Source organism: Chenopodium album, chromosome 11, assembly GCF_948465745.1.
Source record: "Chenopodium album chromosome 11, dcCheAlbu1.1, whole genome shotgun sequence".
Classification (NCBI taxonomy): domain Eukaryota; kingdom Viridiplantae; phylum Streptophyta; class Magnoliopsida; order Caryophyllales; family Amaranthaceae; genus Chenopodium; species Chenopodium album.
In genome coordinates, this window is record NC_137844.1 from 20,020,963 (window position 1) to 20,093,051 (window position 72,089).

At 37.5% G+C, this 72,089-nt stretch overlaps 3 protein-coding genes and 2 pseudogenes across 6 annotated transcripts; 3 read left to right on the plus strand and 2 right to left on the minus strand.

Moving 5' to 3' along the window:
• Positions 1–17,730: 17,730 nt before the first annotated feature.
• Positions 17,731–33,561, minus strand: LOC145566422 (bifunctional nuclease 1-like; annotated as a pseudogene). Its single transcript, XR_014095418.1, has 7 exons — positions 33,551–33,561; positions 33,159–33,265; positions 32,384–32,559; positions 32,233–32,282; positions 32,048–32,126; positions 18,372–18,611; positions 17,731–17,997 (listed from the first exon to the last, which is right to left on the minus strand). The product of XR_014095418.1 is annotated as a bifunctional nuclease 1-like (transcript).
• Positions 33,287–37,261, minus strand: LOC145567480 (pentatricopeptide repeat-containing protein At4g01570 pseudogene; annotated as a pseudogene). 2 transcript variants are annotated; one of them, XR_014095633.1, is made up of 3 exons: positions 36,976–37,261; positions 33,914–36,437; positions 33,287–33,433 (listed from the first exon to the last, which is right to left on the minus strand). The product of XR_014095633.1 is annotated as a pentatricopeptide repeat-containing protein At4g01570 pseudogene, transcript variant X2 (transcript). The 2 variants fall into 2 exon arrangements; XR_014095632.1 differs by lacking the exon at positions 33,287–33,433 and having other exon boundaries at positions 33,487–36,437.
• A 10,288-nt stretch (positions 37,262–47,549) lies between these two features.
• Positions 47,550–48,675, plus strand: LOC145566423 (protein FAR1-RELATED SEQUENCE 5-like). The gene is made up of 2 exons (XM_081625848.1): positions 47,550–47,872; positions 48,033–48,675. Exons 1-2 carry the CDS (start codon positions 47,550–47,552, stop codon positions 48,673–48,675), a joined length of 966 nt encoding a protein of 321 aa, XP_081481974.1.
• A 9-nt stretch (positions 48,676–48,684) lies between these two features.
• Positions 48,685–49,734, plus strand: LOC145566424 (protein FAR-RED IMPAIRED RESPONSE 1-like). Its single transcript, XM_081625849.1, has one exon. It carries the CDS (start codon positions 48,685–48,687, stop codon positions 49,732–49,734), a length of 1,050 nt encoding a protein of 349 aa, XP_081481975.1.
• Positions 49,735–64,590: 14,856 nt separating this feature from the next.
• LOC145566426 (uncharacterized) lies at positions 64,591–65,535 on the plus strand. Its single transcript, XM_081625850.1, has 2 exons — positions 64,591–64,784; positions 64,887–65,535. The coding sequence occupies exons 1-2, from the start codon at positions 64,591–64,593 to the stop codon at positions 65,533–65,535; spliced, it is 843 nt and encodes a 280-aa protein (XP_081481976.1).
• The last annotated feature ends 6,554 nt before the right edge of the window (positions 65,536–72,089 follow it).

Sequence of the window (72,089 nt, forward strand, 5' to 3'; positions counted from 1 at the left end):
CGCTAAACAAGATCAATCGATAATAATAGCTTCCAAATCAAATTTTCGTGTCATTGAAAACTACTATGCAATCTAGCTTGATAATCAAGGTTAGCTACTCCTCTTCAAATCAAACACATGCAAAAATTCCATCAACCAATTTAATCTCACCACCAAATCAATCAAAAACCCCCCAAATTAGCTATAGCTTATCATTCATACATGCTTCACCACTTCCCTAACAAAGGAACTACTCACTACACATTGTAAAATTGAAAAGCATAACAAAACTAATCATCAATTTCATCATCAACATTGCAATCTAAATATCAACAATCAAATCAAACAAACTATAGAAATTCAACAATATATCAAGAATCAAACATAAAATTGCATTAAAAAAAAGGAAAGAATTCTTACAAAACTTTGATTAATATCAAAGTGAATGAAGATCAAAATGTAGCAATCATCAAATACCAAGGTTCTCTCTCTAAAATCTAAGAACAAATTTTCCAAAATCATGAGCTTCTCTCTCTAAAATTCCAATCTATTACAAATTCTAATTCAATTCTAAGCTAATTCTCAATTAATTCTCTCTTTAGAAATAAAGAAATTCTATATGTAGTAAAACTAACAAAGGAGAAGTTAGTTAGATGTCCAAATGAACTACCGCCACCCGTACCAACCGTCACCCCACACCACCAGTCCCTACCTCACACAACCAGCCAAACCCTCACCAGACCCACACCCAACCCCACCAACCAGATCTACCCAACCCAAAAAAAAATAAACTAAAAAATAAATGAAACAAACCCTACCCACGAACCAGAACAAACCCCAAATCCCCAGCAACCCAAACCCCAGATCCCCACCAATCCCGGCCCAAACCCTAACCGCAAAACACAATAGAGAAAACTTACCACCACCACCACCAACCACCCACCATGGCTTCCTCCTTTTCGCCGGCAAACCCAAAAATTATTAAAAAAGAAAACACAAAAATTATCACCACCATGAAACCTAAAAATTAAAACTAAAAAATTAAAAACACATATATATACCTTATAACTTGAATTTGCTTCGAAATTAATGTTGAATTTGGTTTAATAAAGCCAAATTCGACCACGAAAACACTAGACTATGAAAGAGAAGGAGGAGGGCGGATAAGAGAATTAGAGAAGGGGATTTAGGGTTTCCAATTTTTTTAATTTTTTTTAATATATATCGATGGAAAATTCCGAAGGAATTTTCTAACGGAATATAAATCTATCAGAAAAGGTAATTTCTAATGGATTTTCCGTCGAAAAGTAGATATTTTCTGACAAATTTATATTCCGTCGGAAAATTCCGATGGATTTTTGACGGAGTTGTTTAATTCGTCGGAAATAACCGACGATATTAAAATCCGTCGGAAATTTTGATTTTTTCGACGGAAAAATGTGTCCGTCGGAATCATTCCATCAGAATTCGACCTGATTCTAGTAGTGCGCATTGCTTGATTGATCAATTTCCCGACAAATTAGCAAGTTTATCCTAAGTGCATGTGGATCCTAAATCCCTAGTACTTTGATATTGAATTCTATTGTTGGTTTTGATTGTGTTGAGTTGCTAGTCTAGACCAACGCTATTGTTTAAGATTTCGAAATAGGTTAACTAGAGACTTTAGCTTATACCGCATTCCCTTGGGTTCGACCCGGACTTAACCATATACTTAGGGTTGGGTTTGGTTATAAATTTGGTTTTGATCGGGGATACATAGAAATCAACGACCTAGGTTTTCCTCGCGTCATATATATCTTTAGAAAGGATGCTTAAATTACATTAATTCCTAGTATCATGTTAGAATGTTATTTATTGCTTTCTAGTATCATGATTAGGTTGCTTCCTATTCCTTATATCATGCTAGTATCATGTTTAGGGTTAAAGCTTTAATTTTTAATGTTTAGTGACATGCTAGGAGTTGTTATTAATCATGTTAGTATCATACCTAGAATTCTGCTAATATTATTATGCTTTAATTGAGATTGTTGTTATAATGATGATTGTTGTGTCAATAATTATATGTTTCTTATTATTATTATTGTTATTGCTTGATCACGCCTTCTCTTGCAGGTTGAAAGGGAAATTGTACTTGAAATCACGCTTAATAAGATAATTAATAATTTTATTTAGGCTAATATGGTTTTAATTCAAGTGATCGTTAATAATAGATTTGTTTGTGCATTAATAATCAACCAACATAGATTAAACAGGTTTAGGATTAATATATTGATTGTATGTTAGTCAGAAAGCGCACATGAATATGAGAAGAATAAAGTAGAGGCCTATTTAGGGTAGGTTCAATCTCTTTTAGGTTGGATTTGTACCTTCATCCCCGAATATCCAGTCATGGTCCCGGACCACTATGGAGTTGGCGATCTCATGGATCGTGAAGGGATGTAACCTTCACCTAGTAAACGGTTTACAAGTTCCTAAAACTTGTTGGCGACTCTTTTGCTCTAGCTTCCTTCCCTTTGGACGCCACCATGCCTAAGTGTATGATCACAGTAGGGCTCAAGTGTGGGATGCTTGAAATTATTCCCTACACATCTCATCAAGTTCAATCCAGATGACAACGATCACCTCACCGAAAGCAATTCACTCTGAAGTTGCTAGAAATTTAGGATCTTGTATCAATGTGGTTACTTTTATAGTTTATGGGATGATGTAGTTTACAATGTTTTTATTAAGCTACTACATTTACAATTCTGAAACTAAAATTCTAATTTTTTTTTTTCAAACAACAAATTAAATTTTAAATGTTGGATTTATAAATCTAAATTTTTCCCAAACAAAAACTTTGGAATTGAATGTTAGTATTTGAAATTCCATATTTGAAATCAAGCATTTGAAATTAGGAAAAATACACTATAATAATCCCAAATATTGTCGATTTACTTCTAATAATCCCAACTAAGGTTTATTTTTAATAATCCTAACTATGCCCTGACTTTGCCTCCAATGGTCCCAAATGGTCAATACCAAGTCAACAACTTGTTGTAACAGGTACCAAATATACACGTGTTAACATGTGATTGGTCTAAAATTTATAAAAAAAAAAAAAAAAAAAAAAAAAAAAAAAAAAAAAAAACCCTAAAAACCCTTAACAACCATCACCGCAAAACCCAAGGGCCAAGCCCTAGCCCATCGAAAACGGCCATCTGTAGACATCTACTTTTGGCCTCCCACCCCGAGAGAAAGTGCTATTACGATGAATAAAACCATCTTTGTATTGGATCAACGTGAAGAATGCTTATGGACAACTGATTAAGTCACAAGAATGCAAAATGACTAACCTAACCCAAAACAAAATGAATTAAGGTCCAAACTAACTAAGCCCGATCATAATTAGGCTTAAGCCCGAGGTTAAAACCTAATTATGACGGATTTAGAGGTTCCTAGGTTAAAAATCAATGCTGCCGCAAAAAAATCCGCGCGCATCTCAATGAGTAACACTGATCTGGCGCGCGCAACTCACAAGGTTGCGCGTGACACCCAGCGCAACCTCTAGTGATTCGCTTGCGGAAGATTCAGAATTTCATAAAAATATAAAATTGAATCTTACCATAATACTGCGCGCAAGACATTCAGTTGGGCTACCCATAGCAACTCAAAACCCTAAATGCATCCATTCCCTATAAATAGAGGCTTAATACGAGGCTAAAACAGACAAAAATTAACCTAAAACTCTGGCAGAAACCTTGTAAACTTGTGTAGTACCAACCCTCTTGTCCTAAACACTCACCCCTTTAACACTTGTTACTACGATGGAGGTTCCCGAACAAAAAGGAGTCCATAAGTGTTCTAAACGAAGATCTAGCAAGAAGAAGTGGTATATTCCCGAGCACTTAGATCAATCACCTTTGTTTTCTTGTTTAAATAACTTTTAATTAATTAATTAGTGTTGTTTGATCAGTTTAACCGAACTTTTAAAGAATATTCCACATAGTATCTTGTGTTAATTAAAGAATAGAATTGAATAATTAATTATTGATTGATCACCTAAGTTAAGGCAAATCTTGTTTATTTATTGTTCTTTTCACGAATATTGATTAAATAAGAATAACGACTTTTGCAATGTAATTCCTACATGATTGACGCGTTTAAATAAAATCAACTAACTTAGTTTTTAGGTATCACGTTGCACATATTGTTTGGTGATGAAATTTCAAAAAAGGAAGAGCTTGTAGAGGCCGTACTAGGGCTAGGAAAGAGATTCCCCCCTAAAGGGAACGTTATTTTAGTACACTCGCTTCCGAACTCATTTCTGGTACACGTAGACCAATTTGGGCATGGGTAAACTTACGATTCGTGCTAAATATCCCTTAAACTCTACTTGGGAGAAAGGCATGAACGAGGTTTATGAGTTCTTCTAAAACTCATTGGCGACTCCTACTTGTTTCTTACAAAAAAAGCGTAATGATAGGATCAATTCTAATTCAAGGTCCTCTAAACAGTCAGGAATTCAAATCCTAATACACCCTAACAAGTGTAAAGTCCTAAGCTTTTAAAGGGCCATGGGAATTTAAGGAGAAGGATCCCCTACGATGGGCACACCCTCCTTACAGTGGCGACTCCGCTGGGGACTTAGAGGTTACAAGATTAATTTTCAGTTATAGTCCAAGGTTTCCAACATTAGGTTGCTTATGGTTTGTGACGGGAATTAACTTGGATAATCTCTAGTTAGAGAGCGAGACTTGAACACATAATATCTTCCTTTTTCACAAAAGTAAAAGCCAAACAAGCAACATTGCATCATGCATAAATCATAGCACACTATAACCTTTGGGGATTGGCTCATTGACTAGGGGTTGCCAACACTAGGCTTCTATCCCGAAATCAATAACAATCATCCCACCCATATCGTCAACCAAATGTTGGGAGGGCTATGTCATGATTCAACACATTGAGTGATTGATTTGTGCATCGTTCCTTAAGATATGGTACCTTTGGACACCCAAGCTTTTGACCTTAGAAAGGCCTTATGTGAATCTTGGCTTATGGTATGCTGATGTGATTATATGACTATATGCGACGTGTTTAGGACAGCTTTTTTAGTTTGGTTAGGTTCCCAATTGCGAAGTTGTCCCTTCGTAATTTAGAGTCGCATTCGAAGGGTATCATACAAAAAATCGTAAATAAAAAAGAGAAGACGAAACTGCTCGTAAAAAAAATTGCACGAGCAGGTGTAGCGCGCAACTCATGAAGTTGCGCGACCACGACCAGCGCAAGAGCCAGGAATGCGCGCGCCTACCCCGCGTGCAACCTGGTTACTTGCGCGCGCCTGCTGTTATGAAGATCCTTTTGATTCCTCAAGAACAATTAACTTGTACAAACAATATCATTATTAATGAATTGTTTAAAGGCGATGTTATCCATTCGAATGCATCTTGCGTCTTTTTCCTTTTTTCCTTTTTTTCTTCTTTTCTTCTAAACAAGCATATAGATTTCCCTAACCTTTCGTACTTTCTTTAGGGCCGGTTTCCAAGCTTGGGAACGAAGACTCCCGGGCGCTCGCATTCTACGTTTACTATCAAACAATTGACCCCTTTTAAACCACCTTCCCTCAATAACCTACTCTAGTCCAACGACGATGTCAACCATAGAGCAACTCCAAGAAGAGATTGTTCATTTCAGAGAAGAAAAGGCTCAAGAGGTTGCGGAGAGAAGAATTAAGAAACTAGAAAAAGAAGAAAAGAAAAATGCCGAAGCTTTGGCCTTGCAACAAAAGAAGGATGAACTATCCATAAAAGAGAAGACGTTAGAGAAGCTTGTTCTTCGTTCCACAATGGGGAACAAGTACTTTGACACAGAAAAGTTTACTCCTCCTACAGGACTCACTTTACCAGAAAAGTTCGTAGCTACGGACTTGCCAATATTCAAGTGACCAATAATCCCAAAAATCCTTTAATGAGTTTTACTAGCACCATGGCTTTAAAGGGAGTTGATCCTAAGCTTTATGCTTTGACTTTCCCTTTATCTCTAGACCCAGCCGCGAGAGAGTGGTACTAGATGCTAAGTTCAAGACATCATGGGAAGACGTAATTTCAGCTTTCATCACCCAATATGAGAGTAACGTAGAGTTTAAATCAACTTTGCGTGAACTTGAAATGCTTAAGCAAGGCGACGATGAAGGTTTCCTTGCTTTCTATGGTAGATGGCGAGAAAAGGCAGCCCACCTTGCCCAAAGGCCACCTGAACTCGAGTTGGTACAAAAGTTAACTGACAATTATCATGAAAAGTACAACAAACATCAATGCTACCTTGGTTTAGACACTTTTCAAAAGGTTTATTCTGTGGCTACTAGGATTGAAGATTATCTTGCTAAAGAAAAGGCAAACAAGCCTCATCATCATCAACCTAAGAACAACTACAAAAAGGGAAATGATAACATTTCATCCTCTATTGATGTATTTGCAACTTCCACGCAATATAATAGCACAATGCGATATAATGACCCTCGGAGAACATGGACAAAAGAAAGAAGGTTTACACAATTTCCTGTGAGCTATAAAGAATTACTAGAAAAACTAAATGAAAAAGGATTTCTCGCACCAACAAGGCCGACGCCACCCACTCCTCCAGAAAAAAGAAACTCTCAATGGGATGGCAATGCCTATTGTGCTTATCATAGAGGTATTGGACATGATACTGAACGTTGCTTTGTCCTAAAGCACAAAATATAAGATCTAGTAGACGATGGAAGAATTCCCACGCCTAAACCCAACAACAATGTATCCCCATTGGGGATATTTTACATCGATGAGGATCATATAGGAAGCGATACGTTCAATCCTTTGAATTATATCACTCCCATAGGGAAGCCTCGAACCACAACACTCATAGGGGAAACTAATGAAGTGTGTGGGTTATGGGACGACTTCCAAGACTTATATGACTCTAAGTATGCCGTCGTCCCACATCCACCTTGTCTACAAAATGAAACAAGTAAAGCGCTTGATTGGGATCATTTCTTGGGAAAATCACAAGATTTATCGAATCTCTCCTTGGATGAACAATGGCATCAAGCACAACTCATGAAGCATCTTGAAATGGAGGCACATTCAAAGCCTCTAGAAGAAAGTTGGTTCATAAGTCCTACAACTAACCCAAACAAGATAGATCATCTAACTCGTTTTGGGCGAGTTTATCAGACACAACCAAATAGATCTTCGACCACTCAAAATCAAGTTCAAAATTCGGTAACACCTCCACCTAAGGTGGAAGATCCATTGGTCAAACAACTTCGCCAATCTAAGGCAAATGTTAGCATTTGGGAACTCCTAAGTACTTCTGAAGAACATAGGAATTCTCTCATGAATACTCTAACAGCTTTGTCTGTAAGTACGGACACAACTCCACAGGATCTCGTTAGTTTGCTTACTAGAGAAAAATCCGACAAATCAATCACCTTTACTAGTGATGATTTGCCCTCAAAAGACAATACCCACAACAATGCATTATACCTAACTGTGGGGTGCAAGGGATACAACATCCCTCTTACTTTAGTTGACAATGGGTTGCAGTAAATGTATGCCCATTACGAACTGTGAAATATTTAGGCCTTAATCTAGAAAAATATTTTTAATCAATAACACAAAGCATTAGGGCCTATGACAATTCAAGGAGATCGGTGTGTGGGACTGTTAAGCTACCAATTACCACAGGCCTAATACAAAAGATGGTTGAATTCCATGTCATGGACATTAAACCTACATTCAACCTTCTTCTTGGACGTCCTTGGATACATGAGCTTGGAGAAATACCATCCTCGCTCCATCAAATGATTAAATTGGACTATCAAGGTCTTCCTATGACTATACATGCTTCTCCTCTTAAAATAGCAATAAATGATCAATAACTTCTGGAAATAAACCATGATAATGATGAAGAGGACATGTAGGGATTCGCCGTGGAGGCAATTTGTACACTAGAAATGGAGGAAAGCCTTGAATAACCATTCAAGCTTGATCCATATTCCACCCCAATAGTAAACAACATCTTATTCAAGAGTAGTTACTTTTCTAGGATGCCTTTGGGAATAGGAATAAAGAAACCTCTTTTACTTCCTATCCCAAAGAAAATCTTCTCTTTTGGATTGGGATATAAGCCAACCAAAGAAGAACTCGAGTCTCACGATGCTAAGATCAAAGCACGTAGAGCACCGGCCCTTTCTATTTTCTTTTTAATTCCGTCTGAGATGAGTTTGTTGAAGGCTTCAACTTGGTCGTTTGCTTGGGGTCGGCCGACTGATGGAAAACAATGTGAGATCCCTTGATCCCCCAGCCAATTCTTGAGCTGAGGCATCTCAAATTGAGGGTCATTGTTAAGAACCATAAATACAGGTACCCCGAACCGGGTGATGATATTCTTCCAAATGAAAGAGATGACATCCTTAGTCTTGATATTTTTGGCAGCCTCTACCTTAACCCACTTGGTGAAATAATCCACAACCACCAGATCGAATGTACCGTTTTTCGCCTGGCACAGGCGTATACGAACCCAAGATGTCCATGCCCCATTTAGCAAACGGGACTGGGCTATGAATTGCTATCAGGTTAGTGGCCGGTTGATCGATGAGCTTGCCAAACTTTTGGCATTTTTCACATTTTTTTACCATCTCCATGGCGTCTGACTCTAGAGTGGGCCAGAAATAACCCTGCCGCTTGGCTTTGACAGCCAGGGATCTATCGCCTATATGAGATGCGCAGTATCCCGCATGAGAACCTCATTTCCCTTTTCTGGGGTAACACACTTCAAAAGAGGCTTTAGGAAGCCGGCTTTGAAGAGTTCTCCGTTTCTCATCTCGAAGTTTGCAGCTCGTTTTTTCATGAGAGCCGCTTCCTGTGGTGAATCAGGCAGCATGCCGTCTTGCAGGTATGCCCGGATGCCATCCATCCAAGTAGAGTTTCGGTCAAGCACTCCAATGGGCTCTTCTTCAGTAATACTTTGTTTTTCCATAACTTCCCAAAAGATTGACCGAAGCGTATCATAGGAGGCGAAGGATGCCAATTTTGACAGTGCATCCGCGTGATTGTTTTCAGACCTAGGCACTTGACAAGATGGAATTCTTCAAGTGTTCCAGCTTTAGCTTTGACCGCTTGAAAATACTTGATCATAGCCGGATGGGTGGCTTCATAGTCACCATGGTATTGGCTAACGACCAATTGTGAGTTAGAGCAGGCGTTAATTTTGGTTGCCTCTGCCGCCTTACACATGCGGATGCAGGCTAGCAGGGCTTCATACTCTGACTTATTATTTGAGGCCTGGAACTTGAACCGTAGTGAATACTCATATTTATTCCCTTAAGGGGACTGACATATTACGCCTGCACCACAGCCGTTCATAGTAGAGCTTTCGTCCACATACACTTTCCAAACCTGATCAGCATTGTCCGGTGCAACCGGTCTTGTCATTTCGACAATGAAGTCGGCAAACGCCCAACCCTTCACTGCCTTTCTCGGCTCGAGAGTGATTTCACACTAGTAAAAAAAAGTAAATGGCAAGCGGTTCAAACTCCCTAATGGGAAGCAATTTTGAACCGCATGGGCTTGGGGGGCTTGCCATTGCCAATTTAAATGGCAAGCGGTCTAAACCGCTTTCCATTTAGAGGTAATGGGAAGCGGTTTTGGCTCCAAATCGTTGCCCATTATGGCCAAATCGCTCCCTTTTTTTTTGCTTTTTTCACTTAAATTATACAAAAACACCAAACAAATGTATAAATATTGATATTTTTATTAATAAATTGTTATAATATTACATTTTTATCCAAAAATAAATAATCTAATACTACAATTAATAAGGAATAATAACATGTCTTTCCCTTAATCATATCAGCAACACATTGGCAACTTAAATCCAGCAAACTCTTGATATCCATGTAATTTGCATCCTACATATACACACATAACTAATTTAATTTAGTTATACGTGATAAATCGATCATAAAAATGTATAAAAAAAATTAAAATGACAGATTCAACTTGACCCCTGACCACCACTACGCCACCCCCACCCACAATCATATCCAACCACCTCCACCTAAACCAGACCCCGAACCCACCATCCCTACCCACCCTAACCCACAATCCAAACCCATCCTAACCACTGAATTGAATACCCAAATCGGCCCACCATCACAACCCTAAAACCACTAACGACCACCCAAATTCATCACCAAAAAACCCGAAAATAAAATAAATATATATAAAAAAAACTGAAAACAAAAGAAAAAAATATAGATCTAGACACCAACCAATTTTTTTAAAAAATACAACAAATTCGATAACAAAATTAAAAAGGAAAAAAAATTAAACAACAACTTACCTAGAATTCCAACACAATCCACCAAATTTAGCCTCAAATTTGGTTATATAAGGCAAAATTCGACCATGAAAACTCTAATCTAGAGTTTTTATGGTCGAACTTGACCTTAAAACCATTAATTTGGTTATAACCCCGATTTTGGCTCGATTTTTATGGTCGCATACACCCGTATCACCACCACCACCAAGCAACTTGAAAAATCTCGATTTTTGGTTCGGGTTTTTGCTCAAAAATGAGGGGAGGCTTGAGATTGAGATTGAGAGAGGAGAGGAGATAGAAAATAGAGTGAGAAATGGAGCTAGGAGAGTGAGAAATGGCGAGAGAATTCTAAGAGGGGAATGAAAGAGGCGTGAAATGAGAGGAGAGAGAGTAAGAAATGGAGGAGAGAGAGTGAGAGGAGAGAGAAGGCATGAGAATTTAAGGAGGAAAGAGGCGTGAAATGGAATGGTAGGGTTTTTTTTAAAGAAGGGCAAGCGGTTCAATGTTCAAACCACTTGCCATTTACATTTTAGCAAGCGATTCACCCAAAACCGCTTGCCATTTGCTTGTTTTAGTTTTTTTTTTTTTTTTGGTGTTTTTGGAAATGGAATTCAATAACTGCTTGCCATTTGAGGCTGCCCATTTAATTTTTTCTACTAGTGTCAAGACTTTGCATTTCAATAGCCCATTTGAGCATCCTACCGGATGACTCCAAGGTTGTTATTGGCCGTTTGAGAGGTTGGTATGTGTAGACCACAACCGAGTGTACCAGGAAGTAAGGTTTCAACTTCTTGATAGCCATTTAAAGAGCAAGGCCAAATTTTTCAAACATGGAGTACCGCAGTTTAGTATTTCTGAGTACATGGCTAATGAAATAGACCGGGAGCTTAATGCCGTCTCTCTCAGCAAGGAGAACGGCACTGAGGGCATGATCTGAGACGGTTAGGTACATGTAAAGCGTCTCTTTGGGCAGAGGGCTAACAAGCCTTGGCAAAGAGTGTAAGTGTTCTTTCAATTTCTAAAAGGCCGCCTTAGCCTCATCCTCCCATTCAAATCTAGTCTTCTTCCTAATTGCTTGGAAGAAATAAAGGCATTTGTCAACTGACAGGCTGAGGAACCTCCCCAATGCCGCCAAGCAACAGTGAGTTTTTTAACTTCCTTGACAGTGCGGGGTGACTTCATGTCAATTACCGTTTGTATGTTCTCGAGGTTAGCCTTTATCCCCCTTTGATCAATCAGGAATTCGAGAAACTTCCCAGACTCAACACCAAAAACACATTTCTTGGGATTTAACATGACCTTATGCCGCCTAAGTGTGGTGAAGTTTTCTCGGAGATCAGCAAGGTGATTCGTCTGTAGCTTGGATTTGACTATCATGTCATCGATGTACGCCTAATTTGATTAATGAAGACAGTATTAATCATTCATTGGAATGTAGCAGGCGCATTCTTCAAGCCAAACGGCATCACAGTATAGCAGAATAGCCCCTGATCAGTGACGAAGGCGTCTTCTCTTGATCTTTCTTCCACAGGGGTATCTGATGAAAGCCTGAGTAGGCATCCATAAAGCTTATCAAAGCATGCCTGGCTTTAGAGTCTACCAGACTATCGATCTTTGGAAACGGGTAACTGTCCTTTGGACATGCTTTGTTCAAGTCAGTGTAGTCTACACACATGCGCCAGGTACAATTCGACTTCTTTACAAGACAACGTTTGCAACCCAATCAGGGAAGTTACATGGCTGAATGAACCTTGCGTCTAACAACTTTTTGAATTCAGCAGCTGCCGCCTGACTTCTTTCCTCGTCGTGATTTCGTCTCTTTTGCCGGATGGTCTTCTTTTTAGGATCAACGGCGAGTTTGTGGACAGCGAGATTCGGGCTGATGCCTGGCATCTCTTCCACTTTAAAGGAGAAAATGTCTTTGAATTCCTTCAGCAGAAGGTGCAATTCTGCACCCAACTTTTCAAAAGCAACCGTCCCCACCTTAACAGTTCGCTTTGGACGGCTGTCATCTAGAGGAATATCAATGTGATCACCAGCCGGCTGGGGACGGAGTTCATCTGACCGTTCCCCGGTCTGTGATTGCTATTTCTTCTCCTTCTTCACCTCCACCAGCTTATCAGCTTTTCTTTTCTTGGCGGCTGGTGGGGCTGGATCAGAGTCCTTGACATCGTCAAAGTCTATTAAATCCTTCCCTTGCCCAACTGTTGCAACCGTGGGTTTGATGTTTGAAAGATATCACTCCCTAACCGTCTTTTGATCCTCGTTCAGAGAGCCAGCAGAGCCATCATCCCTTTCATATTTTAGCAACATGAGAGCTGGGATGATGACAGTCTTGCACTCTTTTAAAGTGGGACGGCCTAGAATAATGTTGTAGGTGGTCAGCTCTTCGACCACCAAAAACCGGAAGACCATATGCCGCCCTTTTCCCTTCTCCCCCAGCCAGATAGGTAAGTCAATTTTTCCGACTGGGTGCATGACCCCTCCCCCAAAACCAACAAGAGGATGGGATACGTCGCGCAGGCTGTCCAGCTTGTACTTCAGCTTGGATAAACACTTGTAGCTAATGAGGTCAGAAGAGCTACCCGTGTCTATAAGGATCCGACCAACCAGTTGGTTGGCGACCTTACATTCAATGACAACCGGGTCATCATGTGGCCGGCGGACTTTGCCCCGATCCCGCTCAGTAATTACGACCTCTGGGAAGGTTCTACCGGCTAACGCATGCCCCTCATTAACAGAATTGACCTACTTTTTTAGATGATCTTTGGTGCCTCAAATAGTCGAGCCACCTCCAGCGAATCCGCCTGCTATGGTGTAGACCGGCTCTTTGTCACTGTCCGAGCTACTAGCAGGCTGGATAGTCTTGGACGATTGTCCAGGATTCGTCTTGACAGTCGCTTTGGACTTCAAGATGTAAGATTTTAGAACCCCCTTGTCGGCCAGATGGTCCAACGTTCGCTTGAGGCTATAGTAGTCGTTGGTGTCATGGCCGAATTCCTCATGGAAGTGACAATATTTATTTTTGTTCCGTGACTGGATGGAACTCTTCATCGAATTCGGCTTCTCAATGGTCAGCCGGTCCTTTATCTCCATGAGGATGGAGTAACAGTCTTTATTAAACTCGTACCTTGGGACGTACGGTTTGAATTCTTTCTTTTTCTTCTAGGTCGGCTGATAAGATTCATCAACCGCGCAGACTTCTTTTCTCTTTTTGCTCTCTTCTGCTTTCTAAGCTGGCTGAGCAAACCAGCCTTCCTTTTGTTTGTCAGACTTTTTAGAGTCCGACTGATGGCTAGACAAGTAGAGGTCGGTGGCTTGAATAAAGCTCTCTGCCTCCATCAACGCCTATTGGAGGATGAAGACCCTCTTCCTGACGAGGTCAAACTTAAAGGTTGACCCGTCCTTCAGACCCTTAACGAAGTCTGTGTAGGCTACCTCGTCAGGCAGCCCTTGAATCTGGATTCTCACCTAATTGAACCGCCTAACGTAGGAGCGGAGTCCTTTTCTCTCTCCCTGCAGTATGGTGCTCAAGTCGAGGCTTGTTTTCTTGGCAGGGATGTTCATCGAGAAGTTGGAAGCGAACAAGAAGGCAAGCCTCTTGAAGCTATCAATACATCCGACTAGCAAGTTGTCGAACCATTGTTGGGTTATGCCCTTCAAGGTAGCCGGGAAGCATCTACACCACATGGCATCATCCAACCCCTAGATGTGCATAAGGTTGGTGTAAGCCATGAGGTGATCCTCTTGGTGGTACCATCGTAGGCACCAACCAAGACGTTCTTAACCTTAGCCGGCTATGCCGCCTCGGTTATTTCCCTGGTGAACGCAGAGGTTTGTTCACCAAGTCTGAGCAGTCGGAGCTGCTAGTCCAGGGGCTGGACATTGTGCGCCGCCTGACCTCCAAAGAGGGTCGGCTGCATGAATAGTGTGACATATTGCCCGTATGGCATCTGAGGCACATACGGGACTGACCCAATCATCTGAGGGCCAGTATGGACGAACTTACCGCCTGTATGGCTCTCATGCAAGGATTGAGAATTCCTTGCGGAGGTGTTTTTGAAGCTGTCTGGAAAGTTTGATGTGGAGGCTGACTCAGACAGCTGCTGGCTCCTGTTATGCTCGATGATGTGTCGAGCATCGGAGAAGGTTTTCTTGCTGCCATCCAGCTGAACAGCTCGGATGACTTTCCTTTTGCCCGTCTAAGGTAGAAGGATCTTGGACCAGTCAATAGCAGGTGTGGCGTTCTCCTTTGGATGTAGAGTGGGCTGCCTGTCCCTGACCGGCTTCCTCCTCTCAGCTTGAAGAGTTTTCTTGGCCGACTGACCCTTGCTAGAGTCAGCAGGTTCTTGATTTCACTCTTTAAACTTGTCATGAATTTCATGAGCTCGTCTCGGGTGACTGAAGTCTGACCCCTTGCCATCTGGGTTTTCCCCAGGCGGTGGTCCAGTAGACATACTGGGACCAGCTACATTGTTGCCCCTTTCCAGCTTATCTCTGGGACGGATGCGCTTTGAGATGATGACTCGTCAGGGGCCACATAAGTTTCGAATTCACATTCGTTATCTGTATCATGGTCCGTATGGACCTCCCCATCGAACGCAGGTCGGTTGGGTTCAGGTGGCGGTACAGAATCTTGAACCATCTTAGAGGTACTATCCCCACAGATGGCGCCAAATTTTTTGGGTGTTTTTTGGTCCCTCGGGAGAGTTACATCATCAAGACAAGTCCGACGCGGTCTGTACCTGGAAAATATGAAGACTCTGGTTGGTAGGAGCTCCACCTCCGACGATCAAATTAGTATTTGGTCGTAAAAGATGAAAAGGTGCGGAAAGGTAAAAGTGAGATCTTCTCGGATTCCGAGATCAGGTGTTTTCTCTGATGTGAGATAATGTAGGATTGTTGTAATAATTGAAGGTATCCCCAAAATGGGGGAAATCTCCCTGTTTATAGGGTCGTTGGAAAATGTGCCCTTCATTAGGTCAGGATGACCTAATAGGCTGCGCCGTTTTACGGCGTTCTTGGGAATTGGGCCCTAAAGGCCGCCATTCCATTTGTCATCTAAGGCTGACACATGTCGGCTGAGGAGTGGTCCACGTTGGACCTATCCTAGAGTGACACGTGTCCCTCTCTGATTTGGCCACGTGTCTAGGGTATTTTTACCCTAAACACAATGGCTTGTCCTCAGCATTGAAGTTACTGGCAGAACCACCTCATTATATGTCTATTGAGAAGGTGTTTGTTATAGGAGGTGATGAAATTCTGAAGTAAGTTGATTGTACCTGTGGAATAAGTTTTTTTTGGTACCACTAAAGTTTTGTTGTTGAGTGTTTCTAGAGATTTAGGCTTACATAATTTGCTGTGGAAGTTTTGATACTACGATTAAATTTTAAAAATGGAAATAAGAACAATGTGAAATGAGTTTGGTTGTAATCGTAATTTCATTTTTATTGTTTGTTTTAAAGGTTGTTGATGGTCATTTTCTGTTATTTTGTTACAAAGAAGCATTGAATGATCCTGGTTGTGAAGCGATTCATCTGACTGGTATAGAGGCAAACATTGAATGCGATACATTCATACCCCAAATTGATTCATCATTGTTCAGTCCATTGTTCTCATCCAGGCAGATGGTGGAAATTAATATTCAGTTTTCTTTGTGACTTATGTCCGCAAGAGCAATGCTGCTGAAGTATCCTCCAGCTCACAAGATAGTGCTTGTGATGTTGACAGTGGAAGGTCTTTAAACAAGGCATTGAATTTTCACAAGAATCATGCTGAGCTTGATTATCTCAAAACGATTCAAGAGAATATTGCCAGTAACATTCTAAAGTGAGCGAGCACATATATCACTATCTCATTCTCTCTAGGCACTACTTGATGCTGCATTGCATCCCTCAGTGTGTATTGAAGCGACTGAATACTTCTCAAACATCTAGATGATGAGTCCATCCTATGTTATGGTGAATTTTACTGTAATGCCACTATACTGCTGTTAATTATCAAGAAGGCCTTTAAGGAAAAGGGGAAAAAAACTGCATTGTACATATTTTATGTTTTTTTTTTTTTTTTTTTTGTGATAATATCTTTTGCTCACTTGCCAAAAAAAAAAAAAAAAAAAAGGAAAAATCGCCCGTTGTAATCCCACCTTTGGGATATTTTAATAATTCGACCTTTATACCATATCCACTCAAAATGGTCCCAACCGGTCATGTAACTTGTTATACTAGGTTACCCGACACGTGGCGGCTTGTGAATGGCCAAAAAAAATAATTAATAAACAAAAAACCAGCCAACCCCTCCTCTTCTGCCAGTCCCTCCTCCCGCCACCGTTGGGATCGCCGGAGACTGCTGCGCCGGTAACCCTTCTCCTCCGCCACCTCACTTCAAGCCCCTCCCCCACCCCGTTTTCTGGCCCTCTCCCCTGACTTCTCCTCTACCGCCGACCGCCCCAAGATGGCATGAATCTCCAACACCACTAACTCTGCAACCTCTAATCCCTCCACAACAACCATCAACAATGACAGCTTCCTTTGCTTCACTCCATAGATCCTCTCTCTCTCCTCATTCTTCTTCCTCCCCTCTTCAACGCCTTCAAAGACACCACCACCAATAACAACCCATCTTCTTCTTCCCTCGACCCCACCACCACAATCAACCCCTTCTCCTCCGACCCCTTTTTCTCTTTCTTCCTTTCCTTTGACTTCTCCTCCACCGTCGACCGCCTCCAAGACGGCATTTGTCGCGTTCGATATGAGATCTGGGCCATTACCATCACCCAAACTTATTTTCGCACCATCACCATCCAACCATTGTTTTGGTTTAGAGTCAACGGAGGAGGTAGGGGAAGGAGCAGCGACCGGCTGGTGTGGGCACGGCTAAGGTGGCAGTGGAGAGGTGGCTGGGGTTGGTGGTGTTTGTTTTAAAATAAGTAATTAAATTAAATAATAATTCATTTATTAAAATTAAAATTAAAACTTTTTTTTACCCTATCACATGGTGACACGTGTAAATTAAACTTTACAAAACAAAAAAATTACCTACTCAACCGATTATAGGTCACTTGGATCATTTTGAGCGGATAGGGTATAAAGGTCGGATTATTTAAAAATATCCCAAAGGTGAGATTATTTTGGACAGACGCCTCAAAGGTGGGATTATTCCGGGCAAAAAAAAATGTATTGATCAATTGTACAGAGTATATATTTGCGGAAATTTTGTAGCAGTTGGTAATCCGTCTGTACATGGCTAGCATTTTATTGTGGTGATGGTGAATGATCCAAATTTAAATGGACTGACAGTTACCTCCGCATTATTGTGTTTGATTAAAATTGGAAATAGCTTTGGGTTGGGATGGTTCTTCTCATATAATCAGATCTTCAGGAGGCTATAAGAAATATCAGCAGATATTGTACACCTATGAAATTTGTTTGATTCAGAAAGGCAATCACATGATATGTTAATAGTAGACCATACTAACTTTTCTCTCATTTCTATGAATATTAACCTCAACAGAAAACTATAACATCCATCACATCATTACGGTACAGATAATATAGGGAAATTCTCTGTTAATCAAAACTCTACAGCAATTCACATTGCTGAGAAAGAGACTCAAAGAATATGGCAAGTTTCTCGTAAGCAGCAACCCATTCTTCACCAGCTGAACCTTCTCTCCTGCAGATTGAATGATAAACGTAAGCAACAAACATCTATGAAAACTCCACATTCACATCAATAGCTTAAGGAACAAGATTTTTCATAATCCCGGAATCTAGCAGATTCTTGTGTATCAAAGTATGCAAGCTAGTCTTCCTGCTTCATGAAATGCCTGCCCATCAAACAATGATATAAAGAACCATAAAACACCTCACAGCCTTTTATCAAAAAAAAAAAAAAAAAAAAAACACCTCACAGCCTTATTTAATTTTCCTGCAGCAGGACACATGAAGAGCTGCCCTTCTAATTTCTCTAATCATTTTTTTTACATCAGAAAAACAGTTCATTATATGATTAGTAAATAGTAACAAATTTTTAATTAAGAGAGCTACCTTTCTGGTTGCACTCAACCCGGCATCTAGTGCATCCACTCGATATATTGCAGCATTTAGCAACTCCTCTTTCTCAGAAGGCATCTGCTTTGGCTTTGTTTGAAATGTATTTACATTCGCTTTAATGTCACTAAGCCTTCTGTGAATGACATAACTTATGCAAGGCCCTTGGAGATTCAACAATCTTCATACCATCACTTTGACCCAAGTTCCTGTTGACTTGTATAGGCACCTGTGCTGCTGTAAAGATACAGATAAGCTTGAGAGTAAAGCTTAAAAACTATTTAATTTATAAGATTTGACACACTTTGTGATATGTATCTGTTATTTAGAATTGCCTGTACATAAGAAGAGATCTTTGTAGTGAAAAGTCTATGATGTAACATTAGTTGACGGGCTTCTGTTAACATAAATTTCTTCATTTTCAACAGAAAGCATGTTGTAGCAGAAGATGTGTAAGAGGGGGTAGGTCAACTTTCTAATGGTAAAATATAGTAAGAACTCGATACTGATTACTGAAGAATAATTTACTGCATATCTCTTAGGTCTTTCTATCAAATGGTCAAACCAACAGTTGGACCGTGGGGAAAGCATATGCATTAACTTTGAGTAAATCTATTATAGCATATGAGGAAAAATTTAGAATAATAATCAAATAATAAACAGATCTAGGTGCATCAGACTTATTTCCTTGCCTGAAACAATGCAAACAGTATTGTGTGTAAGTTGCTAAACAGAAACAAGGTACAATCATCTGAAGATAAGCTGAGATATCAATACAATGCAGCATAGCATAATAGACAGGCATAGCACTGACTTCAGTAAGCTAAAAGCATATAGATCCAAAATCTGAACTGATACACAAGGATATCAGGCAACTAGCACTGAATCCTGCAAAAATTAACAAAAGGACGCATTATAATAGCGCTATGTACAAAAAAAGGTAAATTAAAGTTTCTTTTTCCATGGGTAAACGGAAAGATAGCATCCGAAGAGGCCCCAGAAGAGTGACTATTTGAAAGAAAATGTATGCACCTGAAGGTCGAAGGTCAAAACTGATACATTATAATCAGCAACTAGCACTAACACTTTGTTTGGTTACCAAAGAAGGAAGGAAAGGAAGGGGAGGAAAAAAGGAGGAAGGGAAAGGAGAAGAAAGGGAGGGGGAGGTGAGCTCCATTTTCCCTCCAAATCTCTCCAATTTTGGAGGGATTATGCTTATTAAAGAGAGAGGGAAAATGGATCCCTCCCTCTCCTTTCTCTTCCTTCCCCCAATCCTTTACCCAAACAAGAGAGTTTGTCCTCCTCCCTTTCTCTTCCCTTCTTTTCTTTCCATTTCTTTCTACCCAAACAAAGTGTAAATCTAAGAAAAAACTAACAAAAGGACACAGTATAATAGTGCTCAGAACAAAATAAATAAATTGAAGGGTTTTTTTTTTTTTTTTTTTTTTTTTTTTTTTTTTTTTTTTTTTTTTTTTTTTTTTCCATGGCTAAACTGAAATATAGCATCCAAAAAGGCCCCAGAAGAGTGACTATTTGAAAGAAAATATATGTACCTAAAGGTCGAAGGTCAAAACTGATACATTTTAATTCATTATCAACCTATATCATTTACTTTCTATTGTTCTTCACAAGAAAAACTTAAACAATCTATAAATGTAAACATAACTATATACATGCCTTTGTGAGATATAACTGAGCAATATATGCTTTATAGACTCTCTTATATACACGGACAAGTTCGACCTGCAAAGATGCATCTAAGAAATATGCTTTGTGGGGTTCAAAAGACAAATTACACTTTCCACCAAATAACCAATGGGGAGGGGAATTTTTTTTAAAACCACTTAGGGGGCGTTTGGTTCGCAAACTGGTATGGGGTTGGAATCAGGAATGAAACCATAGTGGTATGGGTTTGGAACTTGATTCTTAATACCATATGTTTTGGGGTTTTTTGTCCCTCGGGAGAGTTACAACTCGAAGACTGATCCTGCCGGCTCTGTACCTGCAAAATTAACGGAGACACCGGTTGGATGGTGCTCCGCCTCCAACGCTCAAGTTAGTAACTTGAAGTAGAGTAAAAGGTGCGGAAATTAAGGTGGGGATCTGCTTAGATTCCAAGCTCAATTGTCTCTATCAAAGGGACGGTTTTCAATGAATACCTTAAAATGTGAACCTGCCCTCCAAAAGAGGGGAATCTCCCTATTTATAGGGTCATTGGGAATTGTGCCCCTGATTAGGGTATCAAACCCTAATCATTGGTGGGCTGCGCCGTTCTACGGCTTTCTCGGGATTTGGGCCTGAAGGCCGACATTTTCCCAAATATCTGGGATGACATGTGTCAAGCGGGGAATGGTCCACTTTGGACTATCCTTGGGCTGACACGTGTCGCCCTCCGATTAGGCCACATGGCGGGGTAAAAATACCCTAAACATTTGCCCCTCACAGATGTGACGTGGCAATCCGCGTGGCATCTGTGACACATGTCACTCGCTGAACGATGGTAAATTTACCGCCAAAAAATTACTGTTTAACTTCTGAGTAAATTACGGAGTTGCCCCTCCTTTCACCCTCTATATATAGCCGTTTACCCTCAGAATCTTGCCACACTTAACAAAAATTTCAGAGTAAACTTAGAATCTTGAAAGAGAGAACAGAAGTCATTCGTCTGAGTCAGGCGCATATTTGAAGAAACCCAGACGCACCAACACAGGCGGACCCGTCTACCTTCAGATATCAAATCTAAAGGTACCGTCTCTGACTCTTTCAGCTCTTTTTTCATTTTTCCGTTTGTATATATTCCTTACAATAAATGGATTCATCACCAACACACACGGCACAGCCTAGGATAGGATCCAGCCGTTCACCAGGGACGGCTGAGTCTAGGACTGGTAGTGCCGTCTCAGGGTGTTGGGACCACCCTCATGCTTGGATTCCGACCATCTGCGCGTCTGTGCAGGACACAATGGCTCGGACTATGCAGACGGCACGAGATCCAAATTATAGGAGCGACGACTCAGGCGCACAAGCGTCTGAGGGGGAGGCGTCTGGCTCTGGACACCAGACGGCTCCAGAAAGGTCCCCTCCGCGCGGCCCCCCAACTCCTCCTGATTCCTTTTTGGAGGAATGCGACCAAAGCGGGGAAGAGGACAATGACCAAGGCGGGGAAGAGGCCGCCTCAGTTTCCCTTTCTTTATCAGGGGAGGAGACGAGAAGGGTTGTTGACGTCTCTTCCTCTGAAAGCAGTGACGATCTTCCCCCGCTTGAGGATAGTGAAGAAGAAGAGAGGAAGACGTGGAAGGAGAAAGATGATCCCTTCAAAATCCACGTCTCCTCAAAAGACATTGACCTGATGGAGAAAAATCTTCCAAATTTCCTGAAAGCCCACCCAATGGGAGACGGGTGGAGTATAAGGGTGCCTCCCCCAGACGGCACCATTTCTTGGGAGGACACTGAACGCAACGCAAACGGCTACTTCGGCTGTTACGAGGCGGCGTTCAGGGCAGGTCTTCGCTTCCCCCTTCACCAGGCGGTGAAGGCAATTTTGAGAGGCTACGGCCTCGGAGTCTGGCAACTTTCCCCCAATTCTTGGGCAAACATTCTGGGGTACGTTGCCGCCTGTGAATTCCAAGGGGTTCACCCCGGCTGGGAAGCGTTTGCCAAGATGCACTATCTCAGCCGCAACCCAGGCGGGTTCAGAGCGTGGTATACTCTGTCCACACTCCCCCAATACATGATGACCTTGGATAAGGTTTCCAAATTCGACGGCTGGAAACACAGGTTCTACCTGTGCACGGCTCCCACCAGACGGGAGAACTACGAGCTCCGTCTGTACAATAAGAAGCCTGACCTTATGGGTCGGAAGTGCTGTCTTCCTCGAATTCCAGATGAGGATTTCGACAAAATAATTGAGGCTGATCTTTTCGGCCTCACAGACGCAACCCTGTCAACCGGGGAAGTAATAAAGGTTCCAAAGAACTGGATCCCAAAGAGCGCCTGGTTCAGGGACGAGTGCTTCCTAGCCGCCTGCGGGCTAGGGCACATGTTTGATAGAAGTATGCGCCTGAATCATTTCCGTCTGGGGTACTTTTGTGTCGGAAATGAATTTCTTGTTAATGTTCTAACTGTTTTCCGTCTGACCTTGCAGGAGAAGCATTAAACATGTTGCCCGAAGAGAAGACACCCAGACGGTCCTCTGCCAGATCCGCCGAGATTTGGCGGAAGCCCAGGCGCGTGAGCTCAGGGCCAAGGTAAACGCCTGACCTGCTTTTTGAGTTAACTTTCAAAGTTTCCTCACGTCGTCTGCTGACATTAAGTTGTTGTATTTTCAGGGAGGCAAGGTGGACAAGACGTTTGAGAGGAATCTCAAACGGGCTAGGGAGGAGACCCCTGTCTCAAACCCAAGCAAGTCCTCTAAAAAGGCCGCCTCCTCTGCTACTCCTACTGCCCCGCCTGGGAGGCAAATGAGAATAGGAGGGAGGAATGAGCAGGTGTCAGGCTCTCTTGGCCTAGACTTGGCCCATCCTCTTCCTGCAACCGGGGGGCTTTCAACGGCTGCCAGTGGCTCCCGCCTGGCCGGCTCTGCAGGTAAGAATCCCTTTGAATCCCCGTCTGAGCTGGGATGGCCGCTGCGAGTGAAATCACACTCCCAGCAAACGTCATCCTCAGACGGTCGGAACCAGATAGGCGCTGCATTAGTAACCCAATCTGATGCTGATTGTGATGCAGATCAATCGCCTCGCTGGCCAGACGTCCAGAAGCATGCCAGGGCCATGCTGGGCGCTGTAGGCAAACGGGATAAGGATGCTATCCCAGGGATTGAGACGTTCAATCTTGAACGCATCGTCACCCTTCTGGCTGAGGTAATACACTTAACCAATTTTTTCAATGGCTATTTCTACACTCTTTCCCGTCTGCATCCTTAACCTTTATTTTTTGTAGGCCTTGCTGCGGGTAGACGGTCTCAAGCGCCCTTACACCCGCAAACGGGATGAGGTAAGACGGGCCAAGGAGTCCGCCTCCATTGCCAATGATGTTGCTTTCCATTCAACCATAATTAACGACCTTGAAACTAAAGCAACCGAAATGACGCAGGCGGCCAAAATTCAAGAGCTGGAGGCGGCACTGCAGACGGCCAACCAGAGGGCCGAGGCTGCAGAGGCGGCCCAGAAGCAGGCGGAGGTGGATCTCCCTAAGCTGAAGGAGGACCTCCAGAAGGCCCAAGAGAACCTCCAGGCTCTTCAAGGAGCTTCTTCAGAGAATGCTGATCTGAAGAAGAAGATATCCCAGATGGAGGAGGCGGCAGCTAAAGCTCAGGAGAACTTCCGAGCAACCCTCCAGGCGGAGCAAGACCGTCTGGTTGCTGAACCGGAGCCTGAAACTCCAGAAGCTCCAGACGTTGAAATCCTTGAGGAGGGCGAGAGGAACCAGGAAGGGCCGCCTGCAGGGCAGTAACTTCAGCGGCTGTGCGCCAAGCCTTAGTTTTTCTGCGGCAGTATGCCAGACACTTTGTTTTTCCGGCCTGCGTGCCGAGTATATTTGTATTTTTACCGGCTGAGGAGCCGGGTCTTGCAAACAATATTTGATAACAATTGATCCATCCAGCCGTTTGGTTGGACGGAAATCTTTTATGAATGCACCGACTGAGTCGGTTTTATTACTTTGCGCTTGTGTTTGAGCTTTCAAATTTTTGCATTTCAAATTTCTCCACCAAACTTATCAAAAGTATGCGGCTGCAATTTTCTCCGCCTAACTTATCAAAAGTATGCGGCTGGTCTTGCCCCTGGACGGCTGTGTGGTTGGTTTCAAGTGAAGCTGGTTGATTGACTTGGGAACGTCTGATGCTGCAAAGAGCATGATACGTTTGTAAGTCAATCAATCACAGTAGTGATTGCCCCAAACCAAGTACACTGCCGTACATTAACAGGCGTTTCAGCTTCTAGCTAGACGGTGTTGCCCGTCTGAGCAGAATTTAAATAGCCGTTGCACAACTCTTTTGCCCCAAATGAGGATGTGTACAATAAAAATAAAAACGCTAAGTAAGAAATGCAGCCGGTCCCCGCCTGATGTCCTTAGACATCCGGGTTCCGGAACTTGCTCTTTCCTTAGACAGTTCAGGTGAGACGGCTATGGATGGCTGATTCAGCCGTCCAATTGTGGCCATCTGCATTGATAGAGCAGGAAGGCAAAAGCCGCCTGGGGCCAGGAGGCGACCCTTCACGGAACAGAAGGCAAATGCCGCCTGCCCTTCATGGAACAGGAAGGCAAATGCCGCCTGCCCTTCATGGAGCAGGAAGACAAATGCCGCCTGCCCTTCATGGAGCAGGAAGGCAAATGCCGCCTGCCCTTCATGGAACAGGAAGGCAAATGCCGCCTGCCCTTCATGGAGCAGGAAGACAAATGCCGCCTGGGGCCAGGAGGCAAAAAGGCCGCCTGACCCTTCACGGAACAGAAGGCAAGTGCCGCCTGCCCTTCATGGAGCAGGAAGGCAAATGCCGCCTGGGGTGTTTGCAATCCAATTATACATTCAATGTCCTTTTGCCCCATTGGGAGGACTTGTATAATTTTCGAAAGTAATCTAAGTAGGAACTTCAGTCGGTCACCGGCTGATGTCCATTGGACATCCGGTTGTCGAAACTTGATCGTTCCTTAGATTGCTCTGGTCAGACGGCTATGGACGGCTGATTCAGCCGTCCAATAGTGGCCGCCTGGTACGTAGAGTAAGCAGGTTGGCTTCTCTCTGCGACGATTGCACCCGGAGGGGTGTCGCCGGACGCCTTTGTCCATGTTGGGACAGGCGAATTTATGTCGAAGTAGCCATCCGGCCATTGGCCTCTGGTCTTGGTGTAGACCGGCTGCATAGCCACTAAGCGTTTTTGCGCTTAGCTTACTTATCTGGCCATTGGCCTCTTCGTCAATCAGACGTTAACTTAATTTCCAAGTGTCAAACTCAGAAAAACAAACAAGTGACCCGTCTGGGTTCAGACGGGAAACAAAATATGATAACAAAAAGCAAATTCTCATTAATGTACTTCTTGCTTACAAAATTTACAAAATCTCAGAAGTAGTATTTTTTCAAATTATCTACATTCCAAGTTCTAGGCAGGCGCCTGCCGTCTGGGGTTTCCAGGCGGTAGGTGCCGTCTCTTACTTCTTCATAAATCCGGTAGGGGCCTTCCCAATTAGGAGTTAGCTTTCCAAGCTCATTGGCCCTACCGGTTGCTTCCATTTTCCGTAACACTAGGTCGTCCACTTTCAAGGGACGCCTGTGTACTCTCTTGTTGTAGGCTCTTGTCATTCTCAGACGGTAAATCTCATGACGCAAGGCGGCATTGCCCCTACGTTCTGGAAGTGAATCCAATGCCAGGCGCATTGCCTCCCAGTTTGCCTCTTCATCATATAACATGACTCTGAGAGTCTGCTCATAGTGTTCAATGGGCAAGACGGCTTCAGCACCGTAAACCATGAGAAATGGGGTTTCTCCGGTTGACCCCTTTGCTGTTGTCTGGATGGCCCATAGGACATGGATTAATTCCTCAGCCCATAAGCCACCGGCTCTTTCAATTTTCTTCTTTATGCCGTCTGAGATCAGCTTGTTGAAGGCTTCAACTTGGCTGTTTGCTTGGGGACGGCCGACTGATGCGAAACAGGTTGAGATCCCTTGATCTCCCAACCAAGTTTTTAGCTGAGGCGTCTCAAACTGAGGGCCATTATCAAACACCATGGACATAGGTACCCCATACCGGGTGATGACATTCTTCCAGATGAAGGAAATGACGTCTGATGTCTTGATATTCTTTACCGCCTCAGCCTCTACCCACTTGGTGAAGTAATCCACAGCCACCAAGATATAACGCTTACCGCCTGGTGCAGGCGTGTAAGGACCTAAAATGTCCATGCCCCATTTTGCAAACGGAATTGGGCTATGGATGACCGTCAGATCAGTAGCCGGGCGGTGAATAAGTTTGCCAAATTTCTGACACTTGTCACATTTTCTCACCAATTCCTTGGCGTCTGCCTCTAGAGTAGGCCAAAAGTATTGCCGCCTGGCTCTGACGGCTAGAGATCTGCCGCCTATGTGGGAGGCGCAGAACCCCGAGTGCAAGTCTTCGAGAACTTCCTTCCCCTTCTCTGGGGTTACACACTTCAATAGAGGCTTAAGAAACCCCGCCTTGAAGAGTTCTCCATTTCTCAACTCAAAGCTTGCGGCTCGCTTTTTCAGAACGGCTGCCTCCTGTGGCGAATCAGGGAGCGTGCCGTCTGAGAGGTACGCCCGGATGCCATCCATCCAGGTGGAGCTTCGGTCTAGGACTCCAATGGGATCTTCAAAGATGCTTCTTTTTTCAAGTACTTCCCAGAAGACTGACCGAGGCGTATCATGGCAGGCGGAAGATGCAAGCTTCGATAGCGCATCCGCCTGGTTATTGTCAGACCTGGGCACTTGATTCAGCCGGAACTCCTCAAGTGACCCAGCCTCTTCTTTGACCGCCTGAAGATATTTGATCATAGCCGGGTGAGTTGCCTCATACGTTCCCTGATACTGGCTAACGACCAACTGCGAATCTGAGTAGGCGTCAATTTTTGTTGCCCCTGCCGCCTTACACATACGGATTCCGGCTAGCAGGGCTTCATATTCCGCCTCATTGTTTGAGGCCTGAAAATTGAACCGTAGTGCATACTCATATCTGTCCCCTTCAGGAGACTCATAAATTACGCCTGCACCACAGCCGTTCTTCGTAGAACTCCCGTCTACATACACTTTCCAAACCTGATCAAGATTATCCGGAGCCACCGGACGGGTCATTTCCACAATGAAGTCGGCAAACGCCTGACCTTTCACTGCCTTTCTTGGTTCGAAAGTGATTTCAAGACTTTGCATTTCAATAGCCCATTTTAGCATTCTTCCGGATGACTCCAAGGTAGTCATTGGCCGCTTGAGTGGCTGGTCGGTGTAAATTACCACCGGATGAGCCAGAAAGTAAGGCTTCAATTTTTTGAATGCCATGTACAAAGCAAGGCCAAATTTTTCAACCAGGGGGTACCGGGGTTCAGCATTTTTAAGAACATGGCTAATGAAGTAAACCGGGAGCTGAACGCCGTCTCGCTCAGCAAGGAGAACGGCACTGAGAGCATGGTCTGAGACGGCCAAATACATATACAACGTCTCCCTAGGTAGAGGACTGACCAACCTAGGCAGAGAGTGCAAATGCTCTTTTAGCTTCTGGAATGCCGTCTCAGCATCGTCTCCCCATTCAAACCTGGTCTTCTTCCTGATTGCTTGGAAGAAGTAAAGGCATTTGTCACCTGACCGGCTGAGGAACCTCCCCAAGGCGGCCAGGCAACCAGTCAGCCTCTGGACTTCCTTGACAGAACGAGGTGACTTCATGTCAATTACCGCCTGTATCTTTTCGGGGTTAGCCTCTATCCCCCTTTGATCAATCAGGAATCCGAGAAACTTCCCAGACTCAACACCAAAGACGCATTTCTTGGGGTTTAACATGACCTTATGCCGCCTGAGGGTGGTGAATGTTTCTCGGAGATCAGCCAGGTGATCCGCCTGTTGCTTGGATTTGACTATCATGTCATCAATGTACGCCTCCACATTCCTCCCAAGTTGATTGATGAAGACCGTATTGATCATTCGTTGAAAGGTGGCAGGCGCATTCTTCAAGCCAAACGGCATCACAGTATAACAGAATAACCCCAAATCAGTGACGAAGGCCGTCTTCTCTTGATCTTTTTTCCAGAGGGGTATCTGATGGAAGCCGGAGTAGGCATCCATGAAGCTCATCAAGGCGTGACCGGCTGTAGAGTCGACCAGACTGTCGATCTTTGGAAGCGGGTAACTGTCCTTTGGACACGCCTTGTTGAGGTCTGTGTAATCAACACACATGCGCCAGGTCCCATTCGGTTTCTTAACAAGGACCACATTGGCCACCCAGTCGGGGAAATTGCAGGGCCGAATGAACCTGGCGTCTAGCAGCTTTTTGATTTCGGCAGCTGCCGCCTGACTTCTTTCCTCGCCATGGTTTCTTTTCTTTTGCCGGATGGGCTTCTTTTTGGGATCCACGGCGAGTTTGTGCACAGCGAGATCCGGGCTGACGCCTGGCATCTCTTCTACTTCAAAGGCAAAGATGTCTTTGAATTCTTTCAGCAGAAGGTGCAAGTCTGCACCCAGAGCAGCATTAGCAGCCGTCCCAACCTTCACCGTCCGCTCTGGACGGCTGTCGTCCAGAACGAGATCAATGTGTTCTCCAGCCGGTTGGGGACGGAGCTCGTCTGACCGTTCGCCGGCCAGTGATTGCTATTTTTTCTCTTTTTTCACCTCCACCAGCAGAGGCGCCTTTCTCTTCTTACCAACGGCTGGTGGGGCATCCTTGACAGCGTCAAGGTCTGTTGGTTCCTTCCCTTGGCCGTCTGAGGCCACAGTATCTTTAACGGCTGAGAGATAACACTCCCGAGCCGTCTTCTGATCCCCGTTCAGGGAACCAACAGAGCCATCATCCCGCTCATACTTGACAAGCATGAGAGACGGGATGATCACCGCCTTGGTTTCGTTGAGGGTTGGCCTACCAAGGATAATATTGTAGGCGGTCAACTCCTCCACGACCAAGAACCTGACGACAACATGCCGTCCCTGGCCTTTTTCTCCCAGCCGGATGGGCAAATCAATTCTGCCGGCTGGGTAGACCATCCCACCCCCAAAACCAACCAAGGGGTGGGTAACCGGATGCATGCTGCTGGAGTTGTACTTCAGCTTCTGCAAGCACCGGAGGCTGATGATGTCCGACGAGCTGCCGGTGTCAATATGGATCCGTCCAACCAGCTGGTTGGCAACCTTACATTCAATGACGACCGGGTCGTCATGCGGACGGCGGACGCTGCCCCTGTCCTTCTCAGTTATGAGGACGTCTGGGAAGGTGGAGGAGGCAGACGCCTGCTCATCATCATCCTTGTCCATCTTTCGAAGATGGCTCTTGGTGCCCCGGATGGTAGGGCCACCACATGAAAATCCGCCTGCTATAGTGTAGACCGGATCCTTATCTGTATCCGAACTACTAGCCGGCTGGGTAGCCTTGGAGGACTGACCCTTGCTCTTCTTTTTTGCCCCGGCTGGGGACTTAGAAATGTAGGACTTTAAAAGCCCTTTGTCAGCCAGACGGTCCAACGTCCGCTGCAGACTAAAGCAGTCGTTGGTGTCATGGCCAACCTCCTCATGGAACTGGCAATATTTATCTTTGTTCCGTGACTGGACGGAGCTCTTTAATGGATTCGGCTTCTCAATGGACAGCCGGTCCTTTACCTCCATGAGGATGGAGTTGCGGTCTTTGTTAAACTCGTACTTGGGGACGTACGGTTTAAACTCTTTCTTCTTCTTCTGGGACGGCTGCTCAGAATCGCTGACCGCCCAGACTTCTTTTCTCTTTCCGCTCTTTTCTTTTTTATTACCCGGCTGAGCTGGCCGGCTGTCTCTCTGTTTGTCAGACTTCTTGGAGTCTGACTGGCTACCAGGCGTGCAGAGGTCGGTAGCCTGTATATAGCTTTCCGCCTCCCTCAGGGCCGCCTGTAGCGTAAATGCCCCTTTTCTGACAAGGTCGAACTTAAAAGCCGACCCGTCTCTCAGACCCTTGAAAAAGTCTGTGAATGCTACCTCGTCAGACAGCCCCTGGATCTGTATTCTAACCAGGTTGAACCGCCTGACATAGGCGCGTAGCCCTTCTCTCTCACCCTGCCTAACGGTGCTCAAATCAAGGCTCGTTTTCTTGGCAGGAATGTTCATTGAGAAGTTGGTAGCAAACAAGAAGGCTAGCCTCTTGAAGCTATCAACAGAACCGGCTGGCAAGTTGCCAAACCACTGCTGGGCAATGCCCTTCAGTGTAGCCGGGAAACAACGACACCAGGTGGCATCGTCCCACCCTTGTAAGCACATGAGGTTGGTATATGCCATCAGGTGGTCTTCCGGGTTGGTGGTACCATCATAGGTGCCCACCAAAACATTCTTAACCTTGGTCGGCTGAGCCACCTTGGTTATATTGGCTGCAAAGGCAGACGGCTGTTCGCCTAGCCTCATTAGCCGAAGCTGCCAGTCCAGAGGCTGGGCAGGAGTATATGCCGCCTGACCTCCAAAAGGAGGTGGCTGCATGAACTGGAGGCCATATTGCCCATACTGCGCCTGGGGTGCGTATGGTATAGACCCTATCATCAGCTGAGGTTCGGTGTTGACGGTTTTACCGCCTGTCCGACTCTCATGCAAGGACACGGAGTTCCTTGCAGAAGCTTGCTTGAAGCTGTCTGGAAAGCTCGAAGTGGAAGCTGACTCAGACTGCTGCCGCCTCCTTCGATCGATGACTTGTCGTGCATCGAAGGTAGACGCATTTTGTGCCTCCGGCTGGGGTCGCCGGGGCATCAGAATCTTAGACCAGTCAAGTGTTGCGGCTGCCTTCTCCTTTGGATGAGGAGTTGGCTGCCTGTCCTTGACCGGCTTCTTCTTCTTTCCAGAAGTGGGAGTCTTTTTAGCCGGCTGACTCTTGCTAGAGCCTGCCTTGTTTTTGTTGATCATAGCCTTGATTTCACCTTTGAAAGAGGTCATGAATCTCATGAGCTCATCTCGGGTGACTCGGGCTTGACCTTTGGCCTTCTGGGTTTCCCCGTCTGGCCTTCCAGGTGGGCGCCTGCTTAGGCCCGCCTGGTCTTCATTTCGCTCCAGTTGATCCCTGGAACGAATAGATTTAGAGATGAGAGATCCATCCCTAGAGATGTAAGTCTCAACATCATTATCTTCCTCCTCATCCTCCTCCTCAGTGAATACCTCTGGCTGAGGCTGAGGTGGAGGCTGGGGAATTTCGAACCCGACCGGTTGAATAACCGGTTGCAAGTCATCCAAGTTACCCGTCTGGGTACCCGGACGTAGAGAGGTAGAGTTGAGAATCGGTACAGAGTTTTGAACCATCCTGAGGTACTCTCCCCACAGACGGCGCCAAATGTTTTGGGGTTTTTTGTCCCTCGGGAGAGTTACAACTCGAAGACTGATCCTGCCGGCTCTGTACCTGCAAAATTAACGGAGACACCGGTTGGATGGTGCTCCGCCTCCAACGCTCAAGTTAGTAACTTGAAGTAGAGTAAAAGGTGCGGAAATTAAGGTGGGGATCTGCTTAGATTCCAAGCTCAATTGTCTCTATCAAAGGGACGGTTTTCAATGAATACCTTAAAATGTGAACCTGCCCTCCAAAAGAGGGGAATCTCCCTATTTATAGGGTCATTGGGAATTGTGCCCCTGATTAGGGTATCAAACCCTAATCATTGGTGGGCTGCGCCGTTCTACGGCTTTCTCGGGATTTGGGCCTGAAGGCCGACATTTTCCCAAATATCTGGGATGACATGTGTCAAGCGGGGAATGGTCCACTTTGGACTATCCTTGGGCTGACACGTGTCGCCCTCCGATTAGGCCACATGGCGGGGTAAAAATACCCTAAACACCATATGTTTGGTATGATTATGGAATGCAGTTATTTTCTTCAATATGATACCTATAAGTATGGGAATGAGCCAAACTCCCCTCCCCCCCTAGGTTTCTAAACCCCATACCTTGGGGATTTGAGGTATGGGTTTGAAACTCTTAAAATCATAAAACAAACATAAGGTATGGGTTTAAACCATTCTAAACCTATACCTTATACCTAAATTATGCGAACCAAACACCGTATATCCCATCTTCTCAATCATCTCCTTCATATTCTGATACATTGTTGGCCTAACCTGCACATTTCAGCAGAAAATTTGTGATTAAATTTATATAACTATGAAAATTATAGCTGATTAACTTCACAGTAAAATTACGTTGCATTGAAGAATATACACTTACAATATGTACATTACGCATAGCAGCCATGAGCAACACAATAGGCCTCTCCACTGCAAGAACACATAATTTTGAAGTTTTGACAATTATCAAATTGGTTTAGCAAAATTCAAAAAACACAAAGATCTGCTAGCAAAGAGGTCTATGTACATACAAACGATTATTGGAAGAAAAAGACCTGTTCCATCTTCCATCTTAAGCACAATGGCTGGGTGCGGTGCATAATCTGGAAGATGGCCACTTTGAGGGCTGTTATCTTATGGACACAGTTTAAGAAGCTGCCATCTCTCATCTTTAATGTGAAGCCATCTGAACCACTTTTCACCTCCACTACAATAAAGCAATACAGATATACTGATTAATAGTATGCACAAAATATTTGTGAAGAAAACAAAATCTAGAAACAGGCAACGCATTATTCTTCAAAGAATCAACAGTGAATGCCTTTTGGAGCTTATTTGCCCCAAAGCAGGCATGCAGAATTGACTTGTATCTATTTTAAACTTAGGGTGTATCTTGATCAACACCATTGAAAAAATAGATGTGGCAAGAGAACACAAGTTTTCTCTTAAGTAGTTCATTAATATCCTAGCAAATAAAGTTTATAACACACCTACCACAATATTCCAACAATCCAGTGCAATGATAACAGTTACAAAAAGAGACAGAAAGTGAGAGATTACTGGTTAATAATCGGTCGTAAGAAAACAACCATAGAACTAGGGGTTGTACAATGCATAGTCACATACTATCATTTGACACTTTTGGAGGTTAACAGCAAAATACATTGTTGTATCTATGGACCTAGGAAATCCAGACACATGTTAGCAAGCAAGAATACCAAATTATAAGATGAGCTGATGAAGTTTATATAAACATAGCTATTCCAACATTCAGTCTCATGAACTGGTAATGAGAGTACATCCTACCAGCTTCAATTACACTGGAGTTGACATAATTCTCATCAATTTCCTTTTCTGTTATGTTACCGCTTCCGTTAAAAGATGAACTAAAAGTGCAATGAACGGTACCAAGCCTTCAGATATTAAGTGGGAGAGTAAGCATGCTGTCATTAGTAGATCGTTGGCGTACACTGTTATAACCCCAAAATGCACTTCTGAGCATGGCATTCTTCATCAAAGCAAAACTAATTGGTACTTGGTAAACACCGACCTGCTTCGCACGAATAGCTAATGACCAAGTCCTAAGATCAACAAACAATTTCACTACATGAACTAGATTATAATAACTTAAAAGAAACCAAAAAGTATCCATGATCAAATCAGTTAAGCTATCATCAGAAATTTCACCAACACTTTACCATTTAGGCATTTCCTACTCAATTAAGTTAGCAACTAGCAAGATAAGACATCAGAATCTTGATAGCAGCTTCATAAAACATATAATTGATTTCCCACTTGATACTATTTCAAAGCTTTCCAGAAATAAATGTTCCTTCTATTTATTAATGTATATTACTAGTCTACTACAATTAGGTTTTCACACTTTTTATAGTGATACCCTTCTGGACCAAATGTCTGATACACAATCTGCTACAGAAAAAACAGCCAACAAAACAGAGAATTCTTGTCCCACAAAGGCCACAGTATAATTCATGCAATATTCAATATTATCTAATCAATTTTCCCAGTTAAATATAAAGTAAAAGTCCCAGGGAAAGTACCCAAGACCTCAAAGGCTCAGGTTTGACATCGGCTCAAATCCCATTTACATCAATGACTTTTTGGTGCTTTCTAATCATTGCCCTTGGTTGGCGCTTTCTTCATCTCCTTCCCGAGCTTATCCAATATTGTATCAGTCACATCATTTGGTAAGCAACCTGCATCTAACATCATCCTTAGGAGTTTGTGCGCATCTTTCAGCCTACCCACCTTTGTATGAATTTCAATTAATGTGTTAAAAGTAACAATATCAGGGTTTATCCCACTTTTCCTCATCTGCTCAAAAAGCTTCAATGCTTCATCAACTCTACCAGCCTTACCAAGGACATTCATGAGAGTATTGTACATAACAATGTCAAGATAACCACCCTCGCTCACAAGCTTATCTAGAATGGAGCTAGCTAGATCTGCTCTTCCCATCTTTCCCAAACTTTGAATGATAATGTTATATGTTGCTACATCAGATGGACAAAGGTTCTCACCCATTTCATGAAGAATTCCCCACGTTTGATCAAAATAACCCTTCTTCACAAATGAACTCATGATGGAATTGTATGTGTAATTCACAGCATCAATTCCCATATCAGTAAAAACCTCAAACAGTTTGCAGGCTATGCTCAACTGACCCTTTGCTAAAAAAATGGACAAGTATGTATTAACCATGTCAATATCAAATGAGTTCATCCCTTTTGCTTGAACTCGCCGACCCTTGTTCAAAGAGAACCATTTAAAAAATTGGCTGTTGGATTTGACTTCATTCGCCAATTGATCCATGTAAGGAGATGATGACCACTCATCCACATCAGCAGTGCCTGACTCCCAATCTGAATATTCATCATCACCTGATCCTACACCGCTATCTGCTCCACCATCAACTGAGAGCAAGTCCACAATTTCACTAAAATTGCCTTCAGCTGGGAAAATGGGGGTGCAATCCTCTTTTTTTTTCTGCTGATGTTTCAATGTAGCTTCCATATTAGCTTTCCACCTGAGAACATTGTGCAACAAATCTCCATCTCTTATGTGTCTCATCAACTGGTCTGTTGAATTCCATCGACCTTGCTTATAAAATCCAATTAAGAGTGAAGTTATAGTGACTAGATCAACAACAAATCCCCTGCCTTCCATCTCTTCTACCAAATGCAAGGCTTCCTCGATTTGGCCCTCCCTACAAAGATGCATAATGATGATGCTATAAGTAATTCCATCGACAAACTGCCCTTTCTTTTTCAAATCATAGAAAAGTGTGTAACCAGCAACTGCCCTGTCATTTTTAATCAGCCCATCAATTAAAATGTTGTATGTCCAACATGTTGCTCTAACCCCTTCTTGCGTCATCTTCTCAAAAAGTTGGCAGGCTTCTGTGAGCTTTCTAGCCTTTAGAAAAGCATCTAGGAGAGAATTGTATACAACAGTATCTGGTTGGAAACCACTACATAGCATTTCATTAAAGATCTTAGTTGCAACTTCAACCTGATACGATTTGGAGCAGCCTTGGATTAATATACGATAAGTGAAAGCATCAGGCTCATGACCTGAGTGTTTTAGCTCCTCCCAAACAATTAATGCATCCTTCACCTTGCCAACTAAGCAGAGTACATGTATGAGACTGTTATAAGTACACAAATCTGGACCACAACATGTACCAGCACTTGGTTCCTTCATCTCCCTAAAAAGACGGAGTGAAGTTTCAAGGTCACCCCAACAGCCAAATGAGTGAATGCATATATTATAACCCCATGTATCCAATGCAATGTTCTTCTCTCTCAAACAGGAAAATACTTTCCCAAACTCTTCCTTCATTTCGGCTCTTCTGAGAGAAACGAGCAATTCATTGCAGGCAACAGGCTCACAGGGAACAGCAGCTCCACTGCCACTGGACATTTCTAAAAGTCTGGTAAACATAGTTAAAGCTAAACCAAGCTGCTTTTTTCGAACCAGAGCAATGACAACAGAATTATACATTAGGGGACTAAAGGTAGCTCCTAAAGCTTCCATCTGTTCAAGAGTTGCTAGAGCAGAATCAATCCGACCAGAATGGATAAAAGCATCAAGCAGAAGCTTAAAGGTGGCTGAATCAACAAGGACGCCATCATGCTTCATCGCACTAAATAGATACCGCACCACATGATCATTAAGGTGATGGCGACTCCTTGAATCACAAAGTACACGGAAAATCTGGGAATAAGCTTCTGTAGAGTGTTTATAACCATACCTATCAGAGCACCACTTGAAAAACTCAATCTTTTTTGAAAGGTCAAGGGAGGTCTTTCTAAGAACATGCTGAATAAGACTCTCAGAGAGAGATACAGAATCAACATCAAGATTTTCCGTTCCAGATCGAGACAAAGTTTTGGTGATATGGGCTGCCACGAGAAGGTTGCCGATTTCTTTTGATTGAGTAGAGATAGACTTTGATCTCTTCAATTGGCCAGATGTAGAAGAGCAGAAGTAAGGACAGCTCCTCCACAAAACAATATATAAAGAAGTTTGCATCCCAAATCATTCTAAATCTTCAATTGAAACCTACAATGATGATCAGATTCTCAAATATATTAAAATAAGACTTGAAGTGTGACGCAAAAATGTTTAAGTCATACAGAAACCAGTCAAATGATAGGACAAAAACATAACTACAACCAGCATCCACACAAAAATCTGGTGTTGGCTTAAGAAAGAAAAATGTAGTCAAATCTTACATTCTTAAATTGAACATTTTGCATAATGTCTTTCCTACACCCTCTCAAAATCTCCTCTACACGTATGCGGGGAGGAGAATATATGAGGCTGTAATATTACACCCGGGTGATGGATGGAAATCGCGACAACTATAATTCATATTCACATAATTCATAATTCATGTTCACATAATGCATATCGTGCGCATACATGTCAAGAAACCAAATAAAAAGTCCTACACCAAACTTTTAATGTAAGTAGGCAAGTAACACACAGCACACAATCTACAATTCAATAACTTATATTCTAAATTATACACTTAATGCAGTGACAATTAACTTAGATTGTGAAATTGATATGATGATAACAAAAAGAAACAAGTTACCTGAGAAACTGCTTGAATGGGAGATGCAAGTATTAGAAGGATTCAACGGAGAACGTGATAACCCCATTAAAGCCAAAACGTCCCTTTTCCTCCTAATTGAGTTCTTGAACTCTTAGTTCATCAATTTGTAGGTTCAAAATGAGAGGAATGATGATGGAGGATTTGGGGTTGGCTTCATTTGTTGAGCTTAAGACTTTAATGGTGGCTAATGATGCTGTCTTTGACGGCGGCAGTGGTAGAGCGAAGGAAGCCGGTGGTTGTGGAGGAGAGAGAGTGTGGTTCAGGAGGAAAGAGTAAATTGAGGAATCCAGTAATTACTCCCTCCGTTTCAGTTTATAATGCCTTGTTCACTTCAACTTAAAAAAAAAAAAAAAAAAATATTAAGTAAAAATAATTTCACTTCATTAAAATAAGTTCAGTTTAGTAAATTAATTTCAGTTCAGTAAAAATAATTTAATTAAGCAAAAATCAGTAAAATTCAGTTTTCTTAAAGAAGAATTATAATTGGAAAATCAGTAAAAATAATTTCAATTCAGCAAAAATAATTTTAGTTCAGTAAAATTAATTTAAGTTCAGTAAAAATAATTTAAGTTCAGCAAATATAATTTTGTTTCAGTAAAAATAATTTCAGTTCAACAAAAATAAGGTGAAGAGAACAGGGCCTAGTGCCCTATACTATTTTTGGGCGTTTCAAAATGATGTAATTAATCCATGAATAATTCTAATTAATCCATGAATAATTAATCTAATTAGGTGTTTATAGAGTCAAATAATTCTGATTGGTTAATGTATGTGCTAGTAGATTGCTGCCATGGCAAATTTTCCAATCAAAATTTATTATAGGCGATTTAATTATAGCCAATAACCATAAATAAAACAAATAAAACAAGAAAAGACAAAACATAAATTACAAAGTTGCAATCAAATTCTAAATTACTAAGATTCCTCCTTTTTTTATTTTAAGTGATTGATTCCCAAGGGGACTAACAAAGTGAAACGGAGGGAGTAGTAAACTATTTTGATGATGACTATGGTTTTAAAATGTTAGATTTAAGGAAAAATTGTCAAAAATCACTTTTTATAATACATTTGTTGTGAAAAAACACTTTATAATTTTATTTTTTTTCTTTTTTGAAAGCACACCTAAAATCTTTTTTTTTTCAAACTAACACCTTAACCCGATTTACAGTGTTTGACTTGATTTTCAAGCATTGACCCTCACATGAGTCACACATGATCCGATAAAAAACCTCTCTTTCTTAATTTTTTCCCCCTTTTTCCCTCCAATTGAACTTCCTCTCTTCTCTATTCTTCCAACCAAGCCTCAATTACTTTCCAATGAAGAAGGAAACTCCATTGTTGAGCTCAAATTGCTGTAATTAACCTGATTTCGAGGCTATTAAGTTATTTTATTTAATGAAATTACTTGTTAATTTTGTTGGGTATTCAAATATTCATAAATTAGGGTTTGTAATTGGAAATTAGGATTACTATTTTGGGACTGATTTATGCTCACCAATGTGTTTAGGATGGAATTAGCAGTAATTTCAAGGGGCCAATGTGTTTAGGATGCCCATCAATGTGGTCTTTGATTATTATTATTATTTTTTTTTCTCTATATGCTTGCAATATTGGGCTTCAATAGAAGAAGGGAGTGAGGAGGTGGGTGGGGTTTTTGGGTGGTGGGGGGTGATTGACGGGGGTGGAATTTTCATGGGAGTAGATTTATTGGGCGAGATGGTGTTGGTGAGGGTGGTAGTGAATTGGTGGTGGCAGTGAGGTGGTGGCGGTGGGGTGGTAGTGAGGTGGTGGTGGCGGCGAGGTGGTGTTGGTGAGGGAAAAGGGAAAAATATAAAGGAAGGTGGTTTTATGAGATTATGTGCAAAGTCAATGCCGGAAAACCAAATCAAACACCAAAATTTGGGTTAAGGTGTTACTTCTAAAAAAAAAGAGGTTTTAGCTGTGCTTTCACGAGGATATTTAATAAGGTTTTTTTTCACAAAAAAGGTGTTATAAAAGGTGGTTTTTGACAATTTTTCCTACATTAAACTATTTAGATGATAATTACAACCAAACTTGTGTATAATTTCTTAAAAAAAAAAAAATCGAACACGTAGTATTTAAAATTGAACATTTAGTACAAAATGAACATTTAATACACTAAAATGAACATCTATTACATAAAAATGAACATATTTTAATGATTTATTTTATCTTTATTTGTTGTTATTAATTATATATATACAATGAAATTGAACTTATATAACTACATGAAAATCATGTTCATTTTTAAAATATTAAATATTAAAATTTTATTCAATGTGTTCATTATTTTACGTGTTCATTTTATTTAACGTGTTCATATTTTTTTTAATGAATTGTTCATTTTAATTATTAGGTATGATCCAATTATTTTATGATTTGTATGATAAATGTTTATTTTTTAATATACTAAATGTTCATATTTTTTTAAGGAAATTTTGAATTTTAACATCAGGAAAAAAAAACACGAAAATAGTTTTTAACACTACAAAAACAAAACCTTTTATTTTAACACCACAAAAAATTTAAAAAATTGGCTTTTACCACCACTTAACTGGTTCATGAATGGGATCCGTTATTGGGACCCATAATGCCTAGGTGTCAACATATTATTGGTCTAAATAAATAAAAAAAAAATTAAAAAAAAAAACAAAAACCCTAAAACTAACCCAGCCACCCACTTCGCAACCGTTGGCAACACGTCACCGCCACTACCTATAACACCCTAGAAATTCCTTCCCTTTAAAATACCTGTTTTGTCCTGTTTAAAACTTTAATAGGAATATCTAAGACATTACCGCCACCGTGATAACGGCTAAGACAACTATCAAAGACACACAGCGGAAGACTAATTTCAAAACCTTTCAGAACAAGTCAACTTGAAAAAGTCAAGCAACGAAAGTAAAGTCAAATCAAAGTCAAACGAAGTAAAATAAAATCAACCTACAACTTGGAACCATTATAGGCCCTTATTAAAAACCATACCGAACTCAAAACCTTTACGTTAGTCATGCATAATAATAATATCACAATTAAATAAAGCGATAACACATCATATACTTATAGAAACTAGCATGATTCGCTCTTCACTCATGCCCATTCATGAAAATGCTTCATCACCTGAAAAGCTTATCTCTACCTATTTCCACTACTCTCCATTAAAAATGGGTCATCATAGGGCCAAGATAAAGACAAGGCCAATAACACACAAAACACACAATCAGCAAAGCTAAGTACATAAGCGCAATTAACACACTAGCATACAATTCCCTATCAACACACTACTTACCTTGTTGCATCTGTTTTTCAAGCATTTCACATTCAATAAAAATTCTCACTAGACACTAAATAATTTATTTAGCGTTGATTACGCATCGAATGAGTTTCCCACTAACCTCCCCCAATAAATTGAGGTTACTGACACGGGAGCTAACCATGCCAGCATCAAAAACCACACATAGGTGGCGAAATTCCTGCGCATAATAATAATAAAAGGAATGTACAGCGTCCTGTACTCCAGTAGAAGTTATGGTTAAATATAAAACCCCATAAATCCCCCCATATGTTCATACTCAAGGTATATATGTTCCAAGAGTTTTGGTGCGTAATCTCTTTCACTTTACGTTGTTTACAGATTATTAAACTTGGTGATGACCCTCAAACCATAATCATTCAATCAACAATAATTATTCAAACAATCAAATATATCAATTAAATTCTTGAATAATTAGTGACCACATAATATTTAATGTTGAACCCTTTTTAATTCTACCTCGGTGCCAATGACACCTTAAACGCATAAAGCGCCACAGATTCTATCCCTCGGTGTTAAAAACACCTTAAGTGCACTCAGGCACCAACATACAATTTATTCCTCGTGTACATAGACACTTATATAGCTCTTTCCTCATGCTTATAGCATCAATAAAAATTATATGAACCATAATAAAATTCTTTTTCAATATTCCAAACCAAATTAAACATTTACTTTAATTAAACATGCTCTCTATCATGCCATAAATAAATATGTGGTTCATAAATAATATTCCAAGCTATTATTTTCCATTCAATAATCCATCACAAATAAATCATGCTTCATAATCCAATCACCAATAACATCCAAATCATAATTTCCAATCCAAACCTATCATGATACTACTTGAAATCAATCAAACACATTTAGCATGCTATTACATCAACATAATTATGCTAAGTACGCGAACGTACCTTGTATACGATCTTAATATCGCCAGAATTAATAAAAATCGCTCACTTCAAAGTCTCCTACAATTTAAAATTAAAGAAGAGTATTAAAATCCACTCTTCACAAATTTTCAGCAATATGTACTACTATAAAACCCCTCATAATTTATTTAAAATAAGCTGAAATTATATTTGAAACATCATACTTTAATCCCAATTAATGGGTAATTAAAAATTCCTTAAAGAAACTTGATTTCTAACGCTTTACCAAAAATTCCAGCACTATATTTTCATTAAAACTTGCTGTAATTTAGTCTTAAAACACTTTAATCAAAGGTTTACACCATTATATATCATAATCCTTCAATAATTCATAAATCAAGAACCTAGGGTTTCAAAAATTTGGGCTTTTTAATTAAAAACATAATCTGAAGATTAATTAATATAATACTCATAATCAAACATCAAATTTAAATCACAAAACCCATAATTAATATTTAGATCTAGGATTGAATAGTTTTTTTTTTTTTAAAGTTTTAATTTTTTTTTTCGAAAAAAGGGGGTGGCTGGTCGGCCGCCGGCTGCTGCTGCTGGTGGCTGGAGCCGGCGGCCCACCGGTGGTGGTGGTGGCCGGCGGTGAAGGGGAGGCGACAAAGGGGAAGGGGAAAAAGAGAAAGAAAAAGAAAAGAAAAATAAAGAGAAAAGGGAGAGAAGTTTACCTTGGGTTTTCTCCACTCTAGGCAAAGTTGATTTGCCTCATATGTGGGATATTTATACCCCTTCTCTAAGACCCTTCTCCCTAAACTTTCCTTTTTAATTTTTCTAATCCCATCCCTAATAAAACTTTATTAAAATAAAACTTTACTAAATTAAACCCCAACTTAATTAAAATAATTAATTACATAAACTTTCCTTTTATAAAATATTTCCAAACTTATTAAAATAAATAACTAAAATACTTTAAATAAGACATTTCAATTCAATTAAATACTTCTCAAAATACATATTTTAAATAAAATACGTATAAAAATACAAGGTATTACACTACCCCCCTAACACCGTCATTCCCGGCCCCAGCCACCTGTTTCTCCACCCCTACTCTTTCCTATCCCTAAAACTAGCAACCTAACCAAAACGACCACCAAAAGCTGGTGGTTGTTTTCACACCCCCTAGAAACGACCGCTAAGGGTCGAAAACAACCGATTTATGGCCGCTAAGGGTCGTTTTCAACCACTTAGGCACTAAACCGGTCGTTTTCGACCATTAGCCGCTGTTATTGATGGTCGAGGTTTGATGGTTTGAAAAACTCACTACTTGTTTTTAGCGGCTGTTGGAGAGCTGCTATCGGTTTTGGGGAAAGGAAAAGGGAGGGGCGGAATTTGCAGTGGCTAGGGTGGGACAATGGGCGGCAACGTGCTGCCAGCGGTGAGGATGGGGTGGCTGGGTTAGTTTAGGGTTTTTGTTTTTTAAAATTTTATAAAAAAAAATTTAACTAATTATTTGGAGACACATGGCACAAAAGACCCTAATTAATGGCTTTTTGGACGGCAATCGTTAAGTTGTGGTAAAGTCAAAATTTTTAAACTTTAGATGGTGCTAAAATAGAACTTTTTTTTATAGTGTTAAAAACCATTTTTTTTTTTTTTTTTTGTTTAAGGTGTTAAAATTCAAATTTTTTTTTATCGTGTCCACTTTTTTTTTTTTTTTGAAAATGTTCATTTTTTTATATTTTCATTTTTTATGTGTTGTTTTACTAAATTTTCATTTCTAAGGTCGTACTTCAGTGATTATATGATAATATATTCATTTTCAATATTCTAAATGATCATTGATTTAAAATATTTTCTGTTACTAGTACTAAATATTCTTTATTTTACGTGTTCATTTTTTATTACTAAATGTTTATTGTTTTTGCGTATTCATATTTTTTACTAAATGCTCATTTTATAGAGTGTGGTGCACGCAGCTATCCTAACTGCACCAGGATGCAGCTAAGACCTATTGGTTCTTCCATTTCTTAAATACAATTTTCACACACCAAAGCTTATATCAACTGTTTGTAAGTTTTTCAGGATTTTTTATTTAAAAAATTTGAAGACGGATGATATTACATTAATTATACAGATTTTACAACAAACGAAAGGACGTACGGTAATATAAGTATTATAAGCATAAGAAGCCCTTACACATCACCAACTAAGGCCATAGAAGATTAGAGATTAGGGATTACAGGAGAGGTAGGGACTAGGAATTAGGGATTATAGAAGCATACTACATAGAAGATATGTACATTTTTTATACCAACTGCAATTGTTGCGCCTAGATTAGTAATTATAGTAACAATGCATTTACCTTGCATTGACATTTTAACAGTGTCAAATACTCATTCAATAGTGTTTTTGTTTCGCCAAAAAAAAGACATGCAAAAATTGTGTTCTTCAAATGGCTATTGATTCGTACAAATGGAACACAAATAAGGTTATTTTTATTTGTCCTATATGTAGTCTCAAAGACCAATATGTCTCCATAAATTTTGTATTTCTTAACCATCTATCATTGTATACATCCAAAATATGCAACAAACTTTTTTCCTTATTCACTTAGTCTCACTCAGACCGTCTTAAACCTTTTTGGGGCCCTGTGCCATAAATCTTTTAGGGGCCCTATAACATATAAATATGAGTCCTACTTCTTTAATCTCAAATACTTTGAATTTTTTAGTAATAAATAAATAAAAGGTAAAAATTTATAATGATAGGGTACAAAATTTAAAATTTTAGTAATAAATAAATAATAGGTATAGCTAAAATTTAAAATAAAAGGTAAAAATTATCAAAGGGTATAATGAAAAAATAAAGTAAAAAACTTATACAAGGGTACCACAAAAAAAAAAAAAAAAAAAAAAATCAAACAGTAAAAGGTAAAGTGTACAAGTGAAACCAAAGAAACTTTTCATTTTTTAGTCATAGATAAATAATAGGTATAACTAAAATCTAATATATATATATATATATATATATATATATATATATATATATATATATATATATATATATATATATATATATATATATATATATATATATATATATATATATATATATATATATATATATATATATATATAAAGTAGGCATTTTTTGGGAGCATTCAGAGCGCCACACATGTAAGAGTTTTATTTCAACCAATTAAAATTTATTTCTATTTTATTTTAGAATTAAAAAAAAATCACTTGCCACCTAAGCAAAATTAACGAATGAAATTTGAGAGTTTAAATTCATTTATCTCATAATTATATTAGATATAAATTCGATATAATATAATTGTTTACTCTTTTAGATTTTTTTTTAATATTTAAGTATAGGTTTTTTTTTTTTTAAAAATATTTAAGTATATCATTTGTAATTACCTATTGAAATATAATCTTTATGACGGTTTTGTATAAAGATAAAAAATTTATTGCTATGGTTATATAATTATTTCATAGATCATATATCTGATTTATTTTATAATATAAAAATAACACATCTTAATCAAAATATTTATGTGGAAGCTACAATATGTTATATACTATATAACTTAACATGGAACAACGATATGTTATAAATTATACAACCTTACAACTTAATATACAACTTTATACGTTGGTATGATTTATTAAAAAAAAAAAATTGGTTAGGAAAAAAATAATAATAAAATAGTTAATAGCTTTTGTATGATAAGTTTTTTGAAAAGATATAATATACTACTCCAACTGAACATAAATGATAAATATAGATAGCTTTTCTATGATAAGATTAAAAAATATATATAAATAAATAAATAAATAAACCTCATACATTTATAATAGAATCATTGTACTTGCACTTGAAATATCATACAAATCACATGAAAAATTCCACATCAATTTTTTGTCATCAATGGTTGGATAATTGTTAGTTTAATTTTTCAGTGAATATTTATGTTTATGCTTGCAATTGATTTTCTAATTATTATATTTCTTTTTAATAGATCAGATTAATTAGAGAAGGTATTTTTGTAAGTTCATTTACAATCTAATTTATAAGGTTTGGAAACGATTTTCATAATTTAACTTATATTGTTATTTTTTTAATTATGGGGTGATTATTCATGCAATCATGCGGCAATTAAAACATATCTAGACATTACAATCAAACCTATTGGTTATCAATGGTATTGGAGTGTGCCTCTTCACAAAGGTGATTTAAGCGTGAAATGCATTAAAGTGGATTATATTTCGCAAAGAATATGGCTTATTGGCAATCTCCCACTCCCATAGCTGAGATACATTTCTAACTATAGCATGCTAGAAATGAAGAGTTAATTGAGGTGGTAAAACCTATACCCTAAAATGCTCTTAACATAGAAAGAATACTCTGCTCAATCTGATACATTTAATTAAAAAGAATGTGCATCCCATGGTTCGGGTTTCATAATAATATTAAGATTTATATGTACCGTTTCAGTATTTGAATCAATTCTAATATACAATTTCATTGGTATATTTGCCTTTAACTTTATAATATAAAAATTAAAATTTATTTTATATAAATGTGTTTGGATTTGTTTATTTATCAATTTTATTCCTATTTTTATGTGTATTTTTAAAATGTTTTTATTCTTATTCTAAGCATTTTTCGTTGTTATGTCAACCTATTAATTTTATTTCATGATTATATCTTCTTTTTATTATGATGATTAAGATTCTTATACGAAGTATAAGATCTTGAGAATAAAACTACCCAGTTTTATTATATTGTTGTGTATGATTTTAAAATTTTAACATATCAATTGTTTTTTTTTATTAATAATTTTATCCTTATATTTATCTAAAAAAATTAAAATAGCAAAAAAAATAATGGTAAAGATCAATACGTTATAAGAACCGTGCTTACATCTAGTGAATATTATTTTCACATATTAATGATAAAAAAATAAATAAATAAAAAACACCTTATACGCATCTATTGCTACTAGAATTGAAAGTCTAGTAATGTTAATTATTATAAAACGAATGTCCTAGCGAAGAAATTATTGTACATTTGTGTATCCCTTTATTTTTTTTTGAACAAGTAGTTTACTTTAATTTTGCAACTCTCTTATTTTATTCCACTTTCTTTGACCCCCAAACAAATAGTCCACAAAGAGGCCAAGGTAAATTTCGCACGAGTAATGAGTTATGAATTTATGAATTATGACCATTTTCTAGTACATAGTACCACTAATAATAGTCTAAAATACTCCAAACAAATAAGATAACTTCGTTCTATTTAGTACTATATATAATCCTAGCTTAAATATTTGCTCGACATATATATATATATATATATATATATATATATATATATATATATAGAAATGGGATCATGTGAGAACCTAAGCATAGAATAGGAACTAGGAACTAATCTGGAGCGTTGATCACTCTCAATTCAACGGCCCTTGCTTCACCCGCCTTTTTCATTTCAGTAATGGCATTTTGGTAATTTTGTCACTTTGAATGACCTCCTTTCTTTATCTCTCTCTTCCTTTCATTTTCTCTCTCTTCGCGTCTTCATTTTCTCTCTCTAACATTGCTTGCTCCGCCGCGCCATCTGTTCTTCGATTTTGCGAATTTTTTTGCCCAGATTTTTCGATTTTGATCTTCAATTACATCGTATTCTTCGATTTTTTTTCATTCATTGAGGTACTTTTCTAATTATATTTGTATTTTCCTATTTAGGGTTTTTTATCGTAATTTTTATCAGTTTTTACTTATTAATTGTTCTTTGAATTATTATATACAATTTAGTGTTTGATTTTGTGTTTTATTTTTATGATTTTGGTTTTTAATTTTATGGTTTTACACTTACGGAATTCATTGTAGATGTTTTTTGCATATAGTTGCTATATTGCTTGCTGTTATTAATCAAGTAGTATAATTTGTTGTTGTTTTAAATTTACATTTTGCATTCAGTCATTAACTTCTCTTTATTAGTTTTACTTAATCCTTATAACTTCATGTTTTTTAGTTTCTTCAAGTTTTTAATTTTTTTTTACTTTATGCTCCGACTCATTTACTTTTTAGTATATCTCTAATAGTTTTTATTAGTATATTTTTTAAAAATTTTGTTTACTTTTTGTTATAGTTTATTTACTTTTATTTATTGTTTGTTTACTTTTTCCTTCGATTCATTTACTTTTCAGGAACATATCTGAAAGTGTAGAGTATTGATCTTCTTCTGTCACTACTGAAGATAACAATGTAAGAATTTTCAAAACACCCACTCAGCCTAAAATATATTATGATTCTGGAGGTGATAAAGAGTATATGCCAGGTTGTTCTTTGGAAAACAAACCTTTTGTTGGAATGATATTTGATACTCTTCAAGATGGTATTGCCTTTTATTACAAATATGCTAATGAGTGTGGGTTTAAAGTCCGTTCTAGTACTACTAAATCACAAAAGAATAAGGATGATCCTACTGGTAAAGGATTTACTGTAATTAAATATTTATTATGTAGCAAAGAAGGGTATGTGACAAATAACAAGAAATCTGGTAAACAAGTCGAAGGTTCTTGTTTAAAGAGAAAGACTGTGAAGAGAGTTGGTTGTCCTGCTAAGATAAAATTTAGGTTTTGTACTGGTAGGAAGTATATGGTTTATTGTTTTTATGAATCTCATTCTCATCCTTTTTCTACACCTATTACTAACGAGGCAGGTTACTAAACATGAAGTTGGTTTAAATTTTGCTCATAAGAAGTTTATTTTTGATAACTCAAAGTTAAATATAGGGGCTGTTATGTCTTATAGGATCATGAAAGAACTTTGTGGTGGGTTTCAAAATGTCAAGGGCAGTAAAAATGATTTCAAAAATTTTCCTAGGGACTTGAAAGTTTATATCGCTAATGCTGATGGTGCGATGTTTGTTCAGAACCTTGAACAAAAAGTGAAAAGTGAAGGGGGTTATTATTTTGATTACTGTGTTAATGAAAGCAGGCATTTGACCCGTGTCTTTTGGGCTGATGCTATTGGTAGAAGAGATTATCAATTATTTGGGGACTCTTTATCTTTTGATTCTACCTATTATACAAATAAATATTCATTGGTTTTTTGTCCTTTTATTGGTGTTGATAATCACAAGAGATGTGTTACATTTTGTGCTGCTTTATTATCTAAAGAAGACATAGATTCTTTTGTGTGGCTATTTCAAACTTTTTTGAAGTGTATGGGAAGAGAACCCTCTTGTATTATCACTAATCAAGATCCTGCAATGGGTATTGCCATAGAAAAGGTTTTTACCAAGACTAAACATAGGCTATGTATGTGGCACATAATGAGGAAGGTACCTGAAAATCTTGGAACTGCTTTTTGTAATGAAACTGATTTCCTAAAAAAGCTAAGTGCAGTAGTTTGGGATAGAGAAATTGATCCTCATGTATTTGTTGATGGCTAGAATAGTGTTATGGAGGAGTTTGACCTTGTCGATCATGAGTGGTTTGCATACATGTTCAAGATTAAACATCTTTGGATTCCTGCATATTTTAGGGACTTATTTATGGGTGGTTTACTGCGTTCTACTTCTAGGTCTGAAGGTGAAAACAGTTTCTTTTGTAATTTTACAAACCCTCATGTAACCTGTGTTGAATTCTTTATCCGTTATGAAACTACTCTTGATGCTCAAAGGCATGAACAGGATGAGTTGATAAGGCTTAATAAACTTGAGCCTCAATTGGTTACTCATTTACACTTGGAAAAGCACGCTGCTGTTGTTTATACTTGTGCCATATTTTATGATTTTCAAGAAGAATGCCAGGAAGCCTGTTTTTCATGTGGTGTTGAAAGTTGTAGTTCTCTATATGGAGATGGTGTGGAGTTTTCTGTTATTGTTGATCATGAGAAAAGGAAAAATTTTGATGTAACTTTTGACTTGGCCACATATGATTCAAGTTGTACTTTTAGAATGTTTGAGAGTCAAGGTGTATTATGTAGACACATTCTGTTTGTTATGAAAGGCAAGTGTATACGTGAAATTCCCGATCCTTATATCTTAAATTGTTGGAGAAAAGATGTTCTGAAGAAAGCTTCTGTCATAAATGTTGCTCTGGATGATGCTTTTAAGTATGATAAGAAGAAGCAATTGGTCAGTGATGTATGGTCCAAGATTTTCAGTTGTGTGAGTTTAACTGACCAATCTGAGGATGATTTATCTGAGCTTATTAGGACATTATCTTCATTTGAGGAGCAGATGATATCAAAGAATAATCCTGAAAATGCACCAAGTTCAAAAGAGGTGAAAGATGTTGATATTCAGGTTTTGGTTGGGTCAAATGAAGTAGATGTAAATATCTTGCCTCCAAATCAGTGTCTTAATAAAGGTTCTACCAGAAGTTCAAAGCGGTTGAAGAGTGTAAAAGAAATAGGTACTGAACAAAAATCCAAAAAGGGCAGAACTTGTAGAACTTGTGGTGAATCTGGTGTTTCCCATGACAGTAGAAACTGTCCAAACAAGTAATTTTTCAGGTATTTTACTTTTAAATGTGTTCCATTTACTTTAAACTTCTATTTATTTACTTTAACAGTAACTTCATTTACTTTTTATTTTGTGCAGGTATTATTATACTTGGTACTTTTTTTATTTGGTATTTTACCTCTTTACTTTTCCTATTTACTTTAAGTTGTAATTTATTTACTTTACAATCTAAATTATTTACTTTAATTTGTCACAAATAACTGATGTTTATTTTTGTGCAGTTATTATAATACTTGGAAATTAGAAGATGTTTTGGAAGATCAAGATCAAGATTTAATGAACAAATTTTTTTTTTTATTATTTTTATTATTGTAATATTTTTACATTTACTATAAGTAATTGTATTACAAAACTTAAGTTCAGTTTATTTACTTTTAGCTATTATACATTAACTTTATGAAATAATTCATTTACTTTTATGATATTTTATATCATATGAATTGTTTGATATATATAATGTCCTTATTTAAAAAATTAAAGATAATATCTTGTATTACTCCCTTTGTCATAGAATAGTTGTTACCATTTCCATTTTTTGTTCTAAAATACTTGTCATATTTTCCATGGAACCCGAGTTAACAAGAGTATTTGAGACTTGATCTCGAACATGAATTGACGTGTAGATGACCTGACCTAAATGTAACCCATAGATTATTGACTTGGTGACTTGGACTTGATTATAAGCCGTAAAATTATTGACTTCAACCAAATTCGTCTAAAATTCTATATTGACTTAATTCTCTAACTCGCTAATTATTGACTTGAATTGAATGTAACTTAACATGTTATTAAACTCACCTAAACCTGTACCAAACCTAATAAGATGTAAGGCCGGTTGTAACTCAACTCAAGCATGACTAGAGATGTTAAAAGCACACCCGACTCGACCCGATCCGAAATCGATCCGAAAAATATCCGATTCAAATTTAGACTCGCGTGGACATAACAATTTAGTATGACTTAACTTTAAAAATTTACCCGACCCGACCTGACCATATCAGACCCGATCCGATCATCCGAATTGACACCCCTAAGCATGACCCAATCCGTATTTGATCAACATAGGTTACGGTATTAATTCCTGTTGACCTAACTCGAATAGACCCGACCCATTCTTCCTTAACCCAAACCAAACTCGTTCTTACTGAAATAGTGTGGTGCATGACCTTCCAAAAACCAATATTTTAAAAATTTGTATTTTTTTAGTGTGACCAAGCATTTAACTACCACCTCCACAACCACCTCACAACCACCTTCACAACCACCTCCACCCATGGATGTGGGGCAGGTCAAGTAGGAGACCCGACCCATCCCCAGTTTGGTGGGCATGGGTCTCGGTTTTGCGGGTGGTGGGGCGGGGATGGATGGATTTTAAGTTGTACCCGCCCCATCCCTGACCCATCCTACCCGCTCCACTTTGTACCTGCCCCATTCCCAATTCATACCCACATATATATATCTTTAAAACAAAAATAATATACTTTTATACTATTTAATAAAAGAATTACGTGAATTAAAATATTGTACCCGTCGTGGCATCGTGGGGAAGGGGATGGGGATTGAAAGGCCAACATCCGCCCCGCCCCGCCCTTATAATCAAATTAATTCACTTTACTTATAATCGAATAACATGTTTTTAACTTGAATTTTTTTCTTGTTTTGACTTGAATACTTTTTACCATTTCCACCTCTACTTTAGATCCATTTTCTATTACTTTAACAGTATTTTTCTTTACTTTAAAATTGAAAACCATATTTCAGAAAGATTTTTTTTTAAAAACTTTTTCTTTTACTTTAAACATAGTGTTATTTACTTTAACACTATTTTCATTCACTTTTAATCGAATAACATGTTTTTTACTTGAATTTTTTTCTTGTTTTGACTTTAATACTTTTTCCCATCTCCACCTCTACTTTAGATTCATTTTCTATTAGTTTAACAATATTTTTGTTTACTTTAAAATCGAACACCATATTTCAGAAAGGTTTTTTTTTTAAACTTTTTTACTTTTACTTTAAACATAGTGTTATTTACTTTAACACTATTTTCATTTACTTTTTGATTGATTTCTTCTACTTTTACATCTACCACCATTTTTGACACAGAACAATCCCAGTAATTCAACTAGGAGATATAATATATATTCTTCATACAAACATACTACTTAAAACTACTGATATATTCTAATATCTATGATATATTCAAATCTACTGATATCATTTACAATTGTTCGGATGCTTTCTTCTCTTCCCAATTCTCAAAATTTGTAAGTAGTGTTTGTTTCATTTGATTGTTATCATTGAGAAGTAGGTCAAGCACCGTTCTTATGTGATGGTGATTCAGTCTTGGAAATTCCTGTAAAAAAAAAAATAAAAGATTAACTTTAGTTTACATAAATTACCAGATAAGTATAGAGTTCAAGGACTTCAAAAATAAGTCTCTTTTATTGTTCCTAATCCTATCCCATTTACACCATCATAAACCTTCATATGCAGCATTAGATAGCTTGCTGAGAAATTATCTTCTTTTTCTTTTTGGAATGGAAGTTCAATTATTCTCAGCTTGTTGGACATCGTATCATTTGCTTGTGGATGCTTTCTTTTTTTAAACAACTTTTGTACTTGTATCACCTGCAATGCAATGAATATTAATATAATATTAGACATTGAAAAATGAATTTAAAGACATTTTTTTAATCTATTGATTCTTTACCGTTTCTAAGATAAAATTCTGTACAGGCTCATATTCTTCATTAGTCACGTACAAAGTGCTGTCCAGATGATCAATTGTTTCATCTTTGAAGTTTATCACAACAAGAAAATAATGATCTTCCATCTTCAAAGGTATAAATACCTACACATAGGTTTGTTTTACACATATTTACTTTAAACCTGTTTTTTATTACTTTAAACATATATTGTTCTACTTTAAATATTAATTCTGTCTTACACATTGAGCTGAATCTAAGTCCAATTATTGTGAACTGTTCTAATCAATCCATAGTTTTTGCAGACTTGTTACTCCTTTTTTCCCAAGAGCATTCAAACACATTGTTAAAGCATCCTGCAAAAAATAAAAAATAAAAAAAAAAAAAAAATCTAAAGATTATTACTAATATTTGTTTAATGCATAATTTTAAATTATAAAATTAAATTGGAAAAACTTACCATGAACTCAAATCCAAAGAAGAATCTGATCAAGTCATTTTCAGACCTGTCTTTTTGCATTTCAATGTCATTGAGGTGGTTTGACCAAGCAGTGATTATATTACTTGAAACTTTCCATTCATTGAGGAAAGCGTTACAATCTTGCCTTAATATTTCAATTGAATCTATAAACCAGCCAACTACTTCGCTGTAATGTTGAATTAAAATTAAAGTTATACTTATGGCAAACAATTTTATATATAATGCAATATGAGTATTTGTTTTTTAGCAAATATAAAACATACCTCTTGTTTGGAAAGTTTTCGTCATCATTGATTGCTAAGTAGTCAATCACTTGGTGACATGTCAAACTCATGTTATCCATTACTTCCTTGTGTTTCTTCAAGAAATCAGAAACACATATCATATCTTCCACCCCTTTCTCCTTCTCTAGTTTCCTAACTACCCTGAACCTTGAAATTTTTCCCATAAGTTGTTTTCTTTTAGTGTTTATGTCTTCCAAAGCAAGAGTAGCACATATTTCTGCACGATACACCTTTCTCCTATTTGCTAAATCAAGGTCAGAATCAAAAGTGTCTCCAGAAAAACACATCATATGGATCATTGTAAAAACACCACAATCAAGAGTATATCTTGGTGTCTTCCACTTGAAGTTAACTTCATCAAACTCATATTCTAGTATTTCATCAGCTTTTTCATGATTAATTCTCTTCAGAAAGTTTGACATTTCCTCCACCTATAACATTTGTAAAGCAATATATAAGTAATACAAATTTATAGTATAAATTACTTTAATAAACATATGATTTACTTTAATTAGAACATCTTTAACTTTATACTTTATATTATTTTTTTTACAGGTAATATAATGTATATTTTTAATAGATATTCTTTTACTTCAATAAAAATATTATTTACTTTAATCAGAACATCTTTTACTTTATATTTTATCTTATTTTTTTTACAGACATTATAATGTATACTTTTAATACATATTCATATACTTTAATAGTAGTCTTATTTACTTTAATAATTTACTTTTTATAAAGCAAAAAAAACTTACCACAATAGATCCAAGAATTCTGTAGAAAGGCTTTTGCCTGTCATCATACTCCCTGTTATCCAAGTATTGAATGGTCTGATTCATAAAGTTAACCACTATCAAACTATAGTGGTTACTCAGACAGATTGGAACAAAAATCTGTCATTAAAATTACAGTTATTAGTCTACAAATTCAAAATCACAATGGCCTACAATGTAGTTTATTATACATGAATAATAAGACATACCAACTAAGCTGTCATAATTTTCTCCTTTGCATCACATAGGCACATCCAATCATACCATGCCTGATTCAATTCTTGTGAGTGTACTGAAGGAGACTTCACATATGTTGTTTTATCTGTTTGCTGGGAAGCATCTTGTGACATGAGAGACAGCTCTAGAGGTCTCTGTGTATTAATGAGCACATAAAACATATTACTTAATGAGATCATACATGTTTAATTATGACTTAGCTTAACATTTTATTTAACTCTTACATTGTGGTCAATGCCAAAGAAAAAGTATGAAGGATCTTCTTTCAATCGAGAATAATTCATAAGGAATGACCAACATTGAACTATATTAGATTTTATCATTTGAGCAGGGGCTGTTGGAGCTAGGGATGTTGTGTCATCTCTTGTTATCATGGGAAGACCTTCAAATTTCACAATCTCTTCACTGTGCAAAATTAAATATTTATAGTAAATAAAATATTATTTAAAGTAAACTAAATATTATCTAAAGTAGATATAATATGTTTGAAATTAAATAATACATTACTTACTGTTTGAATGGGCTATACTTCACAAAGCAGTAATCAGCCACTACTTGATAAAGCTCTGGCATTTCATGCATTCTTGATTTGTTTCCTTTCATTGTCTTTGAAACAAAATCAATTTCAACATCTTTTTCTCCACAATCTAATTTGATTTTAACTTTTGAAACTATCTCCTGGTGAATGTCTTTAAGTTCAATGGTTGTTTTTGCCTGAAGTTGTTTTTCAGCATCACCTGAAATAAAATAGCAGATATAGTTTCAAAACAATCATCCACTATTGACTATGGATTGATTAAATATTTACTAAAGTTAACAACTTACTTTCAATTGTTTTGTTTGTTGCTTTCTTTGTAAGTGTTGGCTGATTTAGGATACTCTCAGTGACTGAGTGTACTACACTACTAATATCAGCATCAACTTCCTGGTTATCAACATCCTTTTCTCCTTTCTCTTCATTATTCTCTTCTTTCTTTTCAGTGTTCTCTTTCTGCTTCTCATCTTCCTTTTTACCTTGTTCCTTCTCTTGTTCATTCACTTGTTCCTCCTCTTTGTTGTCTTCTTCCTTGTTTTCCTTATTTTCTTCCTCCTCCTTATCAACAGCCTCCTCCTTTTGTTCCTTTTCTTCCTCATCCTTCTTTTTCTCCTTTTCTTCCTCCTCCTTTTTCTCCTTTTCTTCCTCCTCCTCCTCTTCTTCCTCCTCCTCTTTTTTGTCATCCTCCTCTTTTTTTTTCATCATCCAGATCCTCTATTTTCATATCTTCATCATCATCATCCAAATTGACAGTTTTAGGATCAACTGCATTTTCTTGATTAGGTTTAGGATCTGTTTTAGAATTTTTGTGTTGCTCCTCCCATATTGACAGAATCACACTAGATACATCTCTTAAATCATCATAAAGCCTGACTATTTCATCCATAGCCCTTTGTACTTTAGGATCTTCCATTAGCTTTTGTGTTTCAGAAACCTTTTGAGAATTTGATGTAGACACATTCATTTGTTGCTGTTTTATCTTCTCTCCTAAGGTAACTATACGCTCAGCATGTATCATTGCAAAGAGTTTTGAATCTCTAGTCAACAAATGCAGTTCTTCTTCAATTTCCTTCAAAATAAATAATAACAATTTATTAATACATTATTTTTTAACACAAATACTTTATTTTTAAGTTAATTTGTTTACTTTTAAGTCTACATTATTTACTTTATGTTTATCATTTACTTTATATTATTACTACTAGAAGCAGAGCAATTCAATATAATAAAAGTAAACAAATATGAGATAAAAGTAAAGACATTTCATTTAAAGTAAATACAAGAAATCATTGTAACTTATAAAAAAATTACTCACATCTTTTGCAGCATCATGTATTTCACTATATGTCATGACACCTTCTGGTAGGTTGAATGACACCAATCTTCTCTCTCTATCAGCAAAGTTTCTATAAGCATTCTCAATTACATCTCCCAAGAATGCTTGCTTTTGTTTTCTTCTACAAACTGGATAGACATCTTTTTGGAGTTCTCCTTGACCAAAAGATGCCTTTGCCTCATTTGCAATTCTTTCTTTCAGTTTCTCATCTGACCAATGTTTGATCAATGGCATGTTGTAGGTTCAGTCTGCCCTCTGAATGCCAGATGATGAAAGTAGACAAGTTGAAGAATCAGGACACATCCACTGATTCCTGATCTTGATTCCTTGTTTTTGTTGTTCTTGAAGCTCCTCACTGCTTTGCACAAGTTATTCATCACATAACCACACCAATCTAGGTTATGTATCTGTTTCACATTGTCTGCATAGTTGATTATCTTGTAATCAATCACTCTGTTTGCAACAGGGGCCAAGAATGTGCTGCAAACATACATCACAAAGAATCTTTTAAAATCCTCCCTCCTTTCTTCAAAGTCTTTAATTTGTTATCGAAATTATTCACAATTATCTCATCATCTTCTGGAATTCCTAGATTAATATATTCTTTACTATATAAATTTATGAACCTTTTGATGCTTCTAGTTCTTTAATCCTTCTCTTTATCAATATTTGCTTTTTTGAAATCCTTTGAAGCTTAGCACCTAATACATTTAGTTTGCATAATCAGTTTATAGGTATAAACATGTTACAGAACTTTTAAAACATTTACTTTATAAGCTTTTTTATTTACTTTACTAAACTAACCATTTACTTTCATATTCAATTATGTAATAGTATGCATCTTTAAATTTGTAACATAGACTTATACAGATAAATGATTTACTTTATAAATGCTTCTATTTACTTTATCAAATAATTATTGTATTTCAATATTATATACCTTTAATTGGAGATTGCTTTGAATTTGCAGGAACTTTCTTGGCTGCAGGAGTTATTTTGGCTGTAGGAGATTTCTTGCCTGCAGTAACTTTTTTATTTGCAGCAACCTTCTTTGCTGCAGGAATTTCCTTTGCTGGATCTGGTTGTGTTGGAGGTTTTTTCTTTGTAGTTTTGGCCATTTTAATCTGTCTGCAATTCAAAACAAAAATGAGATGACCAATGATAATGTATAGGGTAATGTAATGAGCAAGGATTTTCATCTTTTTTGATATGTTATACACAAGCAATGATAAAAAAGTCACATCAATTTATTGATTAGGCACATCTACTTTTAGGCACATCTTCAGTTTGCACATCTACTTTTAGGCAATTTCTATCTACTTTTAGCAAATTTCTGTCTACTTTTAAAAATAATGCACTCAAAACCATAGAAACTTAAAATAAATTACTTTTAAGTTACTTTTATTTAATTTCTATTTACATTTTGCAAATCTCTATCTACTTTTAGCAAATAGTAACAATAATGCACTTAAAAATTACTCATAAATTAACCAAAGTCACTTGATTACTCAGCAGCAACATTTTCAATAGCAAATAGTAGAGCAGAAGTACCAAAACAACAATAATGAACTAAAAAATTAATCATAAATTAACCGAAGTCACTTGATTACTCCGTAGCAACATTTTCAATAGCAAATAGCAGAGCAGAAGTACCAAAGCAACAATAATGCACTAAAAAATTACTCATAAATTAACTATTATCAACAATTACTCCTAAATTAATCAAAACTATTCTAAATTAGTACCAATTGAAATCTAAATTACAAAAAATTTAAACCAAAATAATAATTAAATTAAACATAATTTGAACAAAAACAAACTAAATTGTGAAAATACCTGATTTAGAAGAAATCGAACTTAAAAATGCCCAAATTGAACTTCGAAGTTCTCCGATTCAACTTCTGGTAGTTCAAATTTAACATAATCAAGCAAAAAAGACAAATATAAGTAAAAAATTGCAACAAAAATAGCAAAAAAGAGTACGAACTTCGAAGTTTTGATATAATACCTAACATTCGTCCATTTTTGCCTATTTTCGAAATTTTTTGTTCCGAAAATGAAATATGTAGACTGTAGAAGTTATAATTGTGATTATATAGCGAAATTAAGCAGTTGTATGGATGGTTATGGCGGTTTTCGAAGCTTGTGAGCAGTTGATAATGGCGAAGAAGAGTAGAGAGAGAAGAGAGTGAAAATGACGGAGTAGAGAGAGAAATCGCGCCTTAATTTTTCTGAATCAATTTCGGCCGTTAGATCACGCGCCTCTTGTCTCTAATCTAACGGTCTTGATTAGTTCTTAGTTCCTATTTTGCAATTGGTTCTCATTATAACCTGGTCCTATATATATATATATATATATCTCGAACAATTTTAAATAATATTTCAAAAGGATATTAATATTTTGAATTATTTTCATACAAATCTAATATAATAATAATATGGAACCCTGATTTAATCTAACCAAAGCAGAATAATCAAATATGAAGAGTAACAAATATTTCTTGCCCTTTTCTCTTATTGGAAAGACTTAGCATCACTAACATGATCATTACTCTCAACTCCTTCGAAAAAATTGTCATCATAGTATCTTTCAAGACGATCAAGCTTGGCTTTGATATTGTACAATCTTACAAGGCTATGAGTACGGTACTATTAGTTTACTTTATTAATAATTCAATTTGTATAAGATATTTGTTAGAATAGTTAGAATTACTTTATTACTAATTCAATTTGTATAAGATGTTTGTTAGAGTTGTTAGAATTTCTAAGTGTATGTTAAAAACTTGACATTGTAACTATACGGTTATACTCACTACATACATATGCAATAATTGATAGTTAATTGTTACTATGTACATTCTTTAAATTAAAGGATAAATTATTGCATATGTATGTAGTGAGTATAACCGTACGACGCATATCGCCTATATATAATTCTATAATAATGCACAATTGTTCTCCGCACTTCTAAGTAATAACTTCAATTTTACAATATAATGTATTTCCAACAAGTTTAAAGTAATATTAATTAGTATATGATGAATCATATGACTTATCAAACTAAACATTAAATGATCAATAATATATTATAATTAAGTTTATAAGGGTGTGTTCTATTCACCTAATTTTCATTGATCTGAACTTATCTTAACTTATCTGAATTTACGTGAACTTATCTGAACTTATTAAACCTTATTAAAACTTATTTTAGTTGTAATTATACTTGGTTAAACCTTATTAGAACTTATTAAATCTGAACTAAATTTATCCGAACTTAACTAAACTTATTACACCTGAAATAAGTGGAAATAAGATGAACAGAATATACCCTATGTTATAAGAATGTAAATACGAAGTATGTAGTATATGAAATGAAACTCTATTACGGGTTAGGTTGACACGAAACTAAGCACGCACAAATATACAATCTATGTTCATAGTGAAAATAATAATTACGGAATTTGTAATTGGTAATAATAATAATAATAATAATTCTACTACAAAACGAAGTAATTAAAAGAACTCTGTAAAAAAAAAAAAAAAAAAAAAAAAAGGTAAAAAGTTTTTTTTTTTTTTAAAAAAAAGGTAGTATAAAAACCCCATTATAAACTCCACCCTAACCCTAGTTTCTCTATAGCCACTCCTTCCTCTTCTTCATTCTCTCTTTCTTATACAACTTGTATACTATGCATATGCTTCTAGGAAAATCCTAAATCATCTCCATTTTTAGGTATGTAATTTACCTCTATATCTTAATTTCCAATAATCCCACCATTATATTAAACTAATTCATCTTGATATTGCTAGATTTTGTCTTTTTTGAAATTAGCAAAGTACACATATAAATTTGATTTTTTTGGGCTACCTAAATTATTGTATAGGATGAATTGTTATCAAAGACGATTAATATAAGTATTATAATTTATACGGGGATTGTATGCTCATTCGATTAAAACAATTTTGTAAAAGGTCAATATCTATATTGAATTACGAGAATACTAAACTAATTGCCAGTTTTTGATTTTTGGTTTATTATTAATTAAGATCTACACTATAATTATGTATGGGAAGTTGGGAACATTGCTACTTTTTTTAAAGAAAAAAAAATCAAATATTTGATGCTGAACGATGAACTAGATTTATTTTCACAAGATTTATCGGGAAACAACCTTAGAAGTATCATCATCTTATAATAAATAAATAATGTATTGTTAAAGTGAAACACAATTTAAAATGCACTTGTTGTTGGTGTATTCAAACTTCTCACTGATTCACTATTGCCCACTTTAATTGATTTATCTCGCCTTTGGTCAATTATCTCTTGCTTACCCTAATATATCAATGGCCCATCTTTTAGTTTATTTTGTCTAACATGAATGTTTTTAATTTTATTTTATTATTCTTGCTTTAACTTTTACTTGTGTTGATATTAGTTAATTGTTTTACTAGTATGTATGATTGATTAACCATAGTATAAAACTCCTTAGGTTTTACAAATTATAAGTATATATGTGTATAAGACCAGTGGCGGACCTTCATGAGGGGCCATCATGGGCCTGGTCCCTGGTACCGACCCAAACAAAAATTAGTTTATAGGGTGAGTATTAGAAATACAGATAGCCTACTACAAGAAATACAAGTTGGGCCGAAGTTTGCTATAATTTTGTGCTTTCCGTAATTCAATGTGATTGCTACAGCCTACTGACATACCTACCTCCTGGATTCCTAATGCTAGTGGTCTATTTTCTTATTTTTTTTAATAAACCCTAGGTACTAGATTACTATCTACTATTAGACTTGCAAATTACTATAATCAATTTTGCTATTGGGATTTGGGAAGAAGAGCAATACTACAGTACGAGACTACAATTAATATTTTGGCACTAAATCAAGACTCCATAGGTAAAATTTAAGAGATTTAATTATGTTGTGTTGCTTCTGTCTTTTTTTTTTTTTTGGTTAATAAATTGATATTTGCAATTTCTAATTCTAAAAATTTTGAATTTTTTTATACTATTAATGTTTTGTGTATTTTTAATGAAATATTAAATTGAAATTCATATTTATTTGTTTATGAGTTTATATGATTTGTGAGTTGTGACAAATAAATTCGATACAAAATAATAAATAAATTTAATTTATCATAAATTTCAGATTAACTATGAACAAACAAAAATCAATTACCTCTTTTTTTAAGAGGAAAGCACCGGAGAATGATACAACCCCAACCAATGAAGATACAACCCCTACAAATCCAATGCATGAAAATACTACTCCCGCAAGAGCAGGTTCATCTATAGGGAGAGAGGAGAGAATTGAACTAGATAATGTAGATATCTTTACTCAAGAACGTGACCAAGGTTTACGCCCACCGATATGGAATTATCCAATCGGGAAACAAAATGAAATAAGACGAGCTTATATAAAATTGAAGCCATACTGTAGACACCTAATTATGTCTCCCCTAAAACCAAACCCAGTGATGAGTACCTTTCACGTCATTTGATTATTCGAACGAGTTAATGAACTCTATTTATTAAAAATGTCCAGTCCAATTTAGTGTGGTCCATGATAGGGTCCAATAATAGTGCAGTTGGATTGGGCTCGGAAAGAGCTTTCCAACGATATATTATAAGCCCAATTTTGATGAATAATGAGGAAGTTATGGCCAAAATACTGAATTGAGCTTGAAATGGTTTTATGGCTCAATAATATAGCGGAGGGCCCATTAATTAATATTCCTAAAATTATTAGAATTAATTTTAATCTTCTAGAATAATCTAGAAGGTTGTTTTGAGTCCTAATGGGATTAAGATTAATAATTATATCTTTTATGAAGATAAGAATTCTATTTAGATTAAAACAAGTGTTTTTAAAGAGATTAAATCTGGTTTTTAAAGATAAGTACGGACGTTGTTAATCGAATTTAATTAGATTAAGGATTCCGTACAAGTTTTTAGAAAACGTGTGAATCAGCGCAGAACGACAAAGCTAGCGTTGAACGATAGAGACAAGCCTGTCGCACAACGACAGGTCTGTCGCATCGCGCTGGACTCTGTCGTTCTGCGACATAGGCAGTTTTACTCCTAGTAGGATTCAGTCTTTTTTTTATCGTTTCTTGGCTATTTTCTCTATAAATAGGGTCGTATTTCCCCATTTCAATCATCAACAATCATTCAATAATCATCTTTTCCCTCTCTTAAGCAATAGCTTTCTTTCTCCCTCTTTCTAAGCCTTCCCTTTTCAAATAAAAATACCGCATTCATGAGTTCTAGACACACCTAGTCAGGCTCGAATTTTCCTTCACCCCAGACGTGAAAGGTTGATAATTTCTGAGGGTATGGTCCCAAATCCCTATTTCAATTATTTAAATTAATTGTTTGCTTTAATATTTTCCTTAAAGTTACTAACGTGTGTATTGCTTTGATAGAAAGAGATACGAGGCATCGAAGTAAGTAATTTAATTGCTTAATTATTCTTTTGATATAGAAATCATGTTCCTTATTTTATATTAACTCCTAGTATCATGTTAGGATGCTTTTATTGCTTTCTAGTATCATACTTAGGTTGCTTCCTATTTTCTTATATCATGTTAGTATCATGTTAGGGATAAAGATTTGATCTTTATTGTTTAGTGACATGCTAGGATTTGTTATTAATCTTGTTAGTATCATGCCTAGAATCTTGCTATTATTATGCTTTGATGAGATTATTATGATGATGATTGTTATTATTATGTTGCTTGATATATTATTGTTGTTGCTTGATCACGCCTTCTCTTGCAGGATTAAAGGGAATTTATACTTGTAATTACGCTTAATAAGATAATTAATAATCTTGTTTAGGCTAATGTGATTTTAATTCAAGTGATCGCCAATAATAGATTTGTTTGTGCATTAATATTCAACCAACATAGATTAAACAAGTTTAGGATTAATATATTGATTGTATGTTAGTTAGAAAGCACACATGAATATGAGAAGAATAAAGTAGAGATCTAATTTGAGGGCAGGTTTAATCTCTTTTAGGTTGGATTTGTACCTTCAACCCCGAATATCCAGTCATGGTTCCAGACCACTATGGAGTTAGCGATCTCATGGATCGTGAAGGGGTGTAACCTTCACCCTGTGAACGGTTTACAAGTTCCTAAAACTTGTTGGCGACTCTTTTGCTCTAGCTTCCTTCCCTTTGGACGCCACCATACTTAAGTGTATGATCACTGTGGGGCTCAAATGTGGGATGCTTGAAATATTCCCTATACATACCAACCCCGTTTACCTGAATATCCTCTTTTAGGGCATGAAAATCATCGTCGTCGATTTCAATCGACTTGGTTTGATAAGTTCCCAGATTGGTTAGAATACTCTCCTTCAAAAGATGTTGCATTTTGTCTTCCCTGTTATTTTTTTGCTGAACCAGATGCTCGTATAAAAGTATTTACTACAACTGGTTTCAGAAATTGGAAAAAGGTAAATGAGGGTATGCAATGTGCTTTCCTTTCTCACATTGGAACAAATCCTTGCTCAACACACAAAAATGCAGTTTAATGTTACAAGACACTCCCAAAATAAAAAGGGTATATTCCAAATGTTTTAAACAAACAAAGTGAGAGGCAAATTAAATTAAATCGATTGCGATTGAAAGCCTCTATTGATATTCTTCGCTTGTTAACCCTACAATCTTGTCCTTTAAGGGGTCATGATGAATCAAAGAATTTAGAAAATCAAGGAAACTATCTTAAGTTCAGGAAATTGTTGGTATCATATAATAAGGAGGTTGCTAGAGCAATAAGACAAGCTCCCTACAATTTCAAATATAGTGCTCCTTCGATTCAAAAAGAGATTATTCATATTATTTCTATTAATCTTCGTAATAATATTAGATAGGAAATTGGAGATTCTAAATTTTGTATTCTTGTAGATGAGGCTCGAGATGAATCCAAAAGAGAGCTAATGGGTCTTGTTTTAAGGTTTGTTGATAAGAATGGATCAATTAGGGAGCGTTTTTTTTATCTCGTACATGTCCCAGACACTTCTGCTGTAACACTTAAGAGGGAGTTGTGCTCAGTTTTTGCTCGACATTGTTTATCTTTTGCAAACATTCATGGTCAAGGATATGATAGAGCCAGTAATATGAGAGGTTAGTGGAATTGGTTACAAGCATTGTTTATTTCTGATTGCCCATATGCTTATTTTATCCATTGTTTTGCCCATTGCTGACAACTTGCATTAGTTGCTGCTTCTAGAGATGTTACTACGATACACTAATTTTTTTTCAAATTTGACTTTAATTGTCAATGTCGTTGGTTCATCTTCTAAACGACTAAATGAACTGCAAGAAATAAAAGCGACTGAAATTAAGATGCTGTTATCAATTGGTGAAATTGAAAGTGGTAGGGTAGTTAATCAGATAGGTACCTTGAAAAGAGCCGGAGATACACGTTGGGGTTCACATCTTTACTCAATCCGAAATTTAATGAAAATGTTTGATGCAATTGTGAAAGTGCTTGAATGCATTTTGAGTGATAAGTCTTGTACTGCTTCCCAACGTGGGGATGCTGACAATGGTTTGAATCTCAAGGTTTCCTTTGATTTTGTCTGTATTGCACTTTTAATGGAAGAAAGGCAATTCCTGATGTTCTTTGTTAAGCTTTACAGCAAAAGTCCCAAGATATTGTGAATGTTGTGAAATTAGTATCTACAAGTCAAGCTCTTATGTAGGGTATGAGGGAAAATGGATGGGAAAAGTTCTTAGAATCTGTAAAATTGTTTTGCCAGCATTTTGGTGCCTGATATGAATGCTCCTTATGTAGCTCGTAGAGGTCGAGCTCATCATCAACAAGCTCAAGTTACAATGAGCCATTTTTATCGAGTTGACATATTTTTGGGTATGATTGATAAACAATTACAAGAGTTAAACCACATATTTAATGATACTGCAATAGAGCTCTTAACCTTGTCATCATTGTTAGAGCCTAAGGATGGTTTTAAAAATTTTGATGCTAGCAAAATATGCGTACTTGTTGAAAAGCATTACCCCATGGACTTTATTGAGCAAGAAAGGTTTAATTTGAAGTATCAATTGCAACACTTTATGTGTGAAGCAAAAACTGATCCAAATTTTAATAACTTTTCTACCTTACAGGAGGTTTGTGAACATTTGGCTCAATCTGGAAAATCGAGTGTATTTTATGTATTTGATAGGTTAATACGTCTTATTTTGACCCTACCTGTCTCAACAGCTACAACAGAACGAGCATTTTCTGCCATGAAGATTATGAAGACAAGATTACATAACAAGATGGAAGATGAGTTTTGGGCAAACAGTTTGGTTATTTATATTGAGAGGAAAATAGCAAAGACTTTTAGTACAAAGTCTATTATTGATGATTTTAGATTATTAAAAGAGCGACGTGCATTACTATAGTTGTTGGTTTGAGAATGAGACTGTGACACTGGTTATTATAGGGATTTTGTTTCATATTGAAGTACTTTTTAATTTAATAATTATAGTGATATTTTAATAGATTTTATAATATTATTATTATTTGGTTTTATTACTCAAGTTCTATACTTTGTATTTATATGTAACACATTTAGTTTTGATCGGCCCCCAAAAGAAAAATTTTCAAGATCCGCCACTGTATAAGATTACACGAGATTATGTGTGTAATTGTTTTTTCTTTGAGGAAGAGTTTTATTTAACATTAATTGTATGTATTTTAAGATGTTCATTCTTCTTTTCAGCAATGGATCCGAATGATAATTATCTTGAGTCTAGTATAGGCATGATTCTCCATTATTATCCTTTTTAGTTTTTCATTTACTCTAATTGTATACTGATTTTTTATTATTGTTTTTATATTTTTCAGTTGAAGGTGATTTAAATTGTGAGTCTAATGTGGAATATTTGACCGTATAAGATTCCATCACTGATTTATATGCTAAGCGAAAATCATGGGTGTGGCAATATTTCATCCTTTAAATGGAGGGAGAGAAACTTTTGGGTGTGGAAGATTTAAAAACGGTGTTTCGATCAGAAAGTGTAAAGGGTACTTCTAATCATTTAAAACATCTCCGTGACTCTTGCAAAAATAATAAAGAATTTAGATAACTTCACTTTATTAGTAAATTTGATAAAAAAGTTTAGTGTGCTAAGTTTGCTAAAGCCATTATTTGTCATGCGTATCCTCTTCAAATTCTCAAGCATGCTGAACTCATAGAGCTCCATATATATTTAAATCCTCTTGTTAAGCATATATCAAGGAACACCATTCTTACGTATTGCATTCGTGAGTTTGACAAGCACAAAGCTATATTCTCTAATGTATTGTCTAACTTATCTGGCCGAATATGCTTTACTTATGATGTTTGGTCTGCTTGCACATCTCGTGGCTATGTTGTCCTCACTACCCATTTTATTGATTAGAATTGGACAATTTGGTGAAAACTTTTGTCTTTTAGATATTTTCCTCCTCCACATAATGGCAAAGATATTTATAATCTTACTGTTAAACTAATTGATGAGTGCGTGGAATCTTAAAGGGTAATTCTTTTCTATTACTATTGATAATGCGTCAGCGAATAATGTTATGGTTTATGAGCTTAGGAAAGATTTGCTAGAATCTCATTCTTTGCCATGTTATGACAAGTTTCTTCATGTTAGATGTGCAACTCATATTTTGAATTTAATTTTAAGGGATAGTCTTGACATAGTTGAAGAAAGTGTTGTTAAATTGCGCTCGATTACAAAGTGTAGGGAATATTTCAAGCATCCCACACTTGAGCCCCACTGTGATCATACACTTAAGCATGGTGGCGTCCAAAGGGAAGGAAGCTAGAGCAAAAGAGTCCCCAACAAGTTTTAGGAACTTGTAAACCGTTCACAGGGTGAACGTTACACCCCTTCACAATCTATGAGATCGCTAGCTCCATAGTGGTCCTGAACCATGACTGGATATTCGGTGATGAAGGTACAAATCCAACCTAAAAGAAATTAAACCTACCCTAAAAATTGGCCTCTACTTTATTCTTCTCATATTCATGTACGCTTTCCGACTAACATACAATCAATATATTAATCCTAAACCTATTTAATCTATGTTGGTTGAATATTAATGCACAAATAAAACTATTATTGGCTATCGCTTGAATTAAAATCATAGTAGCCTAAATAAAATTATTAATTATCTTATTAAGCGTGATTACAAGTACAAATTCCCTTTAAACCTGCAAGAGAGGGCGTGATCAAGCAATAAAAATAATATATAATATCAAGAAACATATAATATTGATACAACAAATCATCATCATAATCTCAATCTCATCAAAGCATAATAATATTAGCAAGATCCTAGGCATGATACTAACATGATTAATAACAAATCCTAACATGTCACTAAATATTAAAGATCAGAGCTTTAACCCTAACATGATACTAGCATGATATAGAAGAATAGGAATCAACCTAAACATGATACTAGAAAGCAATAAAAGCATCCTAACATGATATTAAGAATTAAAATAATCTAAGCATGATTTCTATATCAAAAGAATAACTAAGTAATCAAATTATTGACTTTGTTGTCTTATATCTCTTTCTATCAAAACAATACACGCATTAGTAACTTCAATGAAAATATAAAATCAAACAATTAATTAAAATAATTAAAATAGGGATTTGGGACCAAACCCTCAGAAATTATCAACCTTCCACGTCTAGGACGAAGTCAAGTGCATATTTACACTAACCGTTTGTTTGGCTTATGATTAAGTCTAAATAAAATAATTAGTGACTAAAGGAATTTGCTTAATTAATTGATTAATTAATTTAAGCTAATAAATATGTCTAAAATCGAGTCATAGTTCCTTTGAGTCAACCCGGATTCTTATTTCCGTATACTGCACAAGCGTCAACTTGTTTTGGTCATAACCGGAGTTCTAGGAAGAGGTACGAGTCGTACAACATATGCATCTGTAGCCCCGAGTTTTATCTTTCATTTGGAGTTGGTTTCGTCCAATTCGGAATCACAGATCAAAAGTTATGACTAAAATACTACAGCCTATCCAGTTTAGTGCACATACGTGAGGTATTAACTTAGTCTTTGTTTGAGTCTAGTCACATAGTCTAGTTACATGGTCATAACACGAGCCTTGAATATATAAATTACACTCACAAGTATTCACACACTTTGTAAATACTCTTTTCACACCATGACCGTGTCTTAGGTTCATGCATGAGTCGCTCTTGCCGTCATTTGAGTTGGGGGTCCACTCTATTCCTAATTTTTCCATATCTCTCCATCTACATCATCTTTCCACACTCCACATACTTTCTCCATACATGTCATTCCCCCCATTCTTCCATGATCTCTTCCCATCTATGCATGTTGAATTGCGTTTGAGTCAAATAATTAATAATAAACATCCATGACTTCCCTTTCCACAACACCTGGTCAAGGAGAGAAGGCGTTCAATCAAGGACAACGCTTTCGTTCAAGTCTTACTATTTGATAAACCGATTTGAAAAAAGAGAAAAGCTAAGAAGAAAATGGCAAATCAGAAAGAAGTCAATGAGCTTAGGCAAAACCTTGCTAGTTTAACTGAGATGATGAAGACTATTGCTCTTCAAGTCAATGACCTTGCGAAACAACAATGAATGGAGGAAAGCTTGAGCAAGCTCTCCAATGACTAAAAGTTCTAGGGGATTAGCTCACAAGGGGTCTCGGTGGACAAGGAACTTCTTCCGCAAAAGTTCAATGCCAATGACATCCCTAGATTCAAGCCAACTGACAATCCATACTTACACTTAAGAGCTTTTGAAACAATAATGAATATTAAAGGGATTGATAGGAAGGTTTTCCATTCACTGTTTCCATTATCTTTAGAAATCATTTGTCAACAATTGTTCTTTTCCCTTGAAAAAGAGAAGACCTCTTCTTGGGATGCCATAATAAACGCTTTCATAGATAGATACAAGTGCAACGTTCAGGTTGAAACTAATCATAGAGAACTTAAAATGTTGAAGCAAAAGGAGAACGAAGGGTTCACCTCTTTCTTCAACAAGTGGAGGGAAACTTTAGCTAATATGGTTGAGGTTCCTACTGAAAAGGAGTCTGTGAGGATGTTCATCAAGAACCTCCAAGAAAAATATTCAAAGCATTTGAAATATCAATACAATTTGAATACTTTCAAGGCCTTCTATGACATAGGTATTGAAATCAAAGATGACCTTGCAAAGCAAAAAGCTATTAATAATAGTAACAACAGTGGCTGGAAAGGAAAGAAGAACGACAATCATTCTTCTTCCGAAAACACCCACTCTAGTATCAATGTTAGTACCTTTGACCTCAATGAAGTCTTAGCCATGGATAATCAAGGACCTAAAAAGCAACTAAGGAAATAGTCCACTTCTATTGGGATGAGCTATGATACTTCCTTCGATCAACTCCATGCCAAGGGACTCATTACTCCCATTGGACCTATTCAAGATCCCGCACCTGAAAAGAGGTTGCCTAGTTTGAAACCAAATGCACACTGCAAGTACCATCAAGGTAGGGGTCATACTACTGAGAGCTGTTGGAAGCTAAAAGAAGCCATCCAATATGTGATTGATAATAACAAGCTTCCCATACCTCCAGTTGGCAAGAAGACCGAGTGATGATAAAGCACAAGACACAAAGCAGGCTTCAACGACAAGATTTCGTGACCTCTTTTTTCTATTTCTTTGATTCCTCCTTTCCCCAATAAGTCTAGCATAGGCACCTTTATATTTTCCTTAGATTTATTTTGTAGGATTTTCTCTTTTTTCCTTTTAATAAAATGAGATAGCCTAGGATGTTACAATCCTTGCACCATAAGAGACAACGTTAATGCATACACTGGATTGAGCTCATTTAACATGCACCATCAAATACACTTCACTTCTTCCTTTCACGACTTTCTTTTTCGGGAGAAAGTCGGTACCCTCCACAAAAATGACAAATTTTTTTTTCTTTTCTGCATTTTTAGTCAAGTAATCACAATACAATGCACACACGAGTCATGTCATGTCGAGTAGAGTCTTTCACTTTGAGTCATGTTGAGTCGTATGTGTCAAAACACATTAAGTCAAGTTCACACAATGAGTTGAATAACGCCAAGCCTTGGGTCAACCCTAAGATAATCATGAACATGAGCAAAGTCCTATAGTCCAAGAATATAGATGCAGGTACACTAAGAGGCAATTTGATTGAGCACAAATGAACGAGCAAAAAATCTCCGACTTGGATTCAAGCACGACGCAGCACGATGCACCCCAACGCAGAATGATACACCCTAGCGTAGCACGATGTTCCCTGACGCAACACGAGGCACTCTGACGCGGTGTGATAGACCTGCCATTGCGTGATAGACCTGTCGCTGCACGATGGCTCTGATTCGCCCGCATTAGCCTTCGATGGTCTCACAATTTTGATTGGTTGGTCTGTGACTAATCCATTTGAGCCTTTTGATAAGCATTTGAGCAATTGATAGATATTTGAGTAGTAATCGGCCCGATTACATTTGATTGATGATCGGCCTGATGACGATCAAATTATCAATTAAAAAAATTGATTAAACAAGATTTGGAACATTTGAGTAGTGATTGATCATAATCACAAAGAATTCTTAGGATGGAAGAATTCTACAGAAATGGACTTGAAGATCGAAGAATCTTAAGATAAAGTTCTTTCCAAAGCTAGAAAAGTCAATTACTCCTAAGAGTAAGGATAAGAAGATTTGAAGACTCAAGATGAAGAAGCCTTCAACAGGAGGCTCTAAGATTAAAGGGTCTCTTGCTTTGATTTGAGAAGAACGATTCAAGATGAAGCGGTCTTCGATGGCTTTCACTAAGATTGTGGAGGTTATCATTTGATTTGAGAAGATAGCGCGAGATGGGCGATCTTCAACGGCTTTCGCTAAGATTGAGGAAGTTGTCACTTGATTTGAGAAGGTGGCACGAGATGAGCGATTTTCGATGGCTTTCGCTTAGACTGTGGAGGTTGTCATTTGATTTGAGAAGATAGCACAAATAGTCAATCTTTGATAGCTTTCACTAAGATTGTGGAAGTTGTCACCTAGATTTGAGAAGAACGGTTTGTGATGAGGCGATCTTCGACGACATTCCCTATGATTGTGAAGGTTGTCACCTTGATTCAAGAAAATAGCTCCTGATGTAGCAGCAATGACAGACGATGTTCCCTAGGATGTGGAAGATTGTCACAACAAAACTGAGGATCGTTACAAGCCGAATGGTTTTCGACGACGTTCCCTAAGATGTGGAGAGTTGTCACAAACAACTGAAAATGGCTACAAGCGGAGTTATCTTCGACGATGTTCCCTAGGATGTGGAAGATTATCAGAAAACGGGATATGGCTACAAGCGGAGTTATCTTCGATCGTATTCCCTAGGATTTGGAAGATGGTCACAAAACAGTAGAAGATCGCTACAAGCAGAGCAATCTTCAATGGTGTTCCTTAGGATGTGGAGGACTGTCACAGCGGAAAATGAAGACAGTAACAAGCGGAGCGGTCTTCGGCGATATCCCCAAGCTTGTGGAGGTCGTCACAAATGCAACAAAAATCGGTTACTCTAGAGGCGTGTACTCGACGGTGCAAGATACGCGTTTCTAACTCTTTTATCTGTTTAACTAACGCTAGTTTGCAGGTATCGGCGTTACAAGAATGATTTAGGATCGCAGAACGTTCTGAATTATTCTTCGTCCCCATCGATACTTTGACTTTTGTTTTCGAAACATGCGTTTCTCCAAACTCAGTCAAAGTGGGGGCTTCTGTAGACACTTGATTGTGTCTCCCCAAAAACCAAACCCAGTGATGAGTATCTTTCATGTCATTGATTATCGATCAAGGTGAAATGTGAAAGAGACTCGTGAATTCTTCTGTTTTCTAAAATGTTTTAATAAAAATACTTCTTTCTGTTTTCGAAATTATTTCTTTTCG

Excerpts from the sequence above, each read along its gene's own strand:
- LOC145566426 (XM_081625850.1), top strand. The coding sequence starts at position 64,591 with ATGTTTGATGCAATTGTGAAAGTGCTTGAATGCATTTTGAGTGATAAG. Across the intron at positions 64,785-64,886 it reads AGCAAAAGTCCCAAGATATT|CATTTTGGTGCCTGATATGA; the intron begins GTGAATGTTGTG and ends TTGTTTTGCCAG.
- LOC145566423 (XM_081625848.1), top strand. The coding sequence starts at position 47,550 with ATGCCAGGTTGTTCTTTGGAAAACAAACCTTTTGTTGGAATGATATTT. Across the intron at positions 47,873-48,032 it reads AGGTTTTGTACTGGTAGGAA|GATCATGAAAGAACTTTGTG; the intron begins GTATATGGTTTA and ends TATGTCTTATAG.
- LOC145566424 (XM_081625849.1), top strand. The coding sequence starts at position 48,685 with ATGGAGGAGTTTGACCTTGTCGATCATGAGTGGTTTGCATACATGTTC.